At 51.2% G+C, this 72089-nt stretch overlaps 2 protein-coding genes across 2 annotated transcripts in view; one reads left to right on the top strand and one right to left on the bottom strand.

The window, feature by feature from the left end:
• LOC119102292 (regulator of G-protein signaling 3) overlaps positions 1-8864 on the top strand; it is a 46894-nt gene extending 38030 nt beyond the window's left edge. The window contains exons 8-10 of the mRNA XM_037225658.1: positions 5297-5439; positions 7451-7614; positions 8658-8864. Of these exons, the coding sequence (XP_037081553.1) occupies positions 5297-5439; positions 7451-7614; positions 8658-8825 (475 nt within the window). The 3' untranslated portion in view covers positions 8826-8864. The remainder of the gene's footprint in view (positions 1-5296; positions 5440-7450; positions 7615-8657) is intronic.
• A 17962-nt stretch (positions 8865-26826) lies between these two features.
• Positions 26827-55879, bottom strand: LOC119103707 (mechanosensory protein 2). The gene is made up of 6 exons (XM_037227337.1): positions 55819-55879; positions 39410-39510; positions 37894-38049; positions 32938-33035; positions 30345-30672; positions 26827-30029 (listed from the first exon to the last, which is right to left on the bottom strand). The coding sequence occupies exons 1-6, from the start codon at positions 55838-55840 to the stop codon at positions 29928-29930; spliced, it is 807 nt and encodes a 268-aa protein (XP_037083232.1). The 5' UTR covers positions 55841-55879; the 3' UTR covers positions 26827-29927.
• Positions 55880-72089: the final 16210 nt, after the last annotated feature.

Below are 72089 nucleotides of genomic sequence, written 5' to 3'. Positions count from 1 at the left end.
AGTTTGCTACGCATTTATCCGATGGTTAGCGCCTGAACACTTGCGCGTTTGTACCGTTCTTTGCGGCGCACCGAGAGCGGTCACCATCGCCTCCCCCGCCGGCCTCAGAGCAACCACAGCGCTGCTCGGCTGTGCGAGCCTCGCGGCGCCGGTGACGCGCGCGCGCGCCGGCCGCCCTCGTAAGCGCGCGCCGGCGGTGCTCGTCGGCAACGCTGGCGGGCCCGTCGGCCGCTGGGCAGTTGGCCAGGGACGGCGATGAGCTCGCACTGGCGTCACGTCTGGGCCAAAGCCATCAAACACTGCTTCAGGTGAGTGGCTGGGGGGCGGCACGCGCAGGACGCTGTGTGCGAGGGCACCGGCGTCGCTGAGCTCTCCTCGGACCGCGGGGCTCGAGGATCTCAGAACCTGGCGGCGGCACCCTCCTCACTTTACCTAAGCGTGCGTGACGTGCAAAACAAAAGCAGAGGATGTCCGGGATGCTGCAAAGCGTTTTGCAGAACAACTCTTACGAGCTGTTGTCGACCATGCTTTCATCGGCTAGGGAATCACATGTTTATTTATTCTTATCCAAACAATGCTCGCGCAATTGTATTTCCATTGATCATGTCGATTACGGTTTGCAGTAAGCAAGACACTGTTTATGTTGCACACTAAACCTATGACTTTTATCAATTTCACTATCATTGTTACATTGTCTCATAAGCGTAAAGCTAAGTCGAATTCAAATGTACCATATCCAACAACACTTGGAAAACCCACTGATACAATATTGTTTGCGTTTAACAGTGTGGATGGAGCTCGTCATGTGTAAAAGTAACGCAATTTATATGGTAACCTATTCATCCTATGTGACAACCCATTCATAAGGTAACCCATTCATCAAACTAACGCAATCCATATGGGCGCCCAATGCGTATGCCCAACCCTCGAAACTTTCTACCGCACAATAATGCGGTCATTACGCCTGGCGATAGTACGCCCAGCGCCTGTTTAATATCTTAGCAGTGACGGGTGTCGTGTCAGCCCAGGTAGAGGAGCTTCGGCTACAGGTGGCATTGACAGAGATGACAGGCTATGCCTTTTGATACGGGAGGATGGTGAATTACGTGCGGGTGCGCGCATGTAATTCACCATGTGAATTACGTGCGCGCGCCATGGAAACACGTGACACGTGTACGTGTCACGTGTTTACATGTGCTCCAGTGAGTAGATTCTTTACCTCCCCCGCCCCCCCCCCCCGAAGTTTTTACAGAATAATTTCCGAATGCCGCGACGTAGCCACACCAAACTTGTCCTAACTGGAGCCAATTGAATAGCGGATCTTTTGGTATACATATATGAGTTTGTATGTATATATATATATATATATATATATATATATATATATATACGGCAATTAATCTCCGAGACAGGTTCTAAGGCAATAAAACAATTGATTTTACCATTGCAAGTGACAGTTACAAGGGTCAGTCCAAGGTCAAAACCAGCCTGCTTTCTTACCCGCTAGTTTGCTTTAGGGTGTCATGTCATTGGGGCCTTACGACGCACTCAGCTGCTGATGCTATATGGCGTCGCCTGCCTCTCACCCTGACAGGAAGGGCGAGGCATCGCTGGGAATCGAACCCCGTACCTCTGGTTTCCCAGACGCGCAGTGGTTAACGCAGCCGCGTAAACCACCACGCTACCGGCACCCCGTTTTAGAGTGCAGTTTTTGTGCTCATTTCGAATTTATTGATATTAGGAACCGCAGTAGACATCTTCCATGGACTTCAAGATGTCAGAGCAGGTCACTGACCTCAAATTACTCCTATCAACTTTTTTCAGTAACCTCCCGCCTAGCGTAATTTTTGAGACTTTTTCAATGCGAGCATGAAAAACTCATAGGATTTTTGTCAACATGACCTTATATATCAAAGAAGGCCACCGGCTCCTTAAATGAGCACCCGTGACATTTTCTTTAGAACAGGTGTTTAGGTTCAAGGCGGTTGCATAAGCAGGTTTGGGGCACTCTGGACACCACATGGACTTTTACCTTGTTTGACCTTATTTGATGCAAATGTCATGGCCTAGGAACCGCAAATTTTGCAACGAGATAGTTGATAGACGTTCAACCTGTCTTGTGAATTTTATGTATCTCACTCTCTCACTTTTTGAGGTCTATGCGGGTCAAATCAAACCCCACCCGAGCGAAAGGTATTCAACCGGCTAACCAGGCGACACTAATGAAGGACGTACGCCTCACGAGCGGGCACGCTATTGGAATTCTATGTGGGCTATGAAGGGCCACTGGGACGTCCTGGGCTGTCCGACCTCCGCTGTTGGACTGCGGGGCCGCCTGCTGCCACCCATGCTTCCTAGGGCGCGCCTGGGCTGTCCGACCTCCGCTGTTCGACTGCGGGCCGCCTGCTGTCGCCCACGCTTCTTAGGGCGCGCCTGGGCTGTCCGATCTCCGCTGTTCGACTGCGGGCCGCCTGCTGTCACCCATGCTTCTTAGGGCGCGCCTGGGCTGTCCGACCTTCGCTGTTCGACTGCGGGCCGCCTGCTGTCACCCATGCTTCTTAGGGCGCGCCTGGGCTGTCCGACCTCCGCTGTTCGACCATGGGCTGGGTGCGGCATGGGTGATGCGGGCCGCCTGCTGTCACCCACGCTTCTTAGGGCGCGCTTGGGCTGTCCGACCTCCGCTGTTCAACTGCGGGCCGCCTGCTGTCACCCACGCTTCTTAGGGCGCGCCTGGGCTGTCTATCCTCCGCTGTTGGACTGCGGGAACGCCGACTGCCACCCACGTTTCTTATGGCGCGGCGCTGGCTTCGCTGGGAATGCATCTCCGCATACTTCCTCCTGAGAACAATAATGGTGTGAAGAACCCATTGTTCACCCTACGAGCCGGATGATGTTACGGCGTACGATTCTACAGGTGGAGATACCAGCGCAACCGATATCAACACACAGTATACACATGCGAGCCACAGAGCCGGGATGAAGGGCGTGACGGGCTGGTGGGCGGGGCTGGGAAGGCAACGTTACTCCCCGAGCACAGTAACGCGCCCGTAACCGTGGGCTCCCCACCTCTGCCGTTCAAGGGATCATGTTATCCATACGTTGCGCATGCGAAGCCACTCGACTGGATTCATTTACCCTAAACTCCCTGATACGCATGCCTAAGTTATCTCTGATCCCGCGCAACCGCTGAATCATGCCGGCGAAAGGCCTGCTGGATGTCAACCCTGAATCCATCGTCCTCCTCCTCAACTAGTCTTCTTACTCCCCATGCACTCGGCGCATCCCTCCACGTACTCAAGGTATGGCCATCCGCTGTTGATATCATCCCGCACACCCCTGGCATGCACATGGGTTGCGACCCTCGTCTCCTGTTAGGTCCGGCCACAGACGCAGCGTTTTAACCCGCCAACCAGCTCAGTCTGACCCGGACAGAGCTCGTGGGCTTTTGGTCAGGATGTGGGTCAGAGTTGGTGGACCTCTGTGCTCATAGTTTTAACGAGCAAAGCAACGCATGTTTTGCTAGTACTTGAATCTTGAATTCTTACGAAAATCAGAGTGCGTTGCTGCACACAATACAATTATATTTTTTTATTTTTCTAGCAAGAGTCCTTTTTGACAGGAAAACCATGGCAGACATGGCACATCAGTAAACCTGGTTGCGCAAAGTGACAAGGTATGTAAGCATATCGCCGAATGAGTTAAGAATAAATATCCACATTTTCCACGCGTGGCCTGATTTCATTGATCATTAATCAGATGGGTTCTTTGTACAAACACAGCGACATGCATCGCCTGACTGTTATTGTGAGGGAGTGGGCTGCACTTGAAGTTTTTTGTTTCGCACACAAACCATACCTCAAGCCGATATCAGTGATTAATGAAATGACCATTAGAATAACATCTTGGAAAAAGTTACGTCTCTAGTTCCGACCAAGGCATGGATCAAGCTCCCTCACCTGTCCTGGTCTCAAGAAAATATTACAATTATCGCCGATTTGGCGGGGAAGGCCGCGCCCGAGAACGGACAGCCACCAATGCACCAGCGGGGAGGGGATAATAGCCCCGAACATGCACATTGAGGGCCACCGCCTGCCGACCGGTGGAATGATTGTGGAGGACGATCTGTGTGCCTCTTCCTTGGTGCGAAATTCGAATCTCCTGACACTCCCCGTTTCGTATCTTCGTGCGCGATGCGCGATTGCAACCTAGCAATTTGTTTGCGCAATCGAGCAGCTCACTCCCACTTCGGAATGATCAAATTATCTGGCTGGAGTCTGCCTTCCACCCATTTGGGAGCTGGACAACCCTATCGTAATGGCTTGGCTCAGCGTGCTGCCCGCCATGGGGCAATGACTGCAACGCCGCATCGCTCGCGGCGCGTGCAAGGCCCGTCCTGCATCGCTCGCGACGCGTGCAAGGCCCGTGCTGCATCGCTCGCGGCGCGTGCAAGGCCCGTCCTGCATCGCTCGCGGCGCGTGCAAGGCCCGTTCTGCATCGCTCGCGGCGCGTGCAGGGCCCGCCGTGCATCGCTCGCGGCGCGTGCAAGGCCCGTCCTGCATCGCTCGCGACGCGTGCAAGGCCCGTCCCGCATCGCTCGCGGCGCGTGCAGGGCCCGTCCTGCCTCTTTTATGCCTCGCCTTGGGCGTGTCCGGCTCGCGAGCTGCTGCGGAGCCACCTTGTATTCCTTTCTGACCTCGTCCTCACAAGGTGTGGTGCTTTAAGCTTCGGCTTACATAGATATTGGTTGCCATCATGGCGCGTTTCGGAAGCGATTGTGACCTCTTAGCGTGCGGGCAAGCGGTGTTTTATTTAAACCCCGGGTATTCTCCATTGTTCCAAGTCGTCCACACTGGAAATCAGTGATCCGAGTGGGCAGGACAAATCCTTCGTTAATGCAGGTCGAGAAGCCCGTTCGCACTAACTTTGCGCCGACTGCTATGACTTGTTGGTACAAGTGAGTGATCCTCAAAGCTGACCCATTGTTATCCACGGTTCGTAGGATATTTCCGTCTCGCAAAATAGCACGTTCAGCTGCACGTGCAACATGTGCGCTGCCCATGTGTCCGTGTCCACGTGCCCGAGCCGGCATCGTTGGACGGCTGCTGATCACGTCCAAATCGATGGCGTCGCGGCTCTGGTGGCGCGGCCGATGGTGGCGCGGCCGATGGCGTCGCGGCCGATGGTGGCGCGGCCGATGGTGGCGCGGCCGATGGTGCCGCGGCCGATGGCGTGGCGGCCGATGGCGTCGCGGCCGATGGTGGCGCGGCCCGGTGACTCTGCCACTCGTCTCTTTCAGCCGCGTCCGGCGGGACAAGCAGCGGGGGCTTCCCAGCTTTCTGGGGTGGCGCCGCGGCTCGGCGGCGCCGGCCTTGGGCCAGTGCGGCCCTGAGGCGGCACGTCTCTGGGCCGACTCCCTCTCGGCGCTGCTCGGCTCCGAACGTGAGTCACCCGAGCGGAAAGTGCGCCGCTGCGCCCTCTGTCCGTGCGCTGCAGGCCGTCATCCCTGACTGCGGTGGCGGCGTGCGCATAGAAGGCGCGCGGGCGACCTCAGATCGAACTTCATTTTTAGGCTTGTTTGTGGAAAAACTTTTTTCTCGGTTGGCCGGCTAGCTGAGCCGACCATGGAAAAGCTGGAAACCTGTTCAGAAGTGTATGCGCACGGCACTGATCGAGTATTTGGGATGGATAAATCCACTCCGTTCGACTACGACTGCAGATTCTTAAGGGCACTCATTTCATAACTCATCTTTGTTTTTTCACTATGCCTTATCTCTTAAGTTGACTATCACGCGTCTTCAAAGGACCTCAACATAAGGCTCGGTCCTGTAGGCAACTCGACAGATGTAATGGGAAAGGTGTTACATTGCTGGAACACCAGTTCAATAGCTGATAATAAAGGCAATGACTGTTTATCTCAAGGAAATGTTATAAGCGTTATGTTTCTGATGCCAATTTTTCAAGATTTCTAAATGTGAAAAGGGTGGATAATGTCGCTCAAACAGCCCAGTGGCTACTGCGATGTCCGGCAGGCCTTGAGAAGTATTCCAAGGCCTTACAGACCTTGGAAAATAAACAAGATCGTAGCCAGTCGGCTTTGTTCTTGCGATCTTAGGATAAACGCGAATTGTTCGGATCATGTTTGAAGGACAGGAGAGCATTGTTCACTCCACACCCAAATGTAAAACCAATAACAACCCATTAGTAAGTTACTAGTTACTTGTTATTAGGGCCCATGGGTTACTAACCATCAGCTGTTCACAAAATCGGGCAGTCGGCCAGCCGCCGGTCTCGGGTCGACTAGCCACCGACCCGAAAATCAGCTGACGGCGATGAGCCTTGGTTTTACGTGAGTTACCGTAAGCTTTGCCAATGCGGTCGCATCAATGATCTGCTTGGACGGATCTGGGACCGGAGCCCACGCTGAGTAAAGCCTGATGCGGGAACACTGGACACTGACGGCGCCACGCGAGTGATCGAAGCAAATGAACGACTTTAACCCAGTCCGTTGACCAAAATGATGCACTGTACTGGGACGTGAGGTTTGACAAACAAGGCCATAAACTTACGTCCACTCTTCGTGGCGAAGTCCGCTGGCTTATTAGTTCCCCGGGGGGATATCTCTGGAACCCACTTTGTCTGCTGCTCAGTGTGAAACCGAGCTGGGAAGACTGCTCCAATGAAAAAGAGCAATGGATCGCCGTTGCCAGGCTCACAGCCCGGTCAAGCATACGGCCAGACGGAGCTGTGCGCGCCCGTAGCCATGGCAGCCGGCACGCCTATTTTTCAGCGACCCTGAACCTTGCGTCGCAGCCTCACGCTCAGCGACGTCGCACCTTGTGTCGCAGCCTCACGCTCAGCGACGCCGCACCTTGTGTCGCAGCTTCACGCTCAGCGACGCCGCACCTTGTGTCGCAGCCTCACGCTCAGCGACGCTGCACCTTGTGTCGCAGTCTCGCACTCAGCGACGCCGCACCTAGTGTCGCAGCCTCACACTTAGAATGATCAGTACGTTCGTACACTTGTCCGGTGAGCACAGAGTCTCAATGAAGAGGCAGTTCGGAACGTAGGGACCGCTTGGCGCTAGAAACAAATGAGCGGGCCTAATAATCCTAATAAGAATAAAAATGTTATACTGCGCCCTGGATTACAGTCGTTTTGTTTTCATTGCTTATCTCCCCGAAGTCCATTAAACGCTGTCAAGTGCTCTTTGGACATCGCCCAGTTTATAACTATATCCCATTAGCTTTGTCGTCGGACCATCGCCAGACGTCGGAGCTTGCTGATTAGTGGGCCAAAACCGTACCAATTGCGTAGTACTGAGCAATGACAACCCAAGGTCATCATTCTCTAAACCACTACCACGTCAATGACCATACCTTCTGTCTGTTAAGGGTGTTTTCATGGTACAGCTTGGCCCACGATATCACGATCCGATTATTTCTGTTTTCAGGGGGCTTGTCATTGTTCAGGACGTTCCTGCTGCAAGAGTTCGCTGAGGAAAACCTGGACTTCTGGCTAGCTGTTGAGGAATTCAAGAGAACAGATGAAGCCAACATGGCTGACAGGGCTCGGGAAATCTTCAGCGAATATGTCGCCTCCACTGCTCCGAAGCAGGTGAGAGACACCAGGGTCGTTTTGGCGTCGTCATGGTGTGACCGCTTGTCCATTGGTTGGCGCTCGCAGTTGTCCGCTGGGACATGACAGAGAAAGCTGAAAACGCGTGCTTTGGATGTCAACGTTAGTGAGCCATTGAAGTCTGCGATGGTTGGAGAGGACCCACGTGTAGTTTGTTGGAGATCTTTAGGCACATTCCCTGAGCTTTTTCTGCACTTCCTGAAGTTTCCTGATAGTGTCTCCTTCTGTTCATTTAACCTCGAGGTTAAAAGGTAACCCTGTGATGTTTGGCATCTATCAGCTGGCGTGATTTTTGGACTCATCACATGCGTCATTTTCAAAGAAACATACACGACATGCTAGCAACAAAAAATTGTTGCACCAAGGTCATTCTTAAACATGTCTTTACTATGTTTTTGCAAGCATACTTAGATGCATATATATATATATATATATATATATATATATATATATATATATATATCATGCATATAAATACTAAATGTTTTACTGTTAACATGTCTTCGTCGTTTGTCTGTTGTGTGTCTATCTTTGAAAATGATTAATACAAGGATTCCGAAGCGTCAGGCCAACTAATAGATGCCGACCATTGACGACTTGCTTGAGGTTAAGCCTCAATGATAAACAGAAGGCGGTAATGAGAAAACTTGAGCACGCGCAAAAAAATGCTCATTAATTGCACTTGCTTCAAGATTTTCAGCGACGCTCACATGCCATTCATGTGGCGTACTGCAAGTGGCCTTCCCTTTGGCGTTCTGTGGTCACAAGAAGGATGCCAGCAAGGATAGTACCGGTGATTCGTGTTGACCGCACAGCCATGCCGCATGTGCTATGTACCGACACGCCTTCATCCACACAACAATTAGCTACAAGACGCAACCGACCGATCGCTCGCCGCCTCGTCAACCGTCAGTTTGTCGCCTCGCCGGCCGGCTGCTCCCGAACCGCCAGCTCCCTGGGACGTCATGGCATGGGTGTGGCCTCAGGCTGGCCCCCCTTGACCTCCCTGTCCTTATCGGCAGATCAACGTGGAGTCGGCCACGCGGGCCGCCATAGCCTGCGGCCTGTCGCAGCCGACGTCGGCACTGTTCGACGCAGCCCAGCGTCGTGTCCACCTGCTGATGGAGAGCGACACGTTCTGCCGCTTTCTGCGCTCCAAGGCGTACCTCGCGCTGCTAGAGGAGCGGTAGGGGCGCTCCGGCCTTCGCGCTGCTAGAGGAGGCTCCGGCCCGGTAGGGGCGCTCCAGCATTCGCCTGACCGCCGCCGGCTGTGGGGTGCTCAGCAGCTGACTGATAGCTCAGCGGCGCCCCAGCAGCTGACTGATAGCCCAGCAGCGCCCCAGCAGCTGACTGATGGCTCACAGCATAAGCTGACAGCAGCAGCTGACTCGTTGCCTGTTGCTGGCGTGAGTTTCTCACTTTAATAAGTCTGCTGTGTTGAACAGCGCGGGAGAGGATGGAAAACCGCGGCGTGTGTAGTGGAGTGTCGGTGTTTGTTTTTCGAGTACCGTGATGAGCTGTCTAGCATCGGGGCAGGCACACACATAGGATTAGCCACAGATCCTTGCAATGTTTTGTGGTCGAGAAGTTTTGCTGGAGATATTCCATGCCCAATGTTGACTATGTTCACTCGTTAGCATTTTGTGGTCATTGAATTCATGTTGAGCCGACGGAGGAGGAATCAGTGTGGGCCGGTTTATTTCAGGATCCAACATTTCGGACATATATCTTATAATTATTAGATATTCTGACCAACACTCACGCCGCCATGGTCGCATGCATTGTCCAGCAATCTTAATGCTTTCTTCGACAATCAATTCAAGTGAGGCGCTATGCACTGGCGGTTTACGGCCGTTTCAACGCCCCGCACACCCCCGAGTCACATCTACCTGTTGCTGGGGTCCTGACTGTTAAAGCCTGTGCCTGACCTGGTAAGGAGTCTTGGTTGTATGGGGCCGTTCAGTTGTGCATCCGTTGGTAGTCTTGGAGGTCATCCGTCTTTGTAGGGTCCCTGTTGACTGTCTCGGATCCCAGTAGTTCTTTCCAAATGGGTCTTTGAATGTTTTCTTGTTGTTGGGCATGTTCACACCTACCAGCGTCCTTTGGGCACCTTCGCCTCTGACTTAACAAATGGTTCGGGCTTCTCTAAGATCAGGTAGGTTAGCATTTCGAGACCCTTGGGTGCTTAATATTCTAGGATTGCATCCTCCGCATTCCTGGTTAAAGAAAGAACGCTTGTCAGCCTAAGGCTTTAATATGCTCTTGTTCTGCTAAGTATTATTTGACCCCATGACATTCAAAGAGACCCAATTTTCTTCGCTTCCCCCGATGTACATTGCTCGCCACCCATGCACACCCGGCTCACCCATCAGCATTTGTACTAGTCCCCCTCCCTGATGCAGAGCGTTCACCACCCACGCACATCCAGCCCACCCACCGGCATTCTCACCACCCGTGTACACCCTGCTCACACATGGGTATTTGTACCTTCCCCTCGGTATTCATGGGACCCATCATGCCCTGTGGCTGCGAGTTATGACAGGTGTGCCGTGATGTTCGGTAACCTTATGAGATTGTTTGGGCCCTGGTATTTTTGAGCGCCCTGATACCTGATATTTCTGAGATCCTCTGGTGTTTTGAGAAACCGACAGAGTTGAGGCCCCAGTATGTGTTGGAGCAAACTGGTGTTTTTGATATCTTAATTTGTTTCGGCGAAATTTTGTTTAAGTCCCTTTTCATTTTGTGTGCACTGATGCTTCACGAGCTTCTTAAACGTCTGGGTGGCTTTCATCGTGTGATGTAGGGAAGCCTTATTTCACACAATGTGTCCCTTCGTCCAGGACCTCCCCCCCCCCCCCCCCCAATTACACAAGCCCGCGCTCCCTAAGCATTAGTCCGGGCCTTGTCTATCCCCCTCCCCCTCCAGTGCGAGCTTGTGACGGAGCGCGGCGGTCAGCAGTGAGTCTGGGGAATTGCTCGGACCATGGCGTGGCGGAAGTGCGAACATTGCCGTATGATCTGCGTTGTGGTGTAGTCAAATATGATCTCACGCGTTATGCATTTGATGCCGTGTTGGACGCATTTACAACGTGTACAGTGGTATTACGATAGATAACCCTTCGTCCAGATTCAGCAATATTGTGCGTCAGGTTTCTCTGCCGAGGGCGTGAGGGACTACCGATGTCCCGCCAAAGAACGTGGGGGGCCCGCTGTGATCCATTCCACCTGGGTACCACTGGCGATAGGCATTTGCGTGTGGACTGGCCTTCTGCCCGGCGCGCGATGTCTGTGCCCGTGTGCCCGATGTGAAGCCGGTGCGTGTCTCCACGCGGGGCGATCCCGTTGCCAGTGCGTCGTGCGTCCGACTGGTCACGCCACCAGAGTAGGGTCCGCAGCTCGCTGGCAGAGTGGGGTCCGCAGCTCGCCGCCAGAGTGGGGTCCTCAGCTCGCCGCCAGAGTGGGGTCCGCAGCTCGCTGGCAGATGTGTCGCGCTTGGATCAGTGCTGCGCTGTCATCGCGGATCGTGACGCATCTGGCAGCGCTGACGGTGTTAGACGGCTGCCACTGCGATGCTGGTGATGGCGAAATACACCAACGGAAGCTGGACTGGCAGCTCCCGGTGAGACTCTCGTTTATTTCTAGCTGACTGTTACTGGTTGTTCTCGTTTGTTTCTCCACGAAATGCGGTCACGTGGTATGGTAGTCTGAGGCCAGTCCAAGAGAGGGCCTGATGTCCGTAAATCGCATTAACGCGGTGAGACGGTTTGAGGTCATTTTCAGAAAGAGACTGACTGCCTGGGCCTGACGAATCGCGATCACGTGGTGAGATGGTTTGAGGTCATTATCAGAAAGAGACTGACTCGGAGAGAGAGAGAGAGAGAGAGAGAGAGAGAGAGAGAGAGAGAGAGAGAGAGAGAGAGAGAGGAGAGAGAGAGAGAGAGAGAGAGAGAGAGAGAGAGAGAGAGAGAGAGAGAGAGAGAGAGAGAGAGAGAGAGAGAGAGAGAGAGAGAGAGAGAGAGAGAGAGAGAGGAGGAGCAGAAAGAAAAACAATGATGGAAGGCAATTATTTGCTCGCAAAGGTAAACATGCGCACAGAAACCACATCTACAGTACGGTCAGAGAGGCGTATGAGGTGCGGTTGAGCTTGAACTTATGGAGCAAGCCATCGGAAAGATTTGCTGAGGATGCCAGTAAATCTACCAGGAACCCCGTCAACCCTTGTCCAGCCAGACAAGGCTTACCTATTTTTGAGGGGCATTATTGTATGCGATGTGTTTGAATATTTATATTTCACGGAAACAGAAACCAGAAGCCATCGAAAGATAAAGTTCCGTTGGTGTTTGAAAGCCAGCAAACAAGAGGAACCAGGTGTTAAGTGACTGCATAGAATAAACAGCCGGCGCTTTTCAGTTTGCAGCGGTTCAACGAACGTTTTCTAAGCCGATAACACCTAAGGGCTGGGCCGAAATTCGGCTAGGATTTACAGAGCTTTGTGAAGGTGGATTGTGGAAAGAACCGGGATCATAAATTTGTATTGGCATGGCCAACCCACGTTTGTCTTGGAGATTTTAACCTTTCTCAGAATTGAGTAGTGAACAGGCTGCATACATGTTTGTTACAAATGTTGCGGTAAGTACCAATGTAAAAATGATAAAATTAAGATAAAAATGATAGGTGAATAATAGAAATAGAAACGATAGAGTACAAAAGACCATTCACTAACAGCAGGCGCACCGAGTGTGTTATTTCATAAAGCATCATTGTATGCTTGGAAGGCCTTTATCGCTGTTTCCAACCCGAACGGTAGTAATATCTAGTTGCTTTATGTGGTACAAAATATGTGTGAAACAGATTGATCTCAGTGATGACGGATGCGATGGAGTGATGTGTGAGTGATGGAAGGAGGGCCATGGTCGCATGGCAGTTCTCGTCCTTTCCAAGCAACTGTACTGTCGTAATGCTCACCGCTCATAGTCGAAAAAATGCTTCAAACTTTCTGTCCAGTTCCTTGACCTAAATACATTAAACATTTGCGAGCAGGAGTTCGACATTTTGTCGACGACTTATCAGGGTTTGCGCGCTTAGTCACATTGACAGAATGCGACTTAGTGCAAGTACGAAGTACCAGTTAAGTCCTTCAGAATGCGACTAACTGCTAAGTTAATTCGCCCTGGTGCAATGATCGGCAAGAGGTTTAAAACCGCAAGCAATAGCGCTTTCCAAGATACCGTTTTCCAGCACCGCTTTCCAGATGGGATACTAAAGCCTTCGCTGTGGTCTTGGCATCCACCGCGAGAAGCAAGCTTTGATGAGATCCGAAGAGCTAGTCCTTAGATACGTTTCGGTCGGAGGAAACCCCTGCTGCCGTGTCAACAGCAAAGGTGTTTGCTATCAATCCACTCCACCCACGCGCTCTTTGCAGAAATCCAACAGGCGGAAGATTTCAGCTACGTTCTGACGGCACGAATGAATCAGGACGCCGTTTAATCGCTTCTCAGCACCGTCTGCCCCCGTTCCGGGAATACCAACAGCCTGTCTCCCGTAGAGCTCCTGGACCGAGCTGAACCGACGCTTAAACCGTCTCCTGTGGACCTGCGACTGTTGACTGGAGCGAGTCCGGCAGTAGCACGCCAAAACCCACGTCGAGATAAGCAGTGCAGCACCCTCAAGGTCCTCAGTGCAGCTCTTTTAAGCGATAGAGACCCATAGCCGGTTTCATTGGCTGGAAAGTACCAGTCTGTCCGAGCACGACGCAGTACCTATCGGCGCAAATGCCCTCTCCTCAGTGGCAGCCGAAGCGCTTGAAGACCCTACCGCTCCTGACGATTGTGACCTCATACAAATGGTAGAAGCATCAAGGCACGAAACGCCACTGAGTTTGCTCAACATCGGCAGCGCGCACAACTCTATGACATGGAGTACGCCGTGGCGGTGATCGGCGCTAAATGCGCTCGGGTAGAGAGCATTTGGTAGACGCAACACTCCACGCGGCTACCAGCGACTTCCTGTCAGAAAGTGTGCCTGGCGACGCGCGCTGGGCCAGGGTTTAAGCTGCGGTAAGTTAACTTTTCCAACCCGGGAATGCGTGAACCTATTTCGGCAATTTGAGGCCGTTTTGCCGCCGATCATAAGGTTTAGGTCATGCAAAGAAGGACAGGAGAAGAAGGTTATGTATCCGGGACAACAGGAGCTGTCGCTGATCTGGTGACTGTCCTCTATGAAAAATGGCCTAACATGGATGTGATATCGGCCCTGGCCAATATCGGACCTGAAATACGCCGGCTGCAGGTCCAGGGCTCCTCGGTTCGCAATCTGGAGCTAACCGGCTGAAGGCCCCGAGCTCGCCGCTTAAGATCCGGCACTCGCCGGCTGGAAGTCCGGGACTCGCCGTCCACATAGCTGGGCTCGCCGGCGGGAGACGCAGAATTCCAGCGGCGAGGTCCGGAGGTAGCCGGCTGGAGACGCCGGTCCCGCCGACTGAAGACGCCGGTCCCGCCGACTGGAGACGCCGGTCCCGCCGACTAGAGACGCCGGTCCCGCCGACTGAGGACGCCGGTCCCGCCGACTGGAGACGCCGGTCCCGCCAACTGGAGACGCCGGTCCCGCCGACTGGAGACGCCGGTCCCGCCGACTGGAGACACCGGTCCCGCCGACTGGAGACACCGATCCCACCGACTGGAGACGCCGGTCCCGCTGACTGGAGACGCCGGTCCCGCCGACTGAAGACGCCGGTCCCGCCGACTGGAGACGCTGGTCCTGCCGACTGAAGACGCCGGTCTCGTCGACTGAAGACGCCGGTCCCCCCGACTGAAGACGCCGGTCCCGCCGACTGGAGACGCCGGTCCCGCCGACTGGAGACGCCGGTCCCGCAAACTGGAGACGCCGGTCCCGCCGACTGGAGACGCCGGTCCCGCCGACTGAAGACGCCGGTCCCGCCAACTGGAGACGCCGGTCCCGCCGACTGGAGACGCCGGTCCCGCCGACTGGAGACACCGGTCCCGCCGACTGGAGACACCGATCCCGCCGACTGAAGACGCCGGTCCCGCCGACTGGAGACGCTGGTCCTGCCGACTGAAGACGCCGGTCTCGTCGACTGAAGACGCCGGTCCCCCCGATCGATCGGCCGGTGCTCCTCTCTCTGCAAAATGTAGCAACTGTGTAACGTCGCCCAGTGATTGCCTGCACTCGTGTCTGCCTGCCTTCTCAGATTAGTCTCGGCACCGCTGTCTCGCTTGCGACAGTGTCCCCTTTCTTGCGTGACAGTTTCAGGGCAAACGTCTGGAGAAACGGTGGTCGTATAAGTTTAACACGCGCTCGGCTGGGGGCCATTTTGACCCCCGAAAGCTTTTTCAAAATGATTTTTGGACTGCGCGGACAGCCGCGTCAAATTGTCCATAGCTATAGACAACTGAATCGCACGTCGTTTGGTATCAAAAATTTAGAAGGTCACTGACCTACGGCAGGTCAAAATCAGGCCATGGATTCAGCAAATACAGTTTCTAGGGAATCATTCAGTCTGATACAACAACGGGGTGTTAGACGAAGTCACATATTTCTGCGATAGTTTCCTAGGCAGCACAATAATTGATATGACGAACTTCATTGACATAGGGTCAGGTGTAAAGGTCAGACCAAGGTCAAAATAAACCTGTCTTGTAACTCTGGAGCTTGCTGTATGGGGTGGCTTCTGGTGCTCATTTTGAATTTATTGGTTAAAAGGAACCACACAATGTGTCTGTCATGGACTCCTCAAAGATCAGAATAGGTCACTGACCTATAATAAACCAGGTCAACATATTTTTAGGAACATTCTACCTAGCGTAATCCTTGACACTTATTCAAATACAAAACTCAAAGCATTCTTGTATGGTTTTGGTTACCATGACCTTCGAAAGATCACACAAGGCCATCGATCTTAAAATAGCACCAGTGGCATTTTGCTTAGAACAGGTATCTAGGTTCACGATGGCTGCATGAGAAGGTCCAGGGACAAGTTGGACACCAGTGTGGAGTTTGACCTCGTTCGATCTTATTGGAAACGAATATCATGACCCAGACACGTAAAATTTTGGTGTCAATTATTTCACGTACAGACCAATATGTTGGTGTCTTTAGCTTTTCTAGTTGCTAAGATCTCAGGGGGGGGGGGGGGCAAATGGGCCCACCAACTGAGCGAAGTGTTTTCAACCGGCCGTCCGTGCGTGTATTAAGCGTTGCGGTGCCAGGTTGTTTTCTTCCCGCCATCAGGACACTTTCTCAATGGTGTTGTGCCGGGACGGTGTTCGAGCATCGGATGCTTGACTAGGCGTAAGGTGCTCTGACGTCTGTGGAACTCGGCGCTTTGTAGAATGATGTTCAACAGTGTGCTGCCCTATCAGCTTTACTATTTTGTTCACCGAGTTTCCTCCGACGAGCAAACGTCAAGTCGTGCGTGAGGTGACGCTGATGAACACGCCACCACTCCCTTAGATGCCGCTAGCGAGCGGACCGCTCCGCAGCACCACCGGCCTGAGTGGCGTCTGCTACTATGTATGTTATGTATGCATGCGGCATGCCGTTGGCTGTGTGATGCCACACAAGGCAGCCACCAGAAGGTTTGTAGAATACCGCGCTGAAAACGATCAGAGAGTAAACACGTCTGTAGAAAGCGAGGTGTCATGCGCAGCATGAAGCTAGCGAGCTGATCCTGCACATGCCACGATCATTTAGATTACACCAAGTGCGAGAATCGCGAGATTTCAGACCATGGCCAAACAAAATGACACCTCCAATCTGAGTGTGGACTTCGGCAACCTTGCGCCATCTTAGCGCGACATCCAGACAAGACTGCTCAAGACATCCACCATATACTTTCCATTACCGGTGAGCACATACGTGGCAGACGCCGGCATCGACTCCTGTTCGCGCCAGCTGAGTGAAAAAACGGGGCGCTGGAAGAACGTCAGTGCTGTTGCCCAGCAGCGCGACGCTGGGCTGCCGAGGCGCCACCTAGGACGAAAAGGCCATGTAAGGTCGTGGCGGTAACCATATGTACGCATTCACAACATAATCCAAGTGGCGAGTGCTGTTTCAGCCGATCACATTATAAATGTTGGCCGTCTTCTGGTGACTCACGGGCATACAACCCAACACCATTGCTCCGCTTGGCATTGATATTGCTAAGTTGTATCGCTTGGATGCACGGATGACACTTTCTCATGCCATTGGGCGGAAACACGTCACGCAGGTAAGCACACCGTCGTAGTCATGATTATTTGTATGCCCGTCATGCGTCAGTTGGTGCACCAGCTGATGACATCACACTGAGCGTGGGCAAGTATTGTGACAACAGCGATGATTTCACGTTACACGCGTCGAACCGCGTGTTTGCGCGGCACCCATCTTAGCTTCCTTAATTAATCTAGTTAGGCACGGGCTCCCAGCGTACTTCGCGCGTATATTTTGTTGTAAGCTCAACCCATGCGTCCAGATGCCAAAAATACCATTGATGCGACGCAGGTACAAGCTTGGCCTTAGGCCACATCTACTTAGATACGGTAAATGAAGACGGCGCAAAAAGATATCGCTGGCGATAGTGCACAACGGTTGCTCATCGCAGCACTGTCAGTGTGTTTGCACACCATGTTTCCCATGTGGAACAGGCTATTTATAGACTCGTTACCGAGTGCATGCACTCTTTCGTGGGGATGTTGTCGCACGGTTTTGTTACAGCCAAGCTGAGTTTAGTCGGAAATATGTTTTCCCACTCTTGAGTTACGACTCTGTGGCAGGCAAGTGTGCAGAGAGTACAGACAAAATATCAATTAAAATTTTGCTGAGACGCCACGGCAGATTGTCTCAAAGACCACCACATGCCGATGCAATGAGGTGAAGTGCAATGTTCAGCTCATGATTTTCTGAAGACCGTGCCAATTGTGCCAACATTTGTGCAGCACAATTGTTGGCACAAATGTGCGGGACAATTGGTAGGTTTGACACAGCTTGATCCTGGATAACCTGATATTGCAAAACGCGCTAGAAGGATACGAATACCAGTAAAGGGATATGATCATGCTCAAAAGTACATACAAACTTTATGGACAGCATTTCCTCGTGAAAAAGACGTCATTTGTCACTTCTGAGTAAAATGTCACACATAGTACTTCACCAAAGAGGTCATGACTAATGAAGTGTCAAGGTCAGAACCACCTCTGTTCCTGTTTCCTGTGAGCTGTAGTTGACATGCGGGCAGCTGGGTCGTCGATGACGCCATGAAGCATCAGGCGGAGAAGTTTCGTCAGGTCTTCCTCTCCGCGCTGTAGCGGGAGTGTGCCATAGTGTGCCATGTAACTGTCACGCGCCGCCGCGCCGCCGGGCCACGCGACAGCCCGGTCGCACCGCGCACGCCGTACGCCGGGCGCGGCCCAGCCGGCCATTTCGCCGCACGGTCTCGAGCACGACGGTCCCGAAGCGGACCACCGTCCCACGGCCACCGCCGGAGCCGCGGCCCGCCCGGGCGACGTGCGCCGTCGGCGCTCAGTGCTCGTGGCAGCACGTAGCCGGTGTGCGCCGCGCGCTCACGGGAGCCTGCGGCGTAAGGTGTGTCGAGGTGTGAAACAACGTCTGCAGCGAACCAGCTGAGATGGCCGTCGGCAGACAAACTCAAAGGTAGGTGAGCGCCCACGCATCAGGAGCGATCAATGGCCAATGCTATCAAAAGGACGCCGCCGACGCTCCCTTTTTCTTCAATTTCACTTCACCGAACGCTGGCCCCGTTCAGTCAGTCGTCAGAACGATTGTTATCGGGAATGCGTGACGTCATGCGTGCTGACGGAGCGTTCGATGTGTGGGCTGACGGGAAAGCTTTTTAACCTTTCTTCTCTTCTTCCCTTACATTCTACTTCAGACCGCACACTTTCTGGCTATTCTGGCACACTAACTCTGGCTTGCCGCTGACGATGACACGTTAGCTATAAAGTGGTGTTTGAAAGTGTGGCCCCTACTCCGGAAACACTTTTATTGATCCCATCGGTACGTTGGGTGCTTCTTCCTATTTCCAGATAATGAATTTTCTTTACTCTCATTTGAAGTGTTTATTTACAACGCGTTCAGTTTACTACGGAACGCAACCACACGGCACAGAAATCACTGCCACTCACTTTTTCTCGAGTACTCTTGGCAGTTTTATTTCCTTCTTATCTCTGTTGCATCGTACTTCTCCTAAGATTAGAGACAAACGCTCCCAACTCGCCTAACGTACTCGCCAACTCAAGGGCTGCTAAATCTGACTGCCGCTTCTGTCAGAGGGATTTTTTATTCTGGTGAGCTTTTCCTCCATGCTGACGGGTTGAAAATAATCCTGCCCTCATCGTCAGTCGGTGCGTGACATCATAGACCACGTGACGTAATGTAGGGTGAATACTGGGCTGCAATTGGTGCCGACAAACTAGATGTACATGGAGCACTAGAAATTAGGCCGGAAAATTAGGAAACTAGGAAACACTAGGAGATTAGGAAATTGGACATAGAGGAACCAGTTTCATTTAGCAAAAGGTTGGAATAGAACTATGTCGAGGCAGGTGTCATTTAGTCAAAGAGTAGTGAACCATTAGGATGAGATGGCAAACGAAATTGTAAAAGTCCCTCTTCGGCAACATTCAAAAACCGCTCGGACAAGTTCTTTCGGTCTAAAGATATCATTTATAGCTAAATTTATGTAGGAGAGGGGATTAGTTTTGGGGATGTGTACGGAACCCGAAGTAGGCCAACCTCGATGGGCCCTTGCGGCTGTTTGCTGGCCAGATATATTTGTCTTTATGAATGGCCTCAAAGGTAGATGATGACTTGAACCTTCATGGTAATAGTTCTGGCGCTCTGCCTCGGGGAGGTAACCGATAGAGGAGGAAACCTCGTCTACCTCAGGCACCGCCGAATCACATTCCCTAAACCGGAGAAAATCATCTAATTGGACCCATTTCATTTTGATATGTTCCACCATCAGTTTTCCCTTGCCAGAGGCTGTTCCGATTTCCTTCCGGGTTGTGGCCAGTCTTGGCGAGGATGCGAGGTGTGATACCGGAGGCCGACGAAGTGTAAGAAGTTGCAGCCCACGTGAGAAAGGCGTCCTGAAAAAGACCGAGCTATATAGCGCACATTGCATCAGCGGGACTTGTAATGCAGTAGATACGTTGCCGTGGCCAATCACCCACTTACTCACGTCGCCATTTTATTAAAGCCACGGCCAGCGCTCCGTCCGCGCTGGCCGCCCAAGACCGTCTCCGCTCGCTCCGCCGCTCGCCCGCTCAGTGCCTCGACCCAGCGGCGCCCGCGGGCACGAGCCGGCCTGCCGTTCGGCACATAGAACGGCCTGCAATGCACCAGGCTGCGGCAGTCTGTCCACGCCACGCCACCCCCGCTTTCATAAGACACGCGCACAGCTCCCAGCACAGCGACAGCCGCAGGACACAGCACTCCATCGTCCGGTCCAAGGCTGGCCGATACATTCCAGCCAGCCGGAGCAGCCGGACCAGCGGGAGACACCAACAAACACGGACGTGCAACACGTCAGCCGGCGGCCGGCGCCGCAAGTCACCCGAGGACCAGAATATTCGTTACGAGGTTTCTTCAAAGGGACACCGAAACAGCCGCCAGCTAACACTTTGCTTGGGGTTTGGTTCGGACTGGAAACCAGGATACTGACAGACGAGCCGCATCCTAAATGGAACAATCGATGGCACCTCCGCCCATCACAGACTCCGCTAGCTCAGTCATCCCCGGTGCAACCTCACTTGGGTCAAGGCTCAAGTGACAACTCTGGCCACCAGATTTCACTTATGCAGGGCGACTCACGGCCAACATCAACACGCGCAGCGATGGTAGCCATCGTTAGTATTACGGCCTTAAATACTAAACGCGTCCGTCGAATGTTCGACGCTTTCAGCACACTCACACCGCGAGGCAACACTGCGCAAATCATCAGCGATGGTGCATAACTAACCGACGTCAGTCAGGCGGAAAAACGTGGTTCATCAAGCACCGCCACATCAAACCCCGCTATCACTTGGTGAATAGCAACAGCTGAGTGAGACTGTCATGTGAACACTCACCGCGAATTGCAATTCACAGAACAACCCTAAACACGAATAAGTAAGCTGGTCGGGTGACCGCCGGACGCGCTCAGGCCGTCTCGGCGCCACAGGAGGGGAGGCAGATCGTCTCGGAGCCGTAGTCGGAGCTGCCAATGGCGGCCGCTCCAGCGCAGCCAGCTGCCCCGGTACCGCAGTGGGAGCTGCCAATGGCAGCCACTCCAGCAGCCAGCTGCAGCCAGCTGTCTTGGAGCCGCAGTAGGCTCGCATGGACGGTCAGTTCCCACGTCAGCACACGTATGCTGCCGTGAGAAGAAGGCATCGGCTGTTGCAGCCAGATTGGCTGCAGAATGGGTGTGGCAAACGGTCCCATTCGCCATTTCCTCCATTCTTCCCTCATCGCGGCCGCAGGATGGACGCAGTCGTGTTGCTGTCACGTTCTGTCACGTATGTCAAAAGAAGCAAATCGTCCCTGTCTATATTTGACTCAAGAATGCGCATACTAGAAAGCGCGCACTATGCGTACTCAGTGATTAGCTAGGAAATGTCAACTTCCTCCGCACTTTTGAGGGGGAGCGGTCTACGACGGCGGCCACTGTCGTTACGAGCTTTTGAACTTTCGAACAGTAGTTACGACGGCGGCCAGATCGTCCGGAGGCCATTAGATTTTCCTTTTGCTTGGAGACTTGCGCGCAGAGATGTTTTGCACTTGAACTAAATATAGTACAGAAATAATGAGCTAGTGGAGCTGAAAGAAGCAATGAGAAAGCCACTTGTTAATCGAATGTCACTGTCGCAAAAGGGTATGCAGTCTTCTGACTTAACACGAATTTATGTCTGTCACGTTTCTGTTCCTAGTTCCAACCATAAAACGAACTCTAGGATCTTGGTAGCAATAGCAATGCCTTATATCATCCACACATATTGCGTTTTGGATTAAGATAAACTCACGGTGTACTTGCGACGCATGGTGCGCAGTCGACACGATCTCGCAGTTCCCGCCCGATCCGCACTGCATCGTAGGCGCGGAGATTATCGACGCTTCTGCGCATGCACAGTTTATAAGCTTCTTTGTCATTGGACGGGCGCCTTCTCGAGGGCGTCGAGGAACGCCGATTCGTTACGGAGCCGGTGTGAGTCGGGCTTTAGTTCTAAGGACATGGTTATCCGAACCTCAAGATTTAGTTACACCTGACGACGGCCTGACAGCGAACTGGCCGAAACGCTGCGTACATACCAACGTACCAGATGAGGACGGCGAGAGTCCGACGAGTTAACCCATCTGAGTTCGATGTCTTTTACAGTTCAACTGTGGATGCTCCAGTTGGTCCAGTGGGTGACGCTTCAGCAAACTTAGCCCTGCCTCAGCGACCCGTACCCTGTGCCAGTGGTTACGCCCGTGCTCCAACAAGCGAGGTGATGCCCCAGTGAGCTGGACCGTGTCCCGCGAGCTGAACACCGACACAAGCTCCTCTATTCAAGGCTGCCGATCTGGACCGGCTTCACTCCGGTGCGATGGAAGATCGCTGCGATGCTCTCCATACCGCTGCTGTGCATGATCGTCTTCACCCACGACACCCAACCCAACTCGGTGAGTGGACACACAAGACCGTGCCTCTATCTGTTTCGAGGAGCCTTCAGTCGCGAGAGCGGCTTACAATCTTATAAAAAATATAGCATTATAGCATTCAGCAGACGCCACCACGCATCGACGCTTACTCCGGGACGCGCTTTCAAGATCACGGATTGCATCGTGGTACTTCATACATGAAAGGGAGCGTTCCACATTTGCATGGGCGTTTGAACTGAAATAACCACCTTGAAGACCATTCGGTGCAGTTTACAGCCGTGCCCTTCTCAGGACCCGTACCCCTCTTGTTTCTGAGCTATACACCCGCGAAGATGTGCAGACTTTCCGTGCAGATTATTTCAAGGTCACCCAGGTATCCATGATGCCGTAATAAGTTGACTCAAGCATAATAAGTTATAAGTTAAGTAGTCATAATAAGTTAATAAGTTAATTTCATTGGCCACGCGGCGGGAAGGCCAAGAAAAATATAATTGTTGAGTCGTTCATATCTCGCATTCGTGAGCACGATTTCCAGATGCAACGGCCGCCAAATGGCTGTCAATCAGTGTTATGCAAGGTACGATGGCGTATTTATACGATGACGTATTGAGCGGTATATTTATGAAAAGAGAAACCGTGTTGTCAACAGTAGTTTTCTCCGCCTCGAAGTATACATTAGTTACGTGAGCGTGTCTCATGCTGGTTTCAACATCTTCAAACGCAGAATACTTCCTTTAAATAATATGCACTTGTGACTCAATCCACTTAGACCGATCTGCATCTGACGCGCTCGCACGGTGATTCGAATCGATCTTTTCAAGAAACTACTAAATATCTCCTACAGATGCATCAAGCACGCGAATGCAAATCTTAGATGTGCACCAGGCCCCCTACAACGAGGCAGTGACATTTGTCATATCATTTTCCGCCAGTAGGGGCCGACTACCGACAGCCTTCCTGCGTCAGGAATGCCGAAAATACAACACTTGTCTAAACGTTGCTGTTCATAAGCCGTATGGTTTGGGAATATTGTTGAAACCGGTACCGCCTAAGATGTGCATGTGATCGCAACCATAGACGGATTTAGGCCTTCAGAAGGCCAGGGCTGTGAACTGCACTGCATGATGTTTACGATGGCTTTTTCAGTTCCAAATCCTATATAAATGTGAAACAATTCTTTTGAACGGAATCCTCGACACTTTGAAAATATGATGAAAATATCAGTTATGATAAAATAACCAATTTATAACTATTGGAATGCGTTTAGGTGTAAAAGAGTGCTCCAGACAACACAGTATATCTATTCAGCAGCCATGCTTCTCAGCACGTCCTTGCTTAATTGTGTTATGGAACGCTTGTATGACGTTGAGCTGCTGCCAAGCAAGCTGTGCAAAATTTGCACTCATACTCGGTTATGGCGCTTTTCTTAAGTTATTTGACTGCCAGTCGTATCTCCGTAATAACTATGGACCATGTTCAGCTTCTTACATTGTGTAGAAAAAATATTATCATTGGTCCTAAGCTCCACATGACCTTTGGGTGGCAGAATTTGAATAACTGTCCTATGGCGTCGTGCATACTTGAATGGCTTTGCCATGATCAGCATGAAATGGTCAGTACATTCTCGCGGGTGCGTAGCTCAGACACTACAGGATTTTAGGGCGTAAGAGAGGGGTTTGCACCCATCCGAATGATTTTCAAAATGGCCATTTCAGTTCAAAATCCCACACAAATTTAGACCACTCCTTTAAGTTTCAGCAACAAGAAGCACACTTCTTTAAAGTTGCGCGGCAGTGTTTTTAGGAAATCTTAAGGGAACTGCTTGCTTGGGAGGCTTATTTTGGCACCGTCACATCATAACCATAGCTTGATTTCGCTCTTGCTCCCGCGCTCGCACTCGCACTCGCTCTCGCTCTCGCTCTCTCGCTCGTTCTCGCCGGTGCACCTCTGACTCACACACTCATGGAAAGGCATCGATGAGATGTACCTATACGTTTTCTTAAAGGCGGCGGCTTTACTCCCTCGTTTCTGTGTCATTTGTATCATTTCACGGGTTGGGTTGACCACTCGGCAACTATATGGAAGGGGGGGGGGGGTACTCAAAAGGGAAAGTAAGCTTGATTGCAGACCCTCTGAAGCCCACCCATAATTTAGATCAATAACTGTGTAGCTCGAACAATGCAACCAGGTGGGTAAGGGGTGGGTAAAAGTGGATAAGACATTGGTTGCGGGCGGGTATGGACACAGTCGCATGGATAGAGGATAGGTTGGGTAAAGGAAGCCTGACCCGTAGAATCTTCCCATCTTCATGGCGATAACGATATTGTGTTATCGCCCCTCTCGCCCCACGTCGCAAAGGCCACCTGCTTGGTCACGTATTGCACTGTGGTTGCTGGTTTCTACCACAAGTTTCTCCTTTATCGTTAGGTAATGATCGTCATGAAATATCTTCTGAAGAATAATATCAATATCGGTATTTATACATAGCACCCAAACGCATGTTTCGCAAAAGCTTATAAGCAGCGAACCATCGTATTCAATTTTATCCCACATGTCATGGTTATGTCGTGTATCTATTCACTTTGTCACTCTGTCCTTCAACCGTCGTCGTCATCCCGCCCCCTTGATAGAGCGCCAGTGGCTGTATTGGTCGTATTAGCTCTCAGGGTCCATGGCGCAACCGGTATTCGAACCCGAGCTCCCCATGTGGGAGTCTAGAGCGCTAACCACTTCGCCGTTACGCTCCGATGTTCCTTGTGTAAGCTTTCATGCTTTTGTTTCGATCTGCAAGATTCCATGGATTTAGAAAAGACGAGTTTTGTGTATCTCGCCACCACTGTGTGTACGCTCAGCCTACGCGTGAAGACTAACGCCGTAAGGCCCACACTCAACAGTGTGAAGGAATCTCCAATCACCTCCATTCATTTTCGCCTTTTCTGACGCTTCCCACTGACCAATTCCTGCGGCATTTGTGGTTGCACGGTGGCGCCAGTGGGCCGGCGCCGGCGCCAGCGGACCGCGCAGGCCACGCGGCAAATGCGAGGCGCGGTGGGGTTGTTGGCCGAGCCACCTCTGCCCGGTTAGCCTCTCACACGCTGCATACGGCGACCGGCAGCGGCGCCAGCGGTGCGAATGGGGCGCCCTCCGCGCTGTGTGCACGCCAGAGGTATAAATCACGTGGTGCACAGAGGCGGATCGTACCGGCCCCGGTCGGTGACCGGTACGGTGACCCCGATTCGGCGCCCATGGACCGAAGCGAATGAGTGTAACGGGGATCCACTACAAGACATATGTCGCTAACTTTGTGTACCACATGAGCTCCTGCACACACCGGGTATAAAAAACGACCTGCATCAGGGCACCTGGGTGCCTAGTGCTCACATCTGAGAAGCCTGCTGTTAATGGTCCAGCAGCGGTGAAATAAGCGATGAGCTCGGCCCTATCCAGACCGAAGGTCAACAGCCCGGTGAGACATTTCGCGATGCATCACTCTAACAACGAGACGAGAAGCGTTAAGTGTTACGTCAACACAGCTGTAGAAAATTTGTGTTAAAAATTATGAACCACAGCTGCACCAGCTGCGGCGTGTACCAGTGCTGGCCCACATAAGCCTGTATTTTGCCCGGCGCTAAGCTGACCCCCCCCCCCCCCATCCCCCATGGCGACAGGTGCAGACGAACTGGCGACTGGACGAGCTCCTGACGTCCGGCGCGCAGCTCGGGGACGAGGCGCTGCCAGTGGTCATGCTGTTGGACGCCTTCGCCAGTCCGCAGGCGCACTCGCACTACCAGGAGCAGTTGTGGAGCCTGCTGACACACTGTCGTGCCCCTCTTAGCCTCCACCTGGCGGTGCCAAAGCCGTATGCGTTCGAGCTGGCGCGGCTGCTGGATGAGCTGCGCGCCGATGCGGGCTGCGATCTGCGCTACTCCATCGCGCGCTCCAGCGCCGGAGCGCAGCACGGCATGGACGGCGCCGACCGCGGCCGCCTGTTGCTGCGCCGGCTTGCCACGCTGGCGCCGCTCGGCCGCGTCGTGTTCCTTGACGAGCAGGTGCTGCCGGTCGCTGACCTGGGGCCGCTGCACGCTGAGCTCGCCGCGTTCGACGAGCACCAGCTGGCAGCGGCGTCGCCCGAGGACACGGCCCGCTTCGTGAGCGAGGCGGCGCTGCTGGCAGCCGCGCCGCGCCTGCCTGACTCGGGCCTTGGCGGCCGCCTGCTGCTGCTGGACCTGCAGCGGCTGGCCACCTCGCCCGAGGCCGGCCGGCTGCTAGCTGCGCCGCTGCCGCGGCTGGAGGACGCCGGCCTGGAAGCGGACGCCGGCGCCGCCGTCGGCGAGCTGCGCCGGCGCTGGCCGCACCTCGTCCGAACGCTGCCCTGCCAGTGGAGCGTCACCCGGTCGGGGACGCCGCGGCCGCTCGACACGCTCTTTACGTGTCGAGAGGTGGCGCGCGTCTACAGCATGGCCGATCGCCATGAACGCTCCTGGGAGAGAGGAGCCCTGCAGCGGCTGCAGGCCACCCAGAAAGGCCAGCAGCCGACCGGCCAGCCAGACTGATGGATGTGATACAGGGATGTGATGCAGGAATGTGACGGCCTAAGGGATGCGATGCAGGGAAGTGACGGCCTGAGGGATGCGATACAGGGATGTGACGGCCTAAGGGATGCGATGCAGCGATGTGACGGCATTAGAGATGTGATACAGGGATGTGATGCCCTGATGGATGTGATACAGGGATGTGACGGCCTAAGGGATGCGATGCAGGGATGTGACGATGCAGGGATGTGATGGCTGTGAGCTGTTACGTTGGCCGGGCCTGAGCTTTAAGACCAGTACGATAATGGAGCGGAAAATTCAGCTTAAAATACCTTCAATTCGACGAGATAAAGAAAAGTGAAAAAGGTCAAATCTTACCATTGTCGGAAAAACATATATTCTTGAAGCATTGCTACTACAAAGCTAGTTCACCTGTTCATGCCACTGTCAATGTGTGTTTCGTATGTTTGACACATGAAGCAAATCGAAGCTAAGTTTTTTGGCTTTGCATGGAGCAACAAGGGTCATACAATCAAACGCATATAGCTAGCAAAAAACCACGGGCGTGATCAGTTGAAATGATGGATACTAATGTTTTTTTTCTTAAGAACATGAGATTAGCATGGTTCAAACGCCTGCTGATGTTAATTTGAATGATGGCGATTTGAAAAAGATGAAGCCGATTGGACGTCTATACATAACTAACAACAACCCAGTGTGATTCGCGTGCTAACATATGAGGAAGAGAGACTGCTGGCTACTGGAAACAAGATACGAAAGCGATTTAAATAGTGTTCCATGTTTGTACGGAGTTTCGCACTGAAATAGCCATATTGAAGATCATTTGGTGCAGTTAACCACCCTGTCCTCCTAGCTGCGCATTTTACACATCAACTGCATGGTGAAAACCGACTATGGCTGAGAGCTTGTACCAAAATCCAGTGCTTATGACGAATATATTGGCGGGCCGGGTGCAAATGTTGTAACAAACCTCTCATATTTACATGTTATAGGCCAGCAGTTTTTGCCTTATTCCTCGTCGAATAACCAGGAGAAAGGAGCGATAGATGTATTTCCGTCGCCATAGTCAGAGTCATAAATGTGTCATGTCGGCTACGCCGGCTTAGCAGCTTCACTTGCTCCGGGGTGTCATATAGCATCCACCCTTCGGGCGCCTAACTCTACAGAATCTTGTGCCCTTCAGATACCGGCCGAAAGCATGAATTGAGAGGCAGATTGAGTGTGTTAACGACGTAGAGTTTGTCAAACATAACCAAAAGGTTACGACCACGATAATCGTTGTAGCGTTAATGTCACAGTTTAAGACGGCATGCAACATTCTCTTCAACAAGAGCTAATTTCAAAGTGAAATAAATATTTGCAGACCCAGTTATTGCATGGTTTAAACTAAACTAACTTAAGTTTCGCTACATTTCATGTCAGTTTGTTCGCAACTTTCCGAGCGTTAGTTAAAGCGGCTTTCGTGTGCCTTGAGTGTGCAGTGACACAGCGTTCAGATGCCCATCCTCAATGAGACGGGGATGAGCGTTCCAGTCGGTGCCCTCTGAAGGGAGACATCGTGAGAGCAACAATAACGCGGCAGCGCTTAGCAGCGATTGCTCGCCCCGCATGCAAACGGCCGATTTGTGGGCTTGGCCGAGTCAGGCGCAACCATGTGCAGGAACATCGACGGCAAGGGTCAGATACGACTGGCCCAGGGGCATTTCGGAGAGGTCGCCGAGCGAGGGTGCCTTTGGAAAACTGTCCCTCAATAAAAGTTAACTAGAATGACACAAAACTACACACTACCGAAGCCACAATGTTTCGCTGGAGCTTTTGGTGACAGCAAAGCACTTATTCACGCAAAAAAATAAAACCGCAATCACGCAGCCCATGGCCAAGCGTTCTCCCGTGGCCCTCGGAGCAACTTAAATGCTTTACATTGAATGCAAAAACAAAGACGATGGCTAACTAACAAATTACAAGAAAGCACGATTCGACACAGAATGAAGATATCGGTATATGATTCACGGGCAAATTACACACTTCTTAGCAATTTTGAAGTTGCAATGAATTTTACGTCGCCTTCAAAGGCAAATTAAGTTTTGAGAACACGTTAAGAACAGTAACTTCGTGATCCAAGGTCTGCTGATGGCTTTTTCGATAAGAACAGTGAGTTATGGCTCTATTGTTGATTTGCAAGCAATATTGTTCATCGTTAATTGTCGGGAATACAGAAATAATATTATTTCCATCCTTCATGCTGCAATGCGGTTTACCGATCAAAGTAATGTCTTGTCGATACAAATGTTATCTTATTTTGCTATCAACACTGAAGACGTTTTATTTATCATATTGTCACGCTATACTCGATGACTTACTGGCGTGTTGGGGGACGGGCGAAAAGCCTCCTTCTAATAATTGTTATAGCGCCCAGTTCGGGGCAAGAGATTACGGAAGGAGGGTCTAGTTTTAAATGATGGTGTGAATGATGATGTTGGATTCGAGCAGTGTACAGCACGGTGCACCCCTCATCAGTAGAAAAAGTCCAGTAAAGGCAGACGCACAATTACCAAGTCATCAGACCGTGATGCTCAGGGGACGTAACGGCGTGTTTGACAAAAAAGGGCGCCACTTTACGCACGTATAGGCCAAGTAGCCAATGATGGCCAGGGCCAAGTAGTGTAGAGTAGTCATGTAGGTCTGCCTCAGCGAACACTACACATTTTGTGCAGGACGTAGTCCATGAATTTCACTGAGATTCGTCTCAGTGTTGTCACTGAGTAGCGCTGCAAGCGGACTGTCAGGATCAGTTGCTGCTGTAACATTTGCAGCTAAATGATTCTTATTAGAGTCCCACATGTGCTCTGGCATGACATTAGTAGAGCAATCAAGCTTTCATAATTAAATGAGCGTAAGATGAGACCAGTTGCGCTAGGTTCAACATTACAATGACACCACACCTTCAACACGCTCGACATACAGTTTACAGACGAACGTGAGCAAGAGCAGACAACAGTGCTGCCACCTTGAAAAGCGGCAACCGAAGCGTTGCGCCACCAGGCGGTAGGTTTCTTAACCACTTGGCGTCCTTCCGTAGATGGGGAAGAACCGATCGACGTCGGCTTATTTCTTCATGAAATGCTGAAGAACATCGATTGGCAGTGGAAAGATTATTGTTGAATTCTTTTCGGCCGATATGGTGTTCAAGGTCTGCAGATAGCGAAGCTGAAAAAAAAAACAGAATAACACGTGTGGCGGACAGTAAATGGGCAAATCTGCTCGCTCAACAAGACGGCTTGTTCTCACGCTGCACACATTCAAAGTGCAGCACTGAGTATCAGAAAAAGTGTTGGCAATAAGAAGACATTCGGAAGGCATAGTTACACTCAGAAGCCTGCTTATTTTGCTGCAAGCGATTGGCTTCAGGGAGAGGCCACGATTACGTGTGACGTCTGCCAAGTTAAAATAGACACCCGAATGCCACCAACTTCGCCGGCGGCGGCCAGCGTCCGATCTTGCAGCCATTCAACCATCACCCACCTGCAAGGCGCTGGGACTCTCGTCGAGAACGTCGGCCGCCTCTCGGAGTGCGCGCGACGCTCTGTGCTCACCCTCGGCGGCAATAAACTTGGCACGCGCCACGCGGGCCGCCTCGGCCTCGGCGGCCATGGCGCGCTGCAGCTGCAGCGGCAGGCGCACGTCCTTGATCTCAACCCGCTCCACTTTGACGCCCCACGGGTCGGTAGCCTCGTCCAGCGTCGAGTGCATCTGGTGCGAGATGGCCTCGCGCTCGGCCAGCAGGTCGGCCAGCGACTTGGTGCCGAGGACGTTGCGGAGCGTGGTGGCGGCCAGCAGGCGGGTGGAGTGGCTGGAGGAGCAGGGGGCGCCCGTCAGTCGGGCGGCGGTGACTCGGCTGCCGTGCCGCACGACGCCGCACGGCCTGCACCAGCTCTCGCGGATCAACCAAGAAGCCAATAATATTCTGAGAGAAAATCGCTTGGCTTAGTTTATGGAGCTCTCGCCGGAGAATGCCTAAAATGGCGTTGCACTTAATTATCCGTGTTTTCTTGACCAATAGCCTATCTTTAATGAACAATATACGCATTGTTCATAGTTTCTTATTTACTGCTGCTTTGTTTCCCTTTTAATGCATCCAGCTCCTGTTTCCAGACGCACATTCAGTACCCACAGCTCCCAGAACGTTTAGTTATCGGCGCTGGGCAGCCTGTCACGTTTGCAAAGCTCGAGAACATGATGAGACGCTTGGGAATCCGGTACAAGATGACCCCTGCTGATCATCCAGCTTGAAATGACATGCTAGAGAACATGGTAAAAATTTAAAGTACTCCGTAAATCAATCCCAGCATTGCAATGTTCTGGTGAGACGCACTCCTCATACTATGGCAGGACACAAACCTTCGAAATTCTTCTAAAGCGAGCTCTAAGAACAAGACCGGGCGCCGTGAAACCAGACCCCAGAGAAAACAAAATGGTCGAGAGAGCGGTGCGGCTGGCCCCAGCCGCAGCCCCGACACGATGCCTCGCCGCGGGAGATAGTGCGTTTTTCGGAGGTCCAAGAACCAAAGCAGCCAGGACTTGGGTGCCAGTGACCATAGGTGAGTGGCTGGGGCCAGTCGGGTACACAGTGGATGCAGGAGGACATAGGCACAAGACACACATTGACCACCTAGTGAGTGTCGCAAATCCAAGCTGTGAGGTCGAAGCCCGTTTGTAGTGTGAAGGGACGAGGACAAAAGGGAACAGGAGTACAAAGACTATCACCTGTATCCCAGGTTCTAATCAATGTTGTTACGAACGTAATTGGGTTGAAGATTTCCTGCGTCATCCCGTGAGGGTGAGAGGTAATGTTGTGTATTTGATCAAATGTAGCAGTAGCGTGAGCAGGAGTGGTGTGCGGCACGTCATAAGAGATCGTTGCAGAGAAAAGAGTCTCGCGCGGCCGTCTAAGTCCAGCATGCTATCGATGTACGTGGCCCACGTTAGCTACTCAGACATTAAACGGTTCCTTTATTGCTAAAAGGCACCGCAAGTCCAGGTACCCTGCCCAGGACATCCCAGGGTCCAAGGACATGTCGCATGGCACGTGTGCAGTCGCCGGCTCGTAAATCGCCTGACGCCATCGCTCTGTCAGTAGTCCCGCCCGGCCTGCAGTCCGTGCGTCAGCCGGTGCCATCTGTCATCCCCTGGCACCGGCCCGGCGGCGCCGACCTCCCGCAGCGCCGGGCCGAATGGCCCGCTGACCTGCCCCCGGGAGACGCTGCCGACGCTGCCGACTCACCGTGACCCGGGCCGGTCCAGTCCGCTGGTGGCTGAGGACGGAGCGCCAGGCGCCCGGGATGGCGGCGCGGTGCTGTGTTGGCCGGAGCACGTGGGATCGGAGAGAGAGAGAGAGAGAGAGAGAGGGAGAGACCAGGGCCCAGGTAGAATAGGGTTGGTGCGTATGCGTGCTCTGCCTTCACTCAATTGAGATGAATCCAAACCAGACCTCTGAAACTGTTGAATGGAAGGCAATCGCGGCAGCTTTCACTTCCTGCAACAGTTGCATTCACCCAACTATCTACGCCACGCGACAGGCAATGGCCTTTTCAGGTCATGCTTGTATAGACGCTTATCGGTGCAGCAAGCGAGCTTGTATAGAAGCTCATCGGTGCAGCAAGCGAGCTTCCGAGCGGCTCACCATGAATGCAGGGCGGTGAACGTTAGACGCACCCTGTCCTACAATACCGCATGCCCAATCCTCACTCTCCCCCTTCCTCACTGTACCCCTCTCCCCTCCTCTCTCTCTCTCTCTCTCTCTCTCTCGAATCAATGTTGTCAGCCGGAACCCCCAGATGATTACTTCGCGCCGCAACACAAGTGCGCCACTTCCAGTCAAATTACCAGGACCGAGCCGGCGCATCGATCACGAATCTGGCGCACCGGTGGTGGTGTTGCAGCCTGCGCAAGACCGTCGGATAGGTAGAGCACCGCAACGCGATCGAGCGCACCCGGACTGAAAATTAGCCAACTAGGGAACGTGGGGGGAACGAATCATCTGCGGTGTGTCGGCCACCGTAGCTTTAAGTTCATGAGTTCATCAGGTGTGAGGTCAACAGTGCGCAGCCGGGCTCACCTGTAATGGTCGATGCAGGTGACCGCCATCACGGGGTCGATGACCCGGAAGTAGATGACGGCGGCCACGGACACCGTGACGCTGTCCTTGCTGAGAATCTGAGAAATGGCACATTTAACAGCGCAGTCCGGCGGTCTGGAGTTGGGACAAGGCCGTGGCCGATTTACACAGACATTTCATAAAGATTACTCAAAACGGAGCATTTTAGTTGCCTCTGCAAACTGCTCACGGTTATAAAGGCAGCTAACGCGAGACCGTGCGTCCTTTTCTACGCAAGACTGGTGAAAAGTCACGGTACTCTGTTTGACAACCCTCAGCTCACCACCCGATGCATGGCAGCACTGTCGCAGCACTGCACTGAGTTGCAGGGAGCTTAAGCTCACAGCGCACAGTCATGGGGTGAAGCCTTCCAGTGCACGCCCTGCAATGGCGCTCCTATTTCCGGGTGCTGACGGGTCTCATTCGAAATATATGACACTGGAGTCACGACCCAGCCAGGCACCTCGCCATCAAAACACTCACAGCTGGAACTGATCGCGGAATCAACAGACTTGTCATCTCTGCGGCGTTCGGAAACGACGCCATGCTTCACGCTGTACGTCGCAGGGAAATGTCACGTCAGACAGGACGTGTTGCGAATTTGTCAAAAGGTCTTGATTTCCGATCGGTAACGTGGTGCTCTTCCCGGCGCTGAATTCGAGTATCACCGTAAAAGGGACGAAATATGACAGTTTGTCCACAAGGCATGGTTCGATTTTTTGTTTTACGCCAGCGATTATGAACATTTTGGGATATAACTACAACAGCAATACAATAATAGCCAAAGCTCCGTTTTTCGACAGGTGGCGGTACTGCTTCAGCGCCGTACGATGATGGCCGCGATGGAGCCGTTTCTTACGGCCAGCAACAGAAAACACGTGGTTTAAAGATTGAAGAAGCATGTTAGCAGCCCTGGGTGTATCCCGTTCCTAGCGGTTCATCCACTGCTGACCATATAACCCTGGCTCGCGATGTACTTTGGCATTCATGTCCGTTATTTACATAACATTTGTGTGCAAGCATCATGTATATGCAATGGAAATTATACCCAAGATCGCATATTTAATTGGTTGCATTCATCACCTCTTCCACTGCAGCAGTTGCACAGTGAGCCGACGCCCGTGGCATGCAGCAGTTGTACAGCGAGCCGACGCCCGTGATATGCAGCGGTTGCACAGCGAGCCGATGCCCGTGATGTGCAGCGGTTGCACAGCGAGCCGACGCCCGTGATATGCAGCAGTTGTACAGCTAGCCGACGCGCGAGATTATCACCATGGTGATCAGTTACAACACTAGGCACACCCGTACCAACACTGACTTTGAAGCTTTCCACCAGCCCTCGCGCAGGTCAATAGCTTAAATTTGAAATCGCCCAGAAACTAGACCATACCGTCTTTTCGCTGGGGGGGGGGGGGGGCGGGCAAACCTGAGCAACCACGCGTGATTTTTCGGTCATGGCGGGTCAAGGCCGTCTTGACCTGGTCGAGGTAGCGCTGTCCGAATGCTGTCCTGATGAAACTGGGGCCATGGGACCGGTCAGCACCAATACCGACCCCTGCTGCCTTTACTGTGAGCTTCAGGACGTGCTCTTCATGCTGGGTGTGTCTTACGTAGCCGTCTTCAGAGTCCCATGATGGAATTCCTGGACTTCGTTATCATCCTAAAACTTACGTGGGGTGCATCACCCGTGTGGCCTTCCAATGCAGCGTGCCTAAGATCCAACATCCATGTGCATGTGCTGGAGCTGTGTTTTTGGATCGGGCGTTGGCAGCGCAGGCGGGCGGTCCTCACCAGAGCGCCGGCCTCAGCGCTGTCGCGCTCATCCCCTCGCGCATCATGGTCAGCGTAGCTCTTTCCTAAAGCGCCATACATGCGATTCTGCCCAGACTGTCCCGCACCATGCTCAGGGCTTTGTCAGTCGGTGCTTGATGTCGTCACCTCACCTGGTCACGGGTGTTGCGAGACGTCAAAGGTCACTCTTCACAGCGATTATGACGGACACGCGCACACGGGCGACGTGGCGTGCCGGTGTGGTCGGCTCGGCACTGGCGCACGGGTCGGCCATGCGGTAGTGCAACTGCCTCTTCCCCCTCACTCAGATTCGTGACGGCACCAGCCTTGTACTAGTGATACCAGTGGCTGCTTGTACCAGCGTACCTGGATCAGATTTGCGCGCACTCTCCGTGCGGCGCCGGCCAGCAGCCACTGACAGGAATGGCTGGTCTCTGCCACCAGGCTGAGCTCGCCCGGCAGGGCGACTTTCTGGACTTCGCTCAAGTGTACACACACACACACACACACACACACACACACACACACACACACACACACACACACACACACACACACACACACACACACACACATATATATATATACATATATATATATATATATATATATATATATTTATATTTGTATATGTATATATATGCATGTATATGTATATATATATATATATATATATATATATATATATACATACATACAGACACATATATTTATACATATATATATATATATATATATATATATATATATATATATATATACGGTCAAATTCTACCCATGGCCATCTGATGCGACAATGTGATGCGACAACAGTGTTTGACAAAACCGTACATTTCTGAGACAGTTTATTAGCCAAGTCAAGCTAGGATCACGGCTGGCTTCATTGACCTTGTGTCATGTTTGAGGTCAGAACGAGGTAAAAGCCAAACTAGTTTTCACTACAGAAATTGTTCTATGAGATAGTTGCTTTACGCTCATTTTGAATGCATTGATCAGAGGGACTTCAAGAGAAATATTATTTTAACACTAATTGAAAATCAAGGGGGTCACTAGCTTTTGATGAACCGATCAATTTTTTGTTTGAAGGGCATACTGCTTAACGTAATCCGCCATGCTTATCTTAATAAAAAGTTCGCACGTTTTTGTCAATGGTGACCTTTTAAAGATAAACACGATCACTGACTTTAAAAGAACACCAGTGACCTTTTGCTCAGAACAGGTGCATGTGGTAAAGGCGGTTCCATGAGGAGGTTTGGAGATTTGGTCCTGTTCGACTTTGCCTGACCCAAAGGTCATGACCTACATATCTCAAATTTTACAAAAGCATGTTCGCACGAAGGGGTATCCGTCCTGAGGATCTGGTGTCTTTAGATCTCTTAGTATCTGATATCTCAGAAGGTCAATTCCCCTCCCCCCCCCCCGCCAGAGCTCGTCGCATTTAGAGGAACTGTTTTTCATTTGAAGATTATATTGAGGCCAACGTCAGATATGATGAAATAAGCTAACTTGCAACTATAGTATTTGTCTACTTTTAAGGCTAGACGACTGCTCTAGACAACACAATTTAACTATTTGATAAACATACTCCCAATTGTCAATCCAACCAGACTGGCCTTCTCAGAGTCGCCACTGCAGCTGACAGGCTAACTCGCACAGTACTTAAACTTGCCGAGAGGTGGTGGGATTTGCTGGAGTGTCTGTTGAGCGCCGAATACCGTTAGGTGTTCGTGTTTTGCCCCTTTCTCGTGATATTGTTTGCATATTTGTTGTCATTTGGTGTAAATTTTTGTATCGAACATTTTCATGCTTAGTTGTGACGCTATTCGTAGGCAATTCGACTTCCAGTCGTAGTTCGGTCATAACTCGTGCCGCTGCTCAGGCTCCCTCATTATGCAGGACAAAATGTGATTCACGTTCGACACACACAACGCATTACTTCAGTTGACGCACTACTGATGTCCATTGATGCCAGATTCATCGAGTCGCGCTGACGTACGCCACATACGAATAATTCGATAATTATATTTCTCCTGACTTTAAGTACTGCATGGTTAACGAGGTTACAGTATTCCCGCAACGTTGATATGGCATCGTTCATGTCTGGGTGACCTCGTAACAGTCTGCTCTAAATAGTCTGCAGAAGTTCGCCGGCGCCAGGCCCAGAAAGGAGAGCGTTTTTGTGGCTTAAAGGGCTGCTTTTTGTGGCTGCGACCTGTACTGAATGGTCTTCAAAATGGCTATCACAGCTCAAAACCCCATACAAATGTGACCACTCTCTTAAACTGGCTACCCCTGCACGTGCTGAATAGCGGTGTGGGACCGAAGCCCTCCTCTCCATGTCATCCAAGAGAAGCACATCCCAGGACCGGTGCGTATAGGACGCGCCTCGGGTTACGGCCCCGCGGCCACCCGGGGCGACCGACCCTCTCTCAGCCGACGAGGCGGAGAGAAATGTCAGCCAAACCTGTCGCGTAACCCGATGCCGTTCCAGCGCCGCGACAAAGGTGGCCGGTCGCGCGGCCACGCGGTCGTTACGAGATGCGTGACCGTGGCTATTATGCAACATGATGGTCTCCATGTGGGCGCCTCACGCGCCAACCCGCGTGCATCCTGAATAATCAGAAAGCAACTCTCCCACCACTGTCTCCCAGGGACACGTCGCAGTCATGCGCGTGTCCTGCGCGTCAGTCATGCGCGACTGGGGACGTCCGAACCAGTGTAAATTGCGAACCTGTCCGATGTAATACAACCAGAGTCTTCTCCTCCGCCTTTGACGCAACATCTCCAGGAACCCCGACTACAATGCCAATAGATCTTAGTTTTTGCGATCAAACTGATCTCCAACGGCAACTACCGTTCCAAGCTGCACTTAAGCCATCATAGAGTTGTTATTAAAGCTGTATCCGCGAATGTCTAAAAACCTCTAAATTGAAAGTTTTCATGCGCGTCGTGCAGCCAGATGTTTGAAAACCTTGGACATGTACGGAGGGCATTCGAAGTCAGCGCTGACAATGCTACCAGAAACTCATCGGAAATCAGGACGTTCCGACAAACGTAGCCAAACGGGTTGACGTAATAATGCATTAACAGCATCGGGAAGGCACAAGCAGCTTCTCACGCACGTACCTCCTGAGGTGGAACGTCGTACGAAACGGTACGTAGGTCCACGTTCCTGAAGGTGTCAATGCACGGGGCCACGAAGAAGATGCCGGGTCCCTTGGCGCCGCCTTGCAGGAGTCGACCCAGCCGAAAGATCACAGCCCGCTCGTACTCCTGCACCACCTGGCGAACGGACCGGCCAAAGCGCCTACGTCAGTGGTACACCATCGGGGGTGTCACGACCGGTGGTGGTCCATCGCCGGAGGCGTCACGACCGTCGGCGGTCGATCACTGTAGGTGTCACGACAGTCAGTGGTACACCATCGGAGGTGTCATGATCATCGATGGTCCACCAATGGAGGTGTCACGACCGTCGGCGGTCCACCATCAGAGGTGTCACGACCATCGGTGGTCCACCATCGGAGGTGTCACGACCATCGGTGGTCCACCATCGGAGGTGTCACGAACGTCGGTTGTCCATCACCAAAGGTGTCACGACCGTCGATGGTCCATCACCGAAAGTGTCAAGGCCGGCAGTGGTCCACCTTCGGAGGTGTCACGACCGTCAGTGGTCGATTGCCGGAGGTGTCACGACCATCAGTGGTCCATCATCGGAGATGTCACGACCGTCGGTGGTCTATCATCGGAAATGTCACGACGGTCAGTGGTCCATCACCGGAGGTGTCACGACCGTCAGTGGTCGATTGCCGGAGGTGTCACGACCATCAGTGGTCCATCATCGGAGGTGTCACGACCGTCTGTGGTCAATCACCGCAGGTGTCACGACCGTCAGTAGTACGTCATCGGAGGTGTCACGACCGTCAGTAATCCATCACGGAGGTGTCACGACAGTCACTGGTACAACTTCTGTAGTACCACGGCCATAATTGGCATAAGAATGTCAGTGAGGTCACTAGAGCTGACAACTTTTTGCCATTTGAGAACCCGCCTCGCCCCATGGCCCAAATCAGAAACACAATTTGATATATATTCATCGTCAAGTTTATTTTCACACTTCATTTGGATGTTGTTCATGCTCAAATTCACAATGCATTTCAAGGGACGTAGGTCCGGCAAACATTGAGAATCCTCAGCCAGCATCGGAAAGTATCCCCGAGCGGTCTTGTGGATGTCCTAGTAGCATCGTGCTACTATGTGTAATATTGTTATCCTACCGATGCGAGGAAGTTTCATTATGCGGGCGGCTAAGCGGGCTTTTCCGGAAAATTCCCTCTGCGGGGTGGCGATGTTTCCGAATATGAGCTGAGAGACGAGGCGGGTTTTCAAATAGCAAAAAGTTGTCAACTCTGGTGACCTCACTGACATTAACTTTGGTAAATATTGGGGAGAGGGGTTCCTTAGTTTGATGAAAATCTGTGCACAGAATATTTTTCCTCTCTCCAGAAAATTGCCGAGGTGAGGAGAGCCGTTTCCTGTGATGACATCCGATGACAGAGGGGACGTGTCCTCGTCCCCCTTCTTGGCGCCTGAAGGACTCCTGCCTGAAGGACTTTTGGATTAGTGGGTTCCGTTGCTGGCTCACCTTGACACAGAAGCATAGCGAGAAGGGCAGTGTGCATATGATGAGGAGAAAAGAGAAGAGTGTCAGGACGTACGAGCAGCATCCGGGTCCTTCCGGGTCGGCTGAAATCAAGGATGGCGTCAGAGTTAGCTCCAGATTCAGGATCGCTAGAATTTCAGCAGCCTGTACGGTAAACTCCGCGCGATCGGCACCACGGCCACCTAGGGGCAAGGCCAAAGCCGTTTCTGTCCAACACGTGGTGAAATTTTATGAAGTGTGTGGCTTGTGGCCACTGGTCCACTGATCCACCAGATGCCCACTGGCATAATCTGGCACGTTGCGAACGCTGGTCAAGGTCGAGTTGTGCCGCACGGTCTGCAGCTGATGGCCAAGTTGTTGATCTGGCCGGTCTATAGCGGCACCTGTTGACCAGGAGGCGATGCCACCCATGTTCTGCTCCGTCGAGACAGCGCGAGCGCGCCGACGCCAATGATGTATACGGATGCGAACGTGAGGAATCAATAGTACCAACGGTGGGGGGGGGGGGGCATGGTCCAGTGACAACCGAATTATCCCGGGAGCGTCTGCAGGAGACAGCGATGACGTGTACACCAGACTGGGATGGAATGTTCCTACAACAAAATTTTTCAATTTTCAAAAAGCAATACAGCAATTTTCTACAATTTTTTTTGTCAACAAACGGCAAGCCCACTGAGTCAAGTCAGGCATCCAAGCTCAAACTGACATTCGTTTGCAACCCAACGCACGTATTCACGTTTGCGCACATTGGCAACTGAAATGTAGTGCGCGCACTTTGAGCCGTCACCCAGCGACAAGCAGGCCCCGGACCACCTAGCACGGGACAGATGCTCACGCCACCTGGACGTGTCCGCTGTAGATAACGATTGCATGACCTGTGCCGTGTTTCCAATCCGCCTGTAACAGTACATTAACGTAGTTCTGGGCAGGGGGTGTAGCTCTAAAATGAGTTTGGGGAAAAAGAAACTACACCCCTGGTTCTGAGGAAGCTTCATCTTGCCTTCAGCAAGACAAGAGCTTTCATAGCCTGGCCCGCGACCGATCAGTCGATCCCAGACCCTGTCACGGTTTTGCTAAGGGGTCCTCTGTTTTAGCGATGCACACTGATCACCGCCCATTGCATTTACTGTGCACACTGCTGCGTCTTCCTGTGTGCTGTGGAAATACACGAAATATGTGAACGGATGTTTTCCTTAAATTTAGATCCCTTGCTTTGCGCCAGACAGCATCAGCCGACCGAGGTAAATATTTTGTGCCGGATTCCCACGTAACCGGCTTAACTCTCCCACCTCCAGGCAGTTTCGGAAGATCGCCAGGGGAGAGAAAAGAGGCTTCAAATTGGCACACAAAAAAGTTCCGGGACCTGGCTGGCACCCATCTCACTCGGCCCCGAAGGACGTGGCCAAGTGAAACAGGGCAGCGGTAACGAACCGCATGACAAACGACTGCTTTTCAGTCGCTCTCAATCACACTGGCCAGGCTCCCGGCCTTTGGAAAGGCTGTAGCAGGCCCCAATAGTTTTCGGTCCTGGTATCGGGTCTTCTACCGACAGTGGGTGCATAGCTCAATTAACAAAGCTAAGAGGCCCGGAGGCGGCGAATTATGTCAGACCAAATACTTTTCCAATGCTGGAACCTTTCCTCCACATGCCCACGCTTAAGAAAAAGCTTCTCTCTTAGACTTCAAGCTGTCATCAGGCTCATAAGTCATCATGGCAAAGGACCGATGCCCGCCGGCGGCGCTAGCCGGGCCACGGGCATCTCTGCATCAAATGTGGTGATCCCACTTGAGACCAAGTGCGAGTTTTATTCACAGACCAACGGCGGTGCCATGCGTTTTTGGCGTTTGTGCTTGTCAGCCACCTGAAATTGTACCATTATGGGCAAATTATTTCGGTTTGTGAGTGAACTGCATCAATGGTGCATACATTTTATTGATCAACAGAAATATAGGTTCGTTGTCATTTATGGAGGCACCGCGGATCTGTGCATCTTCTCACCACTGATCTCGACTCTGGATCCGCCAAGCCATCCTAGGGATCCCGACTACCGCGAGGTAGGACCCCGGGTGGGTGGGGCTTCAACGTCCTGTCAGACTTTTATTGGATTAATAGGACAAAAAAGCAAAGGTTTGATAAGTTCTAAAATTTGTTTAAGGACTTGAATGCAGACTTAATCAAATCGGCTGATTTGTTTGGGGAAGTCCTTTTTTAGACCAGCGTGGTCAACGGCGTGATGTCGTAATTACTACGAAAGCAAGGTCTCGTGAAGTGAAATATCCAGATGTGAAACAAATTGACATTTTATTGGAGGCTTGTCAATACGCAGAGATATGCATCGTTTTCAAATATGCCAAAACTAGTCTAAAGTTTGTCGAAATCGTGCCTTCACTCAGGCACCAAGAAAATGCATGACAGGAATTCAAGTGCAAACAAACATCGCAAAATAATGGGATCACAAAAAATTGTGAAGGCCTCAAACCAATGCTCTGCAGATGTATGGCAATATCCATTGATCAAAAAGAATTCATAAAGGTAACACACAGCATCGAGACCCTCCACATTCTTTGATGTTATAAATGGTCACGAGAGTTGCTCGTATCTGCTCGCCCAGCTACCAAGTGTGATTGGAAGTCTCGCGCGCCATTCGCAGTGGTGATGAGTGGTGACCCGCCGCGGCGGACCGCTCTGAGTGAGGTGACGGTCGGACGCAGCCACGCACGTCACGTCACGTCACGTCACGTCACGTCACGTCACATCACGTCCCGTCACGTCACGTCGCGTCACGGCAGATGTTGTGTTCTACCATTTAGACTGTTAAACGAGAACGGTGGCGATATGATCTCGTACTGTATACGAGATCATATCGCCCTTCCCATGTTCGGCTAACTTTCTGTATTCCTCCCCCCCCCCCCCCCATTTGAGACACGCAAATCAGCATTGCACAGAGCAAGTTGCCAGATGCGGTATGTAACCGTCCTGGGTCGAGATCATTTTTTACGTTTGCAGGTGTGGGAGTATTATGCATTGTACTCCTCGTCATGCTGCTAAATTTGTCATAACAAATATAAGCGCAAAATTAGTGTGATGGCCTCATCAAACAAGATTAAAAATCAGGTTACGAAAAACTGAGATTGAGACGACTTGGTATACAGAAGAAATGGCGCAGCTGTTGCTAAGATGAAGCTTTGAAGCTAAGGCTCGTTGTCTGCGTGAGCACAAACGCCGGCTGGGCAAAGTAGTTTGCCTTCCACGTCCCACATGCCGCACAAAATTTGCTTCTGAGGAATACTCATCGGTGCCGTTTCTCGAGCAAACAAGTCGAAGTGGCGTGTCTCTGAGTGTCTTGTGATGGCAGCACACCATTTCTGAGCCCGTCTTCGTCGCAACATCATCGACGAACTCTGACAAATGCCGAGGGAAAGCCGATCGAATCGGGGTAGTCAGATCTCCCAATCATGGCCCAGCTCTAGCCAGTCTGAAGCTCTACTGAGGGAAAGAGGCTCTGGCTCTGCTACTTGATTTGAGTCTGTCCAAGGCACAACTTATTTCCCTCTAGCAGTCAGCCAAGCAAAAACAAGGAGGCTACAAGCCCCGTGCAAGAACGTCAAGAAGGAGCAGGCTGCGGCCGGGTTAGGGTGTTCGAGGTTGTTTCCCATCCTGTTTACCACCTTGAGCGCTGCAAGAGGCGGGTCAGTGCTGACAACCAACGAAGGTTCAGCACGCCAAACAGGAAATCCAGAAAAAAAATCCTTTCCGACTGAGACGGTGTCCCTAACCCAGTGGCACCATGTGAAAGAATGCCGCAGAGTCTGCCAGTCTGGCATCAAGCGAGCTCGCGGGTTCAGACTGCGTCATACGAGGAAGGGCAGTCGGCTTCTCATGCATCACCAGCCATCAGCCTTACCAGCCAGCTACATTTACCTAAAAAACCGTCTTTTTGTTGGGTGCAGCAAGTCATGTCACAGAAATAATGTGTCTACATAATGCAATAATGTAAATGAAATAATATATATATATATATATATATATATATATATATATATATATATATATGTGTGTGTGTGTGTGTGTGTGTGTGTGTGTGTGTGTGTGTTTGTGTGTGCGTGTGCGTGTGGTGTGTGTGTGTGTGTGTGTGTGTGTGTGTGTGTGTGTGTGTGTGTGTGTGTGTGTGTGTGTGTGTGTGTGTGTGTGTGTGTGTGTGTGTGTGTGTGTGTGTGTGTGTGTGTGTGTGTGTGTGTGTGTGTGTGTGTGTGTGTGTGTGTATACATGGGAAGTAAAAACTTAATGGCAAGGACAGCAATCACAATCATTGATGTAGTAATGAACGTTTCGATGCCTTGCGTAGCATGAGCAGGTCGAGTAAAACGGTAAAAGTTTAATCAAAATGTAATGAAATAATAAAATATTTAACCAACATCACTAGACGCGACAACGGCCACAGCTGACACAATTTCACAGTGTCCCTCTGCGTATAAACAGGACAGTTTGAATGATAGCAGAAATATCATGACGAAATGTCCTTCTAACTCCGTAAGAAAAAGGCTACCTTAACAAGTGCTCGGATTGGGGCTCAAATCGACCCCCCCCCCCCCTCCCGGAAGGCCTTCCTGGATTGATTTCCGAACGGCCCGGCGTATCCGCGCAAATTTTGCATAGCCTTAGACAATTGAATAACGGATCGTTTGGTATAAACAATTAGATGCATCTTGCAAGGCTGCTAACCTATGGCGGGCCAAAGCAAGGCCATGGTTTCAGCGAAGTCAGTTTCTACTGAATCGTTCAATCTGATGCAACAGCGGAGTGTTAGACGAGGCCATACATCTCTGAGATACTTTCTTAGGCAACACAACAGTTGAATGGACAATTTACATTGATTAAGGTCAGGCATGAAAGCCAACCAATGTCAAAAATAACCTGCTCTATTACTCTAGGGCGTGCTGTACATAGCAGTTTCTAGTGCTCATTTCGAATTTATTGATAGCATAACCCGCATTAGACATCTTCCATGGACTTCTTAAACGTCAGAATAGGTCACTGACATAAAATGTCCCAGGTCAACGTTTTGTTTTTAGGACCATACTGCCTAGCGTTATCTTTGTCGCTTATTCAAATGCAAAACTTAAAACAGTCTTGTGCGATTTTGGTCACCATGACCTTCAAAAGATCAAACAAGGTTACTAACCTTAAATAAGAATGCGACCTTTTCCTTAGAAATAGTTACCTACGTTCTGGGAATACTTTGAAGACCAGCCTCAAATTTGACATTGTTTGACCTTATTTAACCTAAAGGTCATGACCTAGGACTCTCAAACTTTGACATAAGTGAGTTCATGTATAGATCAACACACCCGGTCAATTAAGTGCCTTTAGCTCCCTTAGTTCCTGAGATCTCAGGGGGTCAAACTGATCCCCACTCGAGCGAAGGGCATCCAGCCCGCCACCCGCCGCGTGTTAAAATTTGCTAAGGATATGCAGACCACATGATATTCAATGGCAGCTTGGAGTGATTTTAAAATCCTAAGATCGGAGCAATTTCTGTAACGCCCTAAGGCGGAAAAGTTTTAAATGTTTAACTGACTACCACACGCAAATGAGTGGGCTCGGACTTGCAAAGGGGGCGGATTATACAGAATGCTACCTGTACGGCTAGACCTTGCCAAATGCTGCTGCATTCTGCACTGCAAATTACGAATGGTTCAACGCATGTAGGATGCTCTACACGAAGCACAACAATGTCTATAAGTGACGGCAGAGACAGAACATATGGAAAGCTTGCCTTTTAACTTAAATAAAGGCCAAACGGAGAGAGTTTAAGAGTTTTCTTATGAGATTCTAGGGGGCAAAAAAGGGCAAAAACCTTGTAGCAAGTTTGCAAGCTCATTTTCGTTTGTATTCACTGTTTTACAAAAGAGGGCGGCACCAAATTTTCATTTGGCCTTAGAACTCATGAACGGTGGGGGCTTTGACATATTTTGCTTTCAAAATGTTTGCTATTTAACTATTCATGTATACACATATTTTGAAAATTTGATTTTAAATTTAAGCTAACTATTAAATACAAGGGCAGATGTGTGCATGCAGCATACAATAAGGGTATTGCTGTTCAACGTTGGATAGTAAATGCATTGCGAACGAACGTTTGCGAACGGGTTATCCTGATGCGGTTAATCGTAAAAAGCCAGCTGTGCACTGGTACCAACTGTGCACTGGTATCAACTGTGCACTGGTACCAACTGTGCACTGGTACCAACTGCTTTGGTATTGCCACATCCGAGAGATCCAACCTCCGAACCCGTGTGCACCGGTCGACACCGGTGCTGCCAAACCTGTCCGGGAGAGGTGCGAGGCCTGGCGGGCGATGGCGTGCTCCCGGTCCCAGGTGGGCCGCTCCGAGTCGGTGCTGACGGACGAGCGCCGTCTGCCGCGCCGGCAGTCCGGCAGCTTTAGGGGCGAGTCCAGGCCGCCGCCGGAGCGGGCCGGGGCGGAGCGAGGTTCGGGGGCGCCGCCCGAGGCCAAGCGCCGACGGCCGGCCCCGCCGGCCAGCTGCGGCTCCTCCAGCGACGTGGTCCGCTCGCGGCCTGCTGACCGGGCGCCGCCCAAGTGGAGCTCGCTGCGCTGCCGGCGGCGCATATCAGCCATGAAGAAGCGCGACTCTGGGGCGGCGGCCGCCTTGCGGGGAAGCGTCTCAGACCGCGAGGTCCGCTGCAGGGACGGGAACTCGAGCTCGTCCCGCTCCAGATCCTCGAGGTCGATCGTCACATGGCCGCGGCGGGGCTCGCTGTCTCCGGGTGACTGCTCGGCCGCCGAGTCGAGGCGCGCGTCGCCGCTGAGCAGCAGCGAGGACTTCCGCCGGCGCGATAGCGATGCGTCCGCCAGCCGCCTCTTCTTCTTCTTGTCCTGCATCGCCCAGAGCAGATGCATTCGCCGGAAAGAGGTGTCCTCGACGAACGGATTCGAGCCGGAGAAGGGCGAGTTGGTCGCGAGCGGCAGGCCACCGTCGAACGGTGAGTCCCCTGAGAAGGGCGAGGTGGCCGTCAGCCGCAGAGGGGCGTCGCTGAACGTCGCCCGTGAGTCGCCGTAGTAGCGCGACTTCGAGACGGGCGTGCGCTCGTTCTCAGATCGCTTCCGCCGCAAGTCATCTTTGTCGCCACGCTTCTTGGCGCCAAAGCGGCCGGCGTCCTTAGTCGGCTTTTTCTTGGAGCTGCTGCCGCCGACGTCGTCCCGTTTGCCGGAGCGCCTCATTGTGCGCAGGTCGCAGCGGCGTCACGAGATGAGAACGACGTGCCAGCCGCTGTTGGCGTCACCAGGCGCGAAAAGCTACACGAGCTCCTCACTAATTTGCTGCGCGTTGTCCGCAGGCGTTCCAGTAACTGCTGCGGAATTCGCGAACCGAACCGCGTGGTAACTTGCTTAATTTGCTGCCGGTGGTCGACTTGTCAGTACACCTGTCGTGCATTGTTACGCCACATTAACAAGCCGTGGCAACAACCAGGTGCAGGAAACCGCATGTCAATCCCAGGTACCGTAGCACTGCATGTGGCAGGGCACGACCCAGACAGTTGACCCAAACTCGGCACCTGGCGAACCGAGACACCACTGCGAACACAGCTCCAGCGTCTTCACACGACGGACGACGGATGCTGCTGACCGACCCACCAGCGGACTCAGCTGTCAGCTTCTGTTGACGGTTCCGTTTGACAGGTTCGATTGACGGGTCCGGCGGACGCTCCCGATGGCCGGCGCTGCCCGCGCATGAGGCGCCCGCTGGAGACGCGTTCGCAATCGCGGCCAGTGCACACCTGGTTCCCATCTCGGGCAGCGGCGCACGCGGGCGCCGACGGCCGCTAAAAATACGCGCTGGTCGCGCCTGTGCGTTGGCAGTGCACGCTGGTAACGATGCGTGCCGGGCGCGCGGCGGCGGCCGCTCAGGGTCAGCCTGCAACGGCCGGCGCGGCCGCGTTTGACCGAGGTCACGCGAGCGACCGCGGGCCAGGTTGGCAGCACCCACTCCTCAATCACCGGCTATGGCTTTAGCCCGCGTGGCGGAAGAATGGGCGTAGAGGAGCATTTGGATTTTCGTAAAGGAGACACAAATCTTCGATGTGGCACCATTGATTTTTAGGGGCTTCGATCAGAGTTTCATGATTTCGTTGACCGGGGAGAGGGTGGAAAGTTGCTAGCACAGTAATCTGCAATGATTTTCCATCATTTGTTCAGAAACCTGTGCGAAAATTTCACTGTTTTGTAAGCATCGTATGTTGTTTAACTGCCGGAAGTGACCATACTAAGCGGATACTGTGACATCGTGGAGATACACGACGTGTGGAGAGTGGGGATGCGTCTCCCACTCTTTGCCGAACGTGGAAGACGGTAGCTACAATAGTTACCAAAAAAAATACCGAAAAGTTACCGAAAAGTTCCAAAAGTCACCGAACGCACGTATATGCGTTCTAATGAAGCGAGTACGGTCACCACAAAATCTCACGCAGAACGATGAATGTAATACCACCTTCTGACATCGGAGAACAAGCGAGCCAACTACATTATCGACTCGATTAAACGTATCAACAGGAAGTTCCTCGCACTGCAAGTGCTATCGTACGCGCTTGCCACTTGCTTCCCAAATGTATTGACCACACTTCTCGACGGCTGACAGTTGTTCACAGCCAGCTGCACCAGTAGTGAGTGCGGGCATCGGGACATTCTTGAAAATAAATATGAGAATTCGGAGGCATTCCACAGATTACGAGAGCGTTTTCCGACAGTATTTAGCATTGTGGCAAAGCTGTCCTGCATGTGTAGTGTGAGCCCGTGCAGTTCGTGGAAACTAGAGATAATACTCGGGAAATTGTTGTTTTTAGAATGATTTTTGTGTCAGTTTACCGTATATTGTCATTAACTTAATGCTGACTTTTGTAAGGTAACTACAAAGAGTACAGATTATGCGCCCCACAGTAGGAGCCAGTTCCTTTAACTGTTTTGTGCGAGCGGGCAAGTGGTAAGTTTTGTTGTAAGTACGAGACGTATTGAAAACGGGAAGCAACCAGAACATTTCTATTACTTCGAGCATCCTTCCCTACCAAAATGATTAGCCCTTGCCCGGCGTGGGGGAGGGGCACTGACAGGGCCCCATTACATTTCTTTTTTTAGATAACTCGGTAACTATTAAAGATAGAATGTTGATATTTCAGTGCCTGACATTATGATATTTCTATCCATCCTGTCAATGTTTCATCGCTTTCTATCAATATGTCGGGAACTATGGCCTATTTGTGAAGGTCATTTCGGCCAGGCTTTGTCAAATCGGCAATACAGTTCACTCGTTGACAATAAGAACATGTTACTTGTTCGTTACACGCATATAACCGATTTCGACGTCGTCAGTAATGTCAGGCTTGATTGTGTCTGATGGTGAAGGGCCATTCCACTGGAGGTCAAGCAAGGTCAAACATACTGAATTGTTTATGCAATGTATTGTGCCTACGCTGCAAGAATGCTTTGTTGCGATCCACCACATAATCATCAGTTGGACGACCACTGTGTGAGCGGTTGCAGTGATTTATTGGGTTAATAGCACGCCGGGTCGGAGCATGTAAGACAGGTGAGCAGCGGTAAGCACAACTTACACTGTAACTGGTGCAGACGTGCTGTATTGATGGTTGTTCACTTCTCAACTCACTTTGCTTAAGGATACTTGCGCGCGAGCAGCAGTGATCTTCCAAAGGTCATGAGGGTCATGACCTTGAATTGCAAGTGCCTGCATGCATCGTCTGAGCTGCCCCGCCATCGTCTGGCATTGCAATTACGATATGTGTCTGGTGTAGCTTGATTGCGGCTGTCTGGCATTCCTGCTTATTACAAAACATTCGCCTTCTAACGATTATTGCAAGGTATTGTAAAACAAAAATGAATGCGCTTGGACTGGCACAGATCTTTCACGGCCCTTCAAACATCAGTAGCTTGGAACGGTTCTTCATATTGCGCGTAATGTCGTTCACCCTATCGTTGCAATTGAGCAGTTAATCTATGACAGCTAGAATTAATATGTGGCCTCATATGCAAGCTTGACCTTCACCTGTTCGAGGCAAATTCATAGAATCTAAACAATTAGTGAGTGAGATAATACGAAGAAATCAAATTACGCTTATCCAATGGTCGTAGGAAAACTAGCTTCGCTTTTTAGCGATACAGAGCGTGCGTGACCTCGGTGATCACAAAAAGACAGAAGAGAAGACAAGTACAATTGGGCAGCTTCGGTGTGATCATTGCGTTGGTTTATATCCATCACCACCTCGTGCAGTGTAGTGCCACCTGTAGTGGTAGGTCATGCGCTTCAATAGACATTTCGGCTGTGGTGATGCTCCATTTCCAGTTCGCCAGTTGACCCAGAACCCAAAACTTGGAAATTTTCAGAACCTGCAAGAAGCAAGGCACACACTGGTGCTAGCGAAATTGATTTTTGCTGGTTAGCTTGGGAATGGTGCTGAATTACACAGGCTAGGCTTGAAGCGTCGCACTTAGCACTTATGGCACATAGACAATATTTTTCCGTGAAAGCGAGCTGAATGGTTCTCTTTTAACATAACCGGTGAGTGAATTGGTCAAATAGATCACTAGTGAGGCAGAGAAATATTTGCTTTTCCAATCGTGTCATATTAGTCTTTGGGAATTTGACACCATGAGTATACCGAGAACCATATAGCCCAAGAGACCCTTCTTGATTACTCAGTTTATAATCGATGCCAAATATTATAAGCGCATGCCAGGGCGGATGAAGAATGGGGAATTTAACTCAACCCGAAAGTTTTCAGGATCACTTGCAAACGGCGTGGCATAGATATACCGAACTTCGTGTATCCGTGGGCATATGACGAGCCGATTTTTGGCATAAAAGGTAAGATGTGCCTAGAAAGGTCGCTGATTTCTGACAGATCCAAGTCCGACGAAGGTAATTCCTAAAGAATCGTTCGATCCGATCCTGATGATCCGATCCGATCGTCCGTTCGATCCGATGCGACAATGGAGTTCTAGACGAGGACCATACATCGTTGGGGTTGTTTTCTACACAATAAGACAACTAAATTTAGGATTACAACGAGCCCCATTAACCTTGGGTCAGACATGAAGGTCAGACACAGGCCATAGCCAGATCACTTTTTTACTAACGATCTTGCTTTATGGGGTGGTTAGTGACGCTTATTTTAACTTGATTCATAGCAGGAATGTCAACAGACGTCGTACCTGGACTTCATAAGAGTCAGTGGCCACGGGCCTAATGTGACTACGATAAACCTTTGGGCTTAGAAACTTACCGACTAGTGAAGTCCTCGACCTTATTTGAGTTATCATATCAAAACGGTCTCGAAGATTTCTGGGCACCGTGACCTTCTGAGAGTCAAATAAGGATAATGACCTGAAATGCACACCAACGACCTTCTGCTTAGAGGAGGCATCGAGGTTAAAGGTGCTTGCAAGCGGAATTCTGAGGGCACTTCGAACACCGGTCTGGAGTTCGAATTTGCTTGAACTTATTTTACCCAAAGATCATAGGCTAGAAACCTCAAACAACTAGAAAAAGTGAGCGCACATTCAGACCTATCTACCCTGTGACCTTTATGTTCTTCGCTCCGTTCGTTCTCGAGATCTGAGGAATCAACTTCACTCTCCTACCCGGGCGTGTCGCATTCAACCGGCCACCCAGGTGTTTCGGGAATCTTTTGGATTCATTCTACAGAACAACGTAAAATTGGCATGATATTTTGTTCCTCATAACCATAAGTTCTTATTTCCCGCAGGTCAACACACGCTCCGGTGGGGAGTCAAATTGACCCCCAAAGGTTTTCTCGAACTGGTTCCCTGACGGCACGGCACAGCCACGCAAAACTCTTTAGAGCTACAGAGAATTGAATAACAAGTTATTTGATGTAAAATATTAGAAGTGCCTTGTACGGTCAATGGCTTATGGCAGGTAAAAATCAGGCAATGGCTTCCAACGAGGGGAATTTCTGGGAATTTTTTTTGCATTTTTTGGGGAATTTCTGGGGAATTGTTTGATGTGGAGCACCAACGGAGCATTAGACGAAGCCATACCGATCTGAGATAGTTGTGTAGGCAATAAACCAACTACATTTATATTTACGGCCCATTCCATTGACCAAGGATCAGCTATTAAGGTCAGACTGAATTAAAAATTGACCGTTTTTCCGGTGGGCCTGGTAAACGGGGAAGTTTCTGGTGCTTATTTCGAATTTATGAATGACAGGGCCCGCAATAAATATATTTTATGGACTTCAAAAGGTCAGAAGAGGACACTGAACTAAAATGATTCGGGTCTAACATTTTGTTGTTGGGAGCATACCGCCCAGCGTAATCCCTGGCTTATAAAGGGCAAACAAGTTCATTGTCCCTAGATAAGACAGTAGTATAAGCATCATTCCTCATTCATCATTAGCCTCATTCCTCGGATAAAAACCAGCTATTCAACTATAGAGAATTAAATGACAAGTTGTTTGATGTAAAAAGTTAGAAGTACCTTATACGGTCAATGCACTGGACGACTTTTTACTGACTTTAATTGATCTACATTGGCACTTTTCTTAGAACAGGTAGCTAGCTTCACGGTGGGTGCATAATGACGTCTGGGGGCAATGGAGACACCAATTTGGAGTTTGACTTTGTCTGACCTTATATGACCCTAAGATCAGAAATTGCGAGCCTCAGTTTCGTACTCAGGTGAGTTCGCGTACAGGCCAACCAACCCTGTAAATTTGACATATCTAGCTATATCAGCTACTGGGATCTCGGGAGGGTGAAATTGACCCACCACCCGAGCTAGAGTACTCAACACGCCACCCGCAAGCGTGTGAACAAAAGTGTTACGCTGGGGCTTTGTGGGTATGCTGTATGAGTCCAATCAACTGTTGAAATCGACAGGTTTTTGGGGCATGCTAAATGTATATTTTTAAGGTCATTGATATCGATCCATTCTGAGCCCATTACGTTAATGGGCTTGTACCGGCTTTGCACGTTTCATTTTTTCGCCTTCGCTGCTCTACGTAAAGCTTAAAAGCTTCGATTTTTCCGACAGCGGAATGAGCACATGGGCCAGCCTTGAAAGTGGCTGATGTTTTGACAATGCATATTATCTAATAGGAGTGAGATTTTGGCCTGTTCTTCTGTTCCATTTCTCGTCGAGTCGTCGGTATTTGGTACTTCGTTCCGCGATCGTATCGGTACCACAACTTAGGTAAATTCAAAGGATTTTTACTGATTGTACCACAGCAATGTTCAGGTCGGTATATGCTTTTAACCGGGTAGCAATTGAATATTCGCAGACGCAATATTCTATTTTAAGCTATTTTCAGTGCGGAGGACAGAAATAAGCTAACTTATTTAGGAGCGCTATTGAGGATTTGTTCGGGTCATCAAGGAGCAGAATCACGTCAGCGTACTGAGACGAGAATCTCTTTGGATGGCGAACTATGCCCCCCCCCCCCCCCCCGCTTAATTTGCTTGACTGGTAGATCTCACCTGCTAGTGCTTTTGCGGCAACGTTAAACAAATATACCGAAGATGAGCCCCGACTTATTCCGCTCGGTAAGTTTATTTTTGGACCCGGATGTTTATTAAGCATTATGCTTGCAGTTGTATGAATCTAAGTATAACAGATCGGTCGTTCCTTGGGCATGCCTGCCAAAACAGAGCTTCTTATTCACTGTCCTTAATAAGTTTCAAGTTACGGCCTCGAGGGCATCTTCAAAGCCTGTGGTGATGATTATTATGGCTATATGTTTGCCCGGGTTGAGACTGCTACATCAAACAATGATGCCATATTTTCTCCCACGTACCTTCTAAAAGTATATTCTGTTTGAAGGGGACAAATTAATGCCTCCATTACACATTTAAATAAATTTGCTACTTCAGCGGAAGTTTTTACACTCGACGCCGATGAGTGTGGTTGGCCTTCATCCTTTCAAGGCATCGGGGCCTTTTCCTTGGTCGGGAATCAGTTCATGGATTCCACCTCTGCGTGAGGCAGGACTTGGTCTTACCTTGACAATGCGGTAAAGGCGCGATGTAGTTCGATGCACGATGTATGGCCCTAGTTCTAACCAAAATTTTATAAAACAATGCAACCAGAAGGCCATCGGCAAAGCCAAGTTTGTTCACTTTCGTACAGTAGCTCGTCGTGAAAATGACTAAGATGCATATAACATATTACTTACATCATTAGCGCCATGCCACGAAACAACGGACTAGAGAACCAAAGTTAAGGGGGAAACGGCATTGGCGACCACATTTTCGAAACTTCGAAAAGACCGTAATTTGCAAATGCCACAACTCCTTGTGCTTTTTTCATATCCCTTTGTCATAGCATCATAAGATGAATATTTGCAACAAACAGCTTGTTATTCGGACGTAAAAAGCACACAAATGTCTGCTTCTTCTGTGGAGGAACTGTAGGAATTCTTACTCACTTTTTTTGATACTCTCCGAAAGAGCATATATTCATACAATCAGGTTTTCAGATTAAAGCAACGTTATACTTAAGAAATTGACACACACATTGCAAACAGTCTTTTGGTGGGCGATATATCGAGTGTCGATGCACTTGCGTTGCCAGTGGAAAAATGCACGCGATCCAAAGGTACGGACAAAGAGAGTGTCACTTGGGCTTCCAACGATGCTGAGCGTACTAACTCAGACATCAGACTAACTTTAGACGCTAGGCATCTATTAGTACTTAACGTACTAATAGAGGCTTACTACACAGTGCGTTATGTTATGGTAAGTCACAAAATGCACTACATTTCTACAGACGTGCCTGTTTAGGTGAGTTCAAGCCTGGAAAACTATATTTTGTAGTAAACCAAAACTTCTTTACCCAAAATCAAACAACAATTTGAAACTTGGGACGTCTGTGGGTACACTTCAAGTAAAAGTTGTCACGTACTTCCCGTTTACATCTAAGTCAATCACGCTACGCCTGGCAATCATCTAAGCCAATCATAATTTACTGCTGGCAACCATCACCTGTTGTTTTTTTCAGACACCCAAGATGTGTCTTGCTTTTGTGCTCCAAGACCGCCTGCCTAATTATCTACAGTTAATCAAAGATTGGCGTCGCTTTGCCTCACCGTCCGTGCGTTGCTCTGGGAAGCCTCAGGGGGTCATATTGACCCTGCGCCGAGTGCTTGTTTACACGCTAGAATTCCGAGATAACGTTGGAGGCTGCGCTCCGCCACTTTGCACAGCTTCAGGCAATTAAATAGCCAATCATTTGGTATAAAGCCTGAATATAGCTCGCAAGGTTGCTGAGTTGCACCAGGTCAAAGCCAGGGCATGGCTGTTGGCGGGGGCAATTCCAGTGGAATCGGTAAAATGTGACGTGACATCGAGGTTTCAGATGATGTCATGCAATTTTAAGGTGTTTTGTTAGGTAATTAGACAACTGATGAAAATAACGAATAATTCCATAGACCATATGTCAGCAATGAAGGCCAGATCAAAGTTAAAGCCCAAATGATTTAGCACCGGATTTTTTATCAGCAGTTTCTGACGCCCATTTTGAATTGTTTGATCACAGGGACGTCAAAAGGCATCTTCTATTGACTTCATGAGGTCAGAAAAACCACTGACCAAAAATGACCAGACTTGTCAACCTTTTCTTTTACGGGCATTCCGCCTGGCGTGGTTCTTGACGCTAATTCTGCATTCAGCTACCGGTACAATATTGAGTTTTTGTTTCTTGGAGAACCTGTTAAGACTTTTTGTAGATCTTGTTTGAAGACCTTGAAAGGCATTGTTTGACCTTATTTGCTGCAAAGATCACAGCTAAATGACCTCAAATTTTGACACAAATAGGTTCAAATAGCCTTATTTGCCTTGCGAATTTGGCGGGTGCCGTGGTTGGTCGTTAAAGTTAAAGAGACAAATAAAAAGATGTGTTGCTTATGTTGATGATCCTATTATATTGATGACAAGTATTCCATGAGCCAAAAAGCCGCAAGTAATGGCGTGCAAGGCAACTATTCCCGAGGACCGTGGCATGTGTCTAGCATTGACAAAACGCTGATGCAAAATTTTCTCGATTGTGACAGTCAGCAAGCGTCAGGGCAGACGAGTTGGGCACGCGAACCAATCGATGTGATAATAACCAAGGCAAAGTGGATGAAACAGGCTTACATACACGGATTGTTCTGAATTCGATGCAACAGTGACCCATTGTGCGTCGTACTACTTTGAACTCGCAGCCATCCCTTGTCATCTGGCATGGAGCCAAGTCAGAGACATCGGCTCCGCCCGGGAAATCCATCTTGGGTACACTGAGTGGCAGCGGCCTGGTGGACGTCGCGGGGCGGGAGGGAGGGGAGGCATAAGGGCGGCGTACCTTCCTGCTCGTGGTCCGGCATCTGGGAGCGGCGCACCTGTGTCTCGGACTGCTGTCGGCGGCGTGGCGAGCTGTCGCCGTGGCAACGATCGAGCGCAGCCCGCTGCGCCGCTCCGACGGCGGCCACGGCGCCGTCCGTCCCGACCACCCACTCGGTCGCCCGGCCCGCATGGCGGCGGCTGGTGGGGAGGAGCAGGGGTCCGGCGGCCCTCCCCGCGACGCCGGCCCCCACGCGGACTGTGCTGCCCGCCACCCGCACGACGTCCTGGCACCCGCCGTCCCCTCGTCACACTCAGCGGCGCCACGAGACCTGAGCCTACACGAGATCAGTGTGCTGGCCACACTGGGGAAGACGATTGACACGGACTTGTTGCGGGACTCGTATCAGTATATATGGTATTACTGCGCTGTTGACCATGATGAAGACGGCAGGCACGATGCGGCATGGAACCAGAATACTGTTGACCGTTGGGTGGTTATTAGTCGCAATCAGTGTGTAACGTCTCATGTACGTGGTTATTAGTCGCAATCAATGTGTAACGTCTCATGTACGTGGTTATTAGTCGCAATCAGTGTGTAGCGTCTCATGTACGTGGTTATTAGTCGCAATCAGTGTGTAACGTCTCATGTACGTGGTTATTAGTCGCAATCAGTGTGTAACGTCTCATGTACGTGGTTATTAGTCGCAATCAGTGTGTAACGTCTCATGTACGTGGTTATTAGTCGCAATCAGTGTGTAACGTCTCATGTACGTGGTTACTAGTCGCAATCAGTGTGTAACGTCTCATGTACGTAGTCATGTACGTCATGTACGCATAACGTCGGGCATGAAGCCATAAGCGAGTTAGTTTACTTGTGATCTGTGAGTGAACTGTGAATGATCTGTGAGTGATCTGAAACGAGACCTGTGGCGTGATATGTGGTGTGATTTGGGACGTGATCTATGACGTGATCTGTGAGGTGGTCTGTAGCGTGATATGTAGTGCGGTATGTGACGTGATCTGTAACGTGATATGTGGTGTGATCTGTGACGCGATATGTGACGTGATATGTGGTGTGATTTGGGACGTGATCTATGACGTGATATGTAACGTGCCATGTGATATGATATGTGACGTGATATGTGACATGATCTGTGCCGTGATATGTGACGTGATCTGTGTTGTGAACCATCAGTAAACTGTGATGTGATAGGTGACTCAATCTATAAATGAACCTGACATGTGAGCGAGCTGTGACGTGGTGTGTGCGTGGTGTGTGATATTATCTGTGGCGTGATCTGTAAGTGATCTGTGACGCGATCTGTGACGTGACCTGTGACATGGCACGTGACGTGATCTGAGACGTGATCTGTGAGTGCAGGTCGGTATGTTTTCCTCACTGTGCCGAGCTCAGCGAGTTGCTTCCTCGCGCAGAAAGCGTGTACAAAATGGTTAACCCTATCGGCGATGTTCATAGTTAGCGTAGTGCTTGTTTAGAAACGATGCAAATCAAGCATTTGAAGTGGCATACATCCAAGCCTGAAACTGAACAAAGCTGATACGTCCATGATCGTTCTGGCTCCGTTCACAGGGTAAAGGAAGACATCGGGGTCAGAGAGCTGCATGCATGGGACGTGCGGCGCAAAAAAAACTGTTTTCAGGACAGAGATAAGGCGAACAAAAGAGCTTCTGCGTCACCCGCCGAGGCGTCGTGTTGCGGCGTGTCTTAATGCCGAAGGTCAGCCATCCGCCATGTCAGGCGCACGTGGCGTCGCGTGCATGTGCCTGACGTCCGCTGCCTGGTGACAGGTGCATTCCTGCTCTTCCGCACGCTAGGCCTGGGCACGATACCAAGTGCATTTGCCTGATTGTGCACCGGCGTAAAGATGAGAATCAAAGTCAGTCAGGAGAGAAGTATGGCGAATAAAAGGGCGAAACTGCATGCCTAATGTGTAACACTTATGTCACCGTAAACCAACACATGTAGGCCAGCATATGCAATCTCACAGCCACCGTAAGATAAGCCAGAGCGACGATCAAACGCATGACCCGAACTTCTTACCTTCAGATTTGCCAGGGAAATCACACACATCGAATGAGAAATAAGTTGCAAGGTGTACGATAAGTGGGGCCACCAAGTGCAGCCCTTTTTCGGCGAAGCTCACTGTTACGGCGAAGCTCACTGTTACGGCAAAGCAGCACTTCCATTGGCTTTGCCGGCTGTGTTTTGGGGTCACTTAAGAGTCATTGACAACAGACAACAGAGGCAACACAGAGGTATTGCAGCAGCATTGATAATTGGCAGTGGCGAAATTAGGGAGATTTTGCATTTGCAGTGGTGACAAGTGCGGTTTTCCTGAAATTTTGATACGCGTAACATCGCTCCAACCGCAGTGGAAACCTGGAAAGCAAGATTTGAACGTTCCTGGTAGTCAGCACATCACACCCGGCTCTTGCCAGGCATCCCGGCAATTAGAGGTCAGGTCGGCCAGTGAATGTCATGAATGGTGTTGAATGGATCCCGCAATGACGCTAAGATTTGCCAGCGCGCGTGTTCAAAACCATATTACGTAATTTTCCAATCAATTTTGACTGAATTTTGACCAAGCCATGTCAATGCAAATTTGATACTCTATTTCGATCTACAATTTACGATCAAAGGGTTCTCATTATTTCTGGAGAACACATAGGAAAGAATATGAAATTGGAGTACATGTGACAGTTATGGGACCACCTGCGGCGACCAGGGATGCCGTTACGCCACTGATGGTTCCTGTGCTCATCCGAGGCCAGCTGTGTGGGCCAGAAGACCCGCGCGTCAGCAAGGGGAGCAATATGATGTGGTGTATCCCACTAAAGGCCTCCGGATCGACCAGGGATCCCGCACCGCGTCACCAGGATGGCAGCCGGAAGACTCCCGCGATGGGACGGAATAGCCCTTCAGCTCTTTACCGAGAACGGTAATGTGCCCCGAGAGTTCTACTTAAGGAGCCCTCTGCCCAGAAGGAAATAGGGGCCTCATTATTATTGAATAGCGCGGGTCGAAATGAGTTAAAAATCGAGCGAGGCCATCCCACGTTTGCCTGAAAACGCTAATTCTCTCGCCAAATGGACTGGTAAAACAAGTTGCTTCTGGTTTCTGTTTCTGTTCTGGTTACGAGGTAAAAATAACAATAAAACGAGGGAAACTAAGTCCGTCGTAAACAAGTTAGCTATATCCGGTGATTTTGAGGGATCACTATCAAGGCCGCTTTCGTCAATCATGTGCCCCCCCCCCCCCCCGGGGAAGGCTCTGGTTACGCCCCCGGCTGCATGCAAAGGTAGGTCAATCGGCTACATTAAATGAAGGGCAATTAAATGTCTGTTGGACCAACTCATGCCGAAGGAAGGCAGCTTTCCGATTTTTTCTGCAGTGGTTTAGTGTGAGGAAAGAGAGTTCAGAAAAAGATTGTGCCGCAGGTGTCCAATATATGTCTTACATGCCAATAAATAGTAATGCTGATCCATAAATATGCGGCCAAGCATCCATACGATCAATGTGCGGTCAGTCATGCGGGGATAGTCGGGCCAGGGCAGTGGGCGCCGAAGCCGGATGGGAGCAGGGCTCGGATAAAAAGATCTTGTAATGTATGACAGAAGGGCCTTTATTCTGTGACTCGGGCTTTTTACGCGAAAATCTCCAGTTTTATGGTTTTTGTCACATTGTTCTCGACAGTCAGTATTTAAAGCCTCCGAATTTGTTTCCGGCTAACATGTCACGATGAATGGTATCCTTGAAAAGCAGCCGGCGAAATCTGGGGCATGAAAACTCTCAAAAATGGAGGATGGAAAATGATGAAATAAGAGTCTCAAAAATGGAGGCATGGAAACCCCATTTTTAGCCCCTCCCCCATTCAGTCATCAGACTTGCTTTCTAGAAAAAAATCATTGAAGTATACCTTGAGCATGCTCTCCCCCCAAGCCCACGTTTTGAAATGTTCGTACACCTATGTATGTCACAATACCTTCTAAGCATGTAGCTCGTTAAATTATTAAGTACGAAGTACTTTCATATTCCTTGTGCATGGATAAGACCAGTGATTAAATATCTCATTTCGTTTCACCGTGCTTGGTTTCCGTGATATATCACATGAAAAATGTCAGAGCAAGACTGCTACCAAAGTGCCCCGAAGGAGACAAATGAAGCGGACACTTGAGCCCAAGAGGCCGCGCGTCCTGATTCGAAACAAGACAAAATATGCTTTGAACCTGCATTGGCCGCCACAGTATCTCAGTGAGTAACAGTGCCCGCCTTGACTCAGCTGCGTCAGGGTGAGTATGGAGTCGCTTCGGTGCTCGCTATTTGCTCCTGACTTGGAGCGCCTGCGGCCGGGGTCAGCGGTCGCCCAAGATCAGTAGGGTGGACTCAGCCGAACATTATCACACGTTAAACTTCTGCCGCAAAGTTCTGCCGTTCAGCTGGAATTCTACGATCGGATTATCGGTCGACCAAGGCTCGCACAGCAAGAGCAAGCCACTGCGTAGAGTAGGCCTGGACCTCAGGATTCCATCAAATTCAGTCACATTTTGCATGTTCTTTTCATATATTAAACATTACTGGAATGGTTTGCATTGGTGGCTTTGGCCTCAGGCTACCTATGTGAACTACAGTTTGTACCTCGTGTGATGAGCCGTCAACTCAATAGGGTAACTGCAATCGAACGGCCAATTTTGCCTGCGGTCATTTATCCACACGAGACCAATCGGAGGGACATTTTTCATGCCGTGCGAGGCTACGGGACAGCTGCTCCGTGCCAGGCTGGCTCTCTGATCACCAGCCAGAAGACCACTGGGAAAGCAATCAGCTTTTTGCGGGTCTCCAACCCAGCGCCACCAGATCCAAATGAGCCATCTTTCTCCTGGGGCCGAAATCGGCCATTGCGGCACGAAGATAGAACATCTGCCGATAGAGCCGATCCGAGCTAATTATTGCAGACCTTGAATGCGTTTAGATCTAGCATCACAATGCTGCATTTACGGCGCTATTCTCTCAAAACATTCCACAAAGTTCGAATAGAAAAAGCATGATGTAGAAGCCTGCTAGCGTTTACCAGCCGTCTGAGCTTGCAAGGTGGGATTAAAACACGTTCACTCACGTCGAAAGCGCCTATCGACGTTTGTCAATTGTCACATGGCGATGTGGCTACATCACTGAACGTCATCGCTACCTGGCGTGTACATTGCACGTTTAGAAACATTTCACGGACCTCGCCAGGATGCTTAAACCAAACTCCCGATCAGGGCACCCGTAAATGCTTAGCAACAACCACGAACAAGCTTCGTTCCCAGTCTGACGCGGGGAAGCCGCGAAGAGACCACGCTACGCTGTAACGTAGGTGACATTGCCACACCACTGCCGAACAAACAACAGGATTCGCTTGTCGGGGAGTGCCTGAGGAGTTCACCCAAAGTCTGATGATCAGGCCACGCTGAAGCGTAAAGGCGTGTGCCTGATGGACATGGGGCATAATCAGGTGTGACAGCTGCTTTTGACACATCGTCGTGCAGAGGAGCGTTTTTGCTAGCCTCAGGGCGCAGTACGAACGCTCTGCTGAGACTGCCGACATAGATACGGTCATTATGAGACGACACAGACGCACCACTTCATTCAGCATCTCTCTGACAACCTCCCCTTGTAGCTTGAGCACCAGACACATATCGATCACAGTTTTTACGCCTGGTGTCATGAAACCAGCGTTGCTGAGCACTTTCAGCTCCACCGAGAGCAGCTTTAGGACGACATCGGATGCGACAGGCCTCCGCTCCGCAGCCAGCAGCTCCGGAGCCCTATGAGCGTCCAGTGACTCTCGAAGCTGGTCTGTTGCTTTAGCTTGATCCTTGATGAGGATGTCTCCCAGCATCTGCAGACGTCTCAACGCAGGCAGATCGATGCGAAGCTGCAGTTCGACGGTTATCAGGTCCACCGCCTCGTAGTATGGCCTCGTAGTATCGGGAGATCCGGCCGTCAATCTCCGTGTCACCCACAGCATCCGCGCACTGCTTCAGACTTGTCGGTGGCCTGGTCAGTTTCGGAGCTGCTGGAGGGTCAACATGAGCATCTACTTCTGTGACGTTCTCCTGGACTCTGTTGAAGAGTTCTGTGAAGGCTTTCTCCTCTGACATGCCTTGCATGACCTTGATGGATGCCTGCGCACCGGGGAGCACCTTACCAGCAGTCATGGAAGGCCTCTGCAGCTGCCTAGTGAAGAGCTCACATGGTGAGAAAAGCTGGATGCACATGCACGGTGCAAACACGGTGTCAAACCGCCGCGGCGAGCCAGGATCCCTCTCATCTGACTTCTCGCGTCTGGGTGCGTTCTTCTGTCCTTAGATAGGTCCTTGAGTGTTTCAACGACCGCATCAAGGTTGTCTAAGAAGCGCCGGAATGGTTCACACCTCACAGTCCACCGTGCTGGGGAAAACGCCAGAAGTTTCTGTGGACGGCGTGCTCTAGCTCCACCGACACCGCCATCTCCGTCATCCCCGCTCCGGACGTGCTCCTCGAGCACGTTCTTTCTTTTTGCAGTGCTCAGGTACATCGACACAAAGCAACGGTCGATCAATGGGTCCGTGACACCAAACAATCTGATCATGGCATCCTTCACAACACCAAACAAAGGCGAGGTGACAGCGTCATGGCACTCTTACAAGTCCATGAAGACTTTCTGAGGCTTCACCAAGTCATCCACGTATCTGAAGCTGACGGACAGCTGCTCGGTAGCTGTGCGTCGGTGTTCCCGTCCGCGGCCACCGAAAAGAAAAGCACTGCTTTCACCTTTTGGAGCAGCTGTCGCTGTGGCATCTCCGCCATGATGTCCAATAGCTCAGTTTAAATCTGGTGAGTCAGGAAACTTGCGTTGCAGTGAAGGCACCAGCTCATCTCGGGGCTAAAGACGCTTTGCCCCTGGAGGAGCCTCTTCAAGTGACTATCATTGTCTGAATGTCCCCGGGGAGCCACGCGGCACTGAGCCAAGTCTCGCAGCTCATCGATTACTTCAGAGGAGGCTTTCCGATTCGCGGCCTGCTCCCTCTCGACGCCTCTCGCGGTAGTCCGGGCTATGGGCTGCAAAGCCGTCAGCACCGTCTTCTCCACACGCAGGTGATGGCGCCGACTTGAATGGGGCACCCATTTTTGTGATAAATCTATTCCGGTTACGCAATCCGTCCAAAAACGCCTTGTCTTTAAGTTTCTCTTCTTTACCAACCCCTTAGACGCCGCGGAGGCAGGTAGAACATCTCACAGCATTGGTTGCGCCATCATACAGGATGCATCGAAACTCTTCTCTCTAGGCGGGTCCAAATCGCCGTGATCCGGATCCGGTGACCTGTTATGAGAGTGGAGTTTCAGGATTATCCGAACAGAGGAAAATGGTTCATGGGCCTGAACAAAACGGCGAACATTTTTTGGGGCTGTTGCGATTGAGCAGCATCTATCGTGTTATCGGTACGCACGTGTTGGGGGTGCCGGGACGACCAGAAGCGACCATGGCCATCTCTTTGTGCTTGTTTGCACACGATTAGCTCTAGCGTTCCCTTTGATTTTGCGACGCTCGACCAACCGTGGTGCATGACACTCCTGCCTCGGACTTTGGACCAATCAACAACCGGCCGCGTTGCGGCTTGTCAAGATGTACGGCAGTGAGGTCCAGATCCAGGACTTGGAGTTCTCAGTGCGTTCAGGACCGCCACACGCATGACTGCATGTGGATGCCTGCTGCGTTTAAGAATTTGTCACGACGTAAGCAATGCTTTACTGACATCGCAAACTTATATTCCGGCTTTGGGTCACCAGTTCTAACCCGACAAGTTATATTTGTTGAGAAAGTTGCGGGCTGCTTAACAGTCATGCTGATTTGGAATGTTAGAACATCGAGGTAAAAATATTTGTTTCGGAATGGGATCATCCCCCCCCCCAGGTTTTTGCAGGCCTGGGAAAGAATATTCTCAGATCTTAGAGCAAACATTGGTCCCTTCTGGCCTTTATCTGTGCCTTTTCTGATCGTGAACAAATGACACTTCCCAGATCTAGCGTGGGCTATTTCTGTGTTTAACTAGACATGGGCCCATCCCGGGTCAAAAAGACACAAGATGCCTTTTCGGCACATGAGACGATTGCCTTCTCAGCCTAAAATGGCCGGTCCCCTGATTGAAAAAGGCCGTTTTGAGCCCATTACGGCCGTTTCCAGACCTGAGAGGACCCCTTCTGAAACTACCATTGGCCCCTCCTTACCGAAAACGGGTGCCTTCTGGGTCTATCGATGGCCTTTCCTGATCGGAAATAGGTCATTTCTAGGCCTAAACTTACATGGGTGGATCTTCTCTGAAAATAGGTTATTTTCTCAGACCTGAGACGGACCTATCATAAGTTGAAGGAGGGGCGCAGGCCGGGGGGGGGGGGAGCACCGGGGCACACATGTCTCCCCTGTGGTCCAGAAGGGTCTTTAGGGCTCTTCGGGATCGACGATCAAGGGCCCGACAAGTGAGCCCGACTGGGTGGCCAGGGGCTTGGTCAGGGGCTGTATCAAGGGACCCGGCCCGCAAATGTCCATCAGGGGCCTCTCGCGCCGAATGGGGACCTTGAGGGCAAACAGGTTCCGCTAGTCGATCCACGACCACGAATTTCGAACAGTTGGGCCCACTACCCGTGGCGGTCTAGGGCCCATTTCCAAAGCCGGGAACATCCTAGGTCCTACGATTGTCAGCCGGAAGACCCTTTGCATTGGTCGGAGTCCTGGGGACAATGAGGGACCGCTGTGTTGGCCAGTGGTCTCCCTAGTGTCCAACCCACTGAGCCCCTCAGCGAACTATTCGTCGGCATGATGGTGACAAAGGAAGAAGGCTGGGGCCCTCGAAATAAAATGGCCAAACCTGGTGATTTTTCGGGTGCCTCTTCACCGAGACCCCTTCATCAAGCTGTGTTCCGCCCCCATCCTTCATACCAAAACTTTGGCCTGGCTCCTGGTATAAGATGGAGCTTGTGAGTTCGGAGGCAGGCTCTTCTCAGGCTTACGTGTTTAGTCGGGCCTTTTCTGGATCTGAGATGCCCATTTTTCTAGCCTAAAATGTGTCATCTCATGGTTTAAATGGGGCCACTTGAACCTACGATGGACCCTTTCCAGACCTGAGAGGGCCCTTTCTGTGATCACGATGGGCCCCACCCAGACCTGAGACGAACCCCTTTTCAATTTGCGATGCGCATTTCATGATCAAAGACGGGTTCTTTTGAGTCTACAGTGGGACCTTTTCAGACTAGAAAAGCACCCTCCTTGTGCCCGACACTGTTATAAGAGCATCTTGCCTTAAAATTAACCCTTTCTGCATCTAAGACGGGCTTTCTACGCTTACTTTCATGACTCACAACAAACGAATCTCTTCCCCAAATCTAGCGGGCCCCATTTGGGCCACCTAAAATCGGGGAAAAGATGTTTTTGGTCCTTACCTCGTCCATGGGGACAGTTAGCCCCGCGGATTCAATGCCACTGGTTTTCTGAGCCCACGATGAGCGCATTCCAAACTAGAGATGTGCCCCTCACAGACCTGAAAAGTGAGATAGGCCTTTTCCGAGCCTAACGTTTTCCGTTTCTCAGCATACACTGGGGTCCCTCCCTGACTTGAGACGAGCCATTTCTGTGTTTATCATGGACCCTTTCCAGACTTGAGAGCTTACGACGGGCCTTTTCCCCGACCTGAGACGAGTCCTTCATGAGCTTACGGTGATCACTTTCCACACCAGAAAGGGGCCCATACCGTGCCTGGAAATGTCATGACTGTTTTACTGTCATGAAATGGGCCATTTGTAGCCCAAGATGGGTTCTTCGTGGACACGAAACAATGCCCTTCTGTGCTTAAGATGGGGTCTTTCCGGACCGGACATGGGCCCTCCACGCCTGCTTCAGTAACACAATAAGCAAGACTGCCACATACCAGAGGGCCTCTTCTGGGCCCCCTGAAACTATGAGGAGAAAAAAGATACTGATGTCCCCGCCTGGAAGACGGGGGGAAGTTTTTCTCCCCCCCCCCCCCTCCCCGAGATACACCGCTACTGCTATCCAGAGTTCGGAGGTCGCACCGCGTCCGGCGACACGCGGTCGGAGTCTTTGGATGTGTTCGGCGGCGCAGCGTGCTGCAGGGGAGCCCCTGTCATAGGCAGCCCGCGGTCCGCCGCCAGCGTACAGGTCACCGGCGGGGTCGGGCGCGCTGGGCCGGGCTGGGGGACGCGAGTCTGGACTGAGGGCCGAAGCGGGGCGAGGTGGCCTGTTGAAGTCATGCTGCGCTTACTTTGTCATTCGTTGCGTACAAAATATTACACGCTATGTCATGCCTACTGCATTTAGCTGAGCCATGAGCGGACGCGGTGCAGGACGAGGAACCCCCACAGTTTGTGAAGAAATGAATTAACGCACAATTAATCACCTAGGCACTTCATAATAAACACGCGCAGATCGTAATGTTCAGTATGAAAGGTGCAACTGCACCCTTTCAGCTTTACAAAACAAATGTATTTATACGGCAGGCTTCCATATTTTGTTCCTGTGGGTACCCACGTTAGATTTTTTTTAATTGAAGCGGGTGTGGGTATATTTATATATTAAATGATGGCGAGATTTTCGATATTTCATAACACGTTGAGTACACGCACATCAACTGATTGAGCATTTCCTCCATACCAGCGATAGGTTAGCACTTGTTGAAATTGCCTCATTCACCTTCCTCAGGGTTACACAGAACCGTACCTTCCCATTACATTCGCGCGACACAACGAGCGGCGAGATCCGGGCCGAACTGTCGATGCGCTCGATGATCCCTTGCTCTTCCATCTCCTTCAGGTGTGTATCAACCTCTCCAGCAGTGGAACCACCCAGCAGTGGAACCGTTCCCTCCACAACGTACAGCGATGCTGGTACAGACAAGCCACGTGACTCGAACTCAGCCTGAGCTGCTCTGAGCACTCAAGCAACAGGCAGCTCCGTGCCACGACACAAGCATGGAGCCGATGTCCACTGGCTGCAGCGGCACGTCCGTCAGGTCATTTTTAATATATCTTGATTTATAAGACGTCGTGACAAAATAAAGCGGCTTGCTGCCGACTTAAGGGCTTGAAACATCGCTGAAGAATATCAAAACTTTCAGACAATATCACAAAACTAGACCAAAGCCCACAAGGCAAAGCACTTTTGAAGTAAAGAATAATGCCCTTTAAAAATTGTGATTAAATCATGCAATAAATGGTGCATGGGTGAATGGTGGGTAAATGGTGGGTAGAGAACAAGTTAAAGGAAATCCTGCAGGCAATGGTTTTTAGTGTTAATACATTTGTTCCCTTCCGGATGCCGGCTGATCGGTGCCTGTGGTGTCTGGCCGACATAGAAGCCCTTATCAAATCAGGTGGACCCCCGATCGAAGGGCCCCTAACAAGCACTGAAAGGACCGACCCTCAATGTGACCTCAGATCAGCTTCTTGGACCCTTCTGGGCCTTAAATCGCATCCTTGATTGCCAGTTCCCCCTTGGCACCAAAGGGGGGGGGGCGGGGGCGGAGCACGTGTCCTTGAACTATCTTGCCTGTGCCACACCGCAGTGCCACATAAAGGGCCCTCGGCAAACATTTCCCCGTAAAACATTGAAGCTTGTTCACTTTTTCGGTGATCACCAACTTCATTCTCATTTATTCAGTCATGCTGGTAGTCGCAGCCATTGCGGGGTCCGTGGATTGTGCACTAAGGAGGCCCGTTTCCTTTCCCCGACAGAGGCCCCAGCAGGCAGGATAATAGAGGGCGCATTAAGAGCGCGCATTAAGAGGGCGCATTAAGAGGGCGCATTACCTCCCCCGGTCTGAGGCTGGGGGAGCTCTCCACCCCATTACAAGGCATCTACCGGCTGCTACTCTAACGACACGGTGGCGAGAGACCCTAGTCGATGTGGAGGCTCTCGGGCTGGTAAACTATGCATCGATACATCAACGATGCATTTTTACCATGGTAAGTTAGCGGGAGGCCTCTGGCCGGGCCAGCTGACTGCGGATCGACGCAAAGGCCTTTACTGATGCCAAAGGAAGCTCTTCCCGCACAAGGATTCAAAAATCCGCCCAGGGACTCTAGGGGCCCAGACACGGTTATTGGGCCCCTGACCAAACCGGGACGGGGGAGCCGCAGTTTGGTACTGGGGCCCAGATGACACAGAGGCTCTCCATTGTGTCACTGTGATCCTTTTTGTCATTTATCACATCCCTTACATTGTAAGAGAGACCAAGACAAGAAGCATTCGGACATGCACGGACCCCGGCCTTGTCACTGCTTATGAGATGGGGCTCAGGCTGACACCGAGCCAACTGATCAGTTTGCGTCGTCTATGACCGGTATAGGGCCCTCATCGTTCCAGGGACTCGCGATTGCCGCAAGAGGCCATCATCTTAAAGAATCAGTACTCTTGACCGCACGGCCGGAGTTTTTTTTTGGCACATGCTTGGTTGGGGGTAAATTTGACCTCCGAAGATTTTTCCGGTTATGTTCCGAACGGCGCGGTGTACCAACGCCAAATTGTGCATAGCTGTAGCCAATTGAGTATTGGAATGTTTGGTACCAGAAATTTAAATGTAGCACGTAAGTTCACTGAACCACAGCGGGTTACTGTAAGGGTGTGAATTCAGCGAATGTAATTTATAGGGAACCGTTCAATGTCATGCTACAGACTTTCTTAGACAACATAAAAATTGAATTGACAAATTCCATCAACCTAGGGTCAGGTACATAGGTCAGACAAAGGTCAAAACCAACCTGCCTTATAACTCAATAGCTTGCCGTGTAGGGTAGTTTTGATGCTTATTTTAAGTTTATTGAATACAGGAAGCGCATCATACATCTTCCATGAACTTTTTCAATATCAGAGTAGGTCACTGACGTGAAATGACCCAGTTCAACGTTTGGTTTTCAGGACCATATTGCCTATGGTAACCCTTGACACCTAATTCAAGTGCAATAATCAAAGCAGTTTTATACAGTTTTGGTCACCGTGACCTTCGACAAGTCATGCGAGGTCAATGACCTTAAATAAGCACAATTTACCTGCTTGAAACAGGTATCTAGGATTACAGTGGTTACAGGAGAATGTCTGGGGCACTTGGTACACCAGTCTGAGGTTGGACTTTGTTTTACCTTATTGACCCGAGGGTTATAACTTAGAAACATTAAGTTATGACACAAGTGAGTTCGTGTACAGTTCAACACACTCTGTGAGTTTAGTGTCTCCAGTTCATTCATTTCTAAGATCTCAGGGGTGAAATTTATCCTCCCCCCCCCCCCCACACACACACACGAGCGAAGCATATTCAACCGGCCACCTGGGCGCCTGTTAAGGAGGCCTCTGGCTAGTCCTTCGTTCCCTCGAGTCCTCTTATTAGACCCTTGACCGTCGATCCAGAGGCCGTCGATCTTGGGGCTCCCGGGACCCTAGGGAAAAAATGGGACCAAGTGCCCTCTGTACAACCATCCGTACTATGTCACTTAAGACGTTCCACAGGCAAAGGGCCAACAGGAAGCTGGGTGGTTCTTTTCTGTCGCACCACAGAGAGCAAGCTAACTTAGTTCCCTCCTAAAGTTAGCGAGGTAGATCAGGGGGTAATAAAAGGCGAGGTAAATATCACGCAACATTAAAGATCTCGCATTTCAGGTCCTGGACGTGGGGCTCCAACATCACCAAAACACCGCTCCAGATCTAGCGATGTCCTTTCATTACTGCAGCGTGCCTTCATAAATTGTGGTGCCGATTTGGCTTCGGTGTTTGAAGTTTAGTAACGCCACGGCTGCGATACAGTTCGGCAGTAGAACTTTTGTAATCATTTGAATGCTCTTACCGAACTTGATTTATACCACAACTATCTGCCCGCCATCCTCCGGAGGCGCATGTTCATGAAATACAGCTGAGCATCTGCCAACACATGAACATCCCATTGACATGAAAATCGTGTCTCTTCGTATCACCAGCGCCGCCGCTGGAATGCTCGTATTTTCCCCGCCACGCAATAAGCCTTGCGTGTTAGAGAACAATGAGGCTCTAAAAGCCTAGATTGATGAGATCCTGCCGTAATACTCATTTGCTGTGTGCGATCTATTTTAAATAAAGCTCGCTGTTAGTCGTGAAAGATTCAGAAAGTCAACGAGGGTAAACAATGCAAATGCACTTAAGGATAAGGCTTGGTTATCTTGCAACGCGATCTGGCCCGACCCCAAAAAGGGCGACTTGGATCCACCAGGTGTATGGATTGGCGGCTTTCTTAGTGCCTTAGTGTGGATGTGATATTTGATCGCAATCGTACACAACTCACTCTTCGCGTAAATCGACTCAGACCCGGCGTGGTGTACGCTGGGAAGCCATTAATCGACTCACGAGTCTATATGCACGCTCCCATTTCCATATAAACTGGAGGGAGTTGCCAGTCTCTCGGTTGCCAGTTGCTGTCGAGCCGGAGCCGATCTGCCGCTGGACGAGATCCCTGCTTTGCATAGAATGACCTATCAAACTCACGTACGACTGAACGGGGTCGTTCCCCGCCAGAGGCGTACTCAAATCTAACCTCTGCGCCAAACCACCCGGGATGATATTCCTACAACACAATCAGGGGCATTAGCGCAATCACCCTGCAGAAGTCCGTGCTGTCATGCTGTCGCAGCTGTGCCGTCCACGCTTGCCGCCACCCAAGTGCTGGGACAATGCCAGATGCAGTTGCCTGCAGTCAACGGCGTTCGTATCTCGGTGACTTGAAGCCCGAGAAACGATGACATCACGGTCCCAGTACGTTATCCGAACAAAACGCATCGCGTGAATGTCGCCCGGCACATGTGTCGCGCAGCCAAATAATGGGCAAAAGGGAGGACTGAAAGCTCGGGCCGGTGACTGTCTCCGAGCCTTTGACATCTCAAAAGCGGACGTCAGCAGCACGCGACGCCGCACGTGCAGGAGTGTGTGGGGCGCCTCTGTCGCGGGCGGTATAAAAGACTTGGCCGGCTGGGGTGTCGGCACGTCTTCGCCGATCACAAGCTGGGCAACATGCGCGCTCTGACACTGTGTCTTCTGCTGGTGGTGCTGACGGTGGCAGCTGGCCGTCGGCTCAGGCCGCGTCCCCCCGGCCCCCGTCCCCCCGGCCCCCGTCCTCCTCCCGGACCGCCGCCGCCGTCCGGCTCCTCCGGCTCCTCCGGCTCCTCCGGCTCGATGGGGCCTCCGCCGTCCGGTTCCTCCGGCTCCTCCGGGTCCTCCGGCTCGATGGGACCTCCGTCGTCCGGCTCCTCCGGCTCCTCCGGCTCCTCCGGTTCCATGGGGCCTCCGCCGTCCGGCTCCTCCGGGTCCTCCGGCTCCTCCGGTTCCATGGGGCCTCCGTCGTCCGGCTCCTCCGGGTCCTCCGGATCGATGGGACCTCCGCCGTCCGGGTCCTCCGGCTCCTCCGGCTCGATGGGGCCTCCGCCGTCCGGCTCTTCCGGCTCCTCCGGGTCCTCCGGCTCGATGGGGCCTCCGCCGTCCGGCTCTTCCGGCTCCTCCGGCTCGATGGGGCCTCCGCCGTCCGGCTCTTCCGGCTCCTCCGGGTCTTCCGGCTCGATGGGGCCTCCGCCGTCCGGCTCTTCCGGCTCCTCCGGTTCGATGGGTCCTCCTTCCTCCGGTTCCACGTAAATCCGCTCAACTGGTCCTCCTCGTCAAGTTAGACCCCAACGTCCTCGCTTCTAGAGTTTCGACCGCAGTCAGGAAGTACCAGTCTACTAGATGACGACTGCCAACGCTCTGGACAACGTCAGCATCTTCTCTTATCTCCAGTACAGTTCATGGAAAGCAGTCGGCTCAGCAATCCACTACAAAGGATGCATCTGCCGCAGCCAGCCTGCCTGTCTTCGTTGGTGCGGACCCATCTACCATTCACTTCTTGAATATCAGCAACGCAGCCGACGTCGTCTGGCGAACTCGCAGGTGTAAACGGCTCTAGAAGAGGTGTTGAAAGCAAGCGATGTTTAAGTCCGTGATTAGCTGCACCCCAAAGCACCAAGGTAGCCGGTGCTTTGCTGGGTTGCGAGCACAGCGTCTTTGGGGCTTAGCCAAGCTGCAGTCAATGGTGTGCAGGATGTTCGACGACTGCAGCGGCTGGGAGCGAGGCGCACCTTTGCGTCTTCAATCTGGTGAACGGTGTCACATGAATAAACTTTTGGCTTCCGTGAATCATGAATGGCTCCGATGTTTCGCCAGGGAAAGGACATCTGACAGCCCACGTGCGACA

The sequence above is a fragment of the Pollicipes pollicipes genome, unplaced genomic scaffold (assembly GCF_011947565.3).
Source record: "Pollicipes pollicipes isolate AB1234 unplaced genomic scaffold, Ppol_2.1 Scaffold_5724;HRSCAF=6776_pilon_pilon_pilon, whole genome shotgun sequence".
Classification (NCBI taxonomy): domain Eukaryota; kingdom Metazoa; phylum Arthropoda; class Thecostraca; order Pollicipedomorpha; family Pollicipedidae; genus Pollicipes; species Pollicipes pollicipes.
This window is presented reverse-complemented; position numbering and strand designations above follow the sequence as displayed.

Coding starts and splice junctions, on each gene's coding strand:
- LOC119103707 (XM_037227337.1), bottom strand. CDS start 55,840: ATGCCGGACCACGAGCAGGAAG. Junction 33,036..37,893: donor ACGACGTTCCACCTCAGGAG/GTACGTGCGTGA, acceptor GCCATTTCTCAG/ATTCTCAGCAAGGACAGCGT. Junction 30,030..30,344: donor AGAGTCCCAGCGCCTTGCAG/GTGGGTGATGGT, acceptor TTTTTTTTTCAG/CTTCGCTATCTGCAGACCTT.